This window comes from Lissotriton helveticus, chromosome 3_1 (genome assembly GCF_964261635.1).
Source record: "Lissotriton helveticus chromosome 3_1, aLisHel1.1, whole genome shotgun sequence".
In the NCBI taxonomy this organism is placed as follows: domain Eukaryota; kingdom Metazoa; phylum Chordata; class Amphibia; order Caudata; family Salamandridae; genus Lissotriton; species Lissotriton helveticus.
Window position 1 is genome coordinate 962,196,660 of NC_136061.1, and position 72,089 is coordinate 962,268,748.

General features: G+C 45.5%; 1 protein-coding gene across 1 annotated transcript; it reads right to left on the minus strand.

Moving 5' to 3' along the window:
* Positions 1–17,585: 17,585 nt before the first annotated feature.
* ACKR3 (atypical chemokine receptor 3) lies at positions 17,586–57,438 on the minus strand. The gene is made up of 2 exons (XM_078681370.1): positions 57,286–57,438; positions 17,586–19,556 (listed from the first exon to the last, which is right to left on the minus strand). The coding sequence occupies exon 2, from the start codon at positions 19,527–19,529 to the stop codon at positions 18,429–18,431; it is 1,101 nt and encodes a 366-aa protein (XP_078537496.1). The 5' UTR covers positions 19,530–19,556; positions 57,286–57,438; the 3' UTR covers positions 17,586–18,428.
* Positions 57,439–72,089: the final 14,651 nt, after the last annotated feature.

Consider the following 72,089-nt stretch of genomic DNA (forward strand, 5'->3'; position numbering starts at 1 on the left):
TTGTACCTGTGAGCGCTATTTATTTACAACATACAGCAGGGCACAAAACTCTAATGTGAAACAAAGATAATGCAATGTTGCCCCGTTTTTAGTCTGTCTTCCGTGTCTAGAGACAGCACTTTTCACTAGCACTGTGGGTATTAAAACAGTAAGACAGTAAAACAGTAAGCGGACTGCGTTTCTGTATGTGAGCAAGGTTACGTTGTTAACCGAAACGTGTCATAAAGCTGTTGGATTAATAAAAGACCTGGCATACCACGAGACTCAATGGTGTCCGTAAATCTGTTTCTTCTCGCGCAACCCGGCAAGGCAGCGAAAAGGAGTGGAATCAATTGCCTATGTATATATATATATATATATATATATATATATATATATATATATATATATATATATATATATATATATATATATATGTCCCAGTTCCTCACTCTAGGCCCTGTATTATACCGCATTTGTGGCATTGTTTCTCGATATATTCTCTAAAAGTGTCGCTGGTAAGTCTTGGTTACGATGTTTTCCCCCCCCCCAATGGGTAGTCAGGTTCCCTGTTGCCTGTTGGGATCCTCTGTCTTGTGGGGAGCTGTAAACACCAGCTATTTATGATTGGAATAGGTAGTCAGGTTCCCTGTTATCTACTGTGAAGTTAACAATAGTCAGTCAGTCTCCTAAAGAAAACATCAAATATTCTGTTTTCCCTCTTTTCTTTGTGGATTTTTATTACACATAGGGTGTTTTATATCACTTGTAAATATGATGAATTGCTGTTTTATGAAATGTTTTAGATTTGCTCTTTATTAAGAAAAATATGGCGTTGTCCGATTTTTAAGGATAGTAATATTTAAACATTTGTATACAGGTTTTTTATCATACACGTAAGCACTTTATACCTAAGCATATTGCACTTTTTAGCACACAGCTTTTTGCACATTAGGCAGAGGATTTGAGCCACGATTAGTAGCACTTTAGTATCACCTCGTTTACATATATCCCAGCGAATTTTTTGTTTTGTTCCTAAAGGAAATATGTGACTATACCTAGTACTATATGGTAATTGCAAGTCCCAGAAATTTTAAGGATTTATCCAACTATGCATGGGACAGGCTACAGTCTTCTATGTCGATAAATATTGAGGATTGTTTACTTCCATATGGATATTAACGCATTCATGCGGTGAGAATATGTGGTGTCTTACAATCTACTACTCACATTGTGTACTATCGTTTTATTTAACATAGTATTTTTTCCATGTTCATAGTCACATGACCAAGCTGGAGGCTGGATGTAGGCGGGTGAAATTGCATTATAAAAAGAAAAAATTTACAGCTATTCTCTGCATGTGAACAAGGGCTTTCTAGCCCGTAACGCGTCATTGCTGTTTTTTACCACCTGAACCTGTTCAAGTAAAGAATTGTCACATGATTTTGTGGTCCGTCTCCTGCTTCGCCGGTCCGAGGGGATTGGAGGTGGCTGTTGGGAGTTTTCGTGCATATATATATATATATATATATATAACAGGAAACCTCTACTCCCCATCAGGAAAAGAGCATGCACAGGAGGACCAATTGGGTTAGGGCCTTTTTATTAAATTAACCTCCTCCTATCCAGCATAGATACGCGTTTCAGCTGACGCAGCAGCCTTTTTCAGTCTAGTGTACGCCATTATGGTATCAACTTTCATACATAGTTAAAATCATAGACATATAAAAGTTCATGACATTTTAAAATTCTCAAATTTTAAATAGTAAATGCAAATATTCTTAAGAACGGTGAATCAATGGTGAACATTTCATTAGTACTGTGTATTAGATGGTTGCTATTATCGGGATTTAAGATTGTTCAACAATAAAGTGCATAGTGCACAGACCAAACCATTCGAATACAAATGTATACTTAATCACTGATCCTGAGCTGATCCTGAACAGAAGATGCCTTCATGTTATTCTACATCTAGTAATGTCCATATGCCATTGTGAAACAAACCCATCGTGCTGGTCAGATGGTTATAAGTATCAAATCATCGCGCTGGATAGATAGATGGATAGCGATTGATAGATAGAAAGATAGATAGATAGATAGATAGATAGATAGATAGATAGATAGATAGATAGATAGATAGATAGATAGATAGATAGATAGATAGATAGATAGATAGATAGATAGATAGATAGATAGATAGATAGATAGATAGATAGATAGATAGCCAGACAGACAGCCTTTGGTGTCATTTAGACTCTGCTTCCATCTTTAACATCATGTGGGTAAGGGTTCAGTCCACATCAGTCATTGGCTCTCTTGCCCTCTGAGTGAAGGAATTTTTTGAGCTTGTATATACATCCACCTGAAAATTAGCGCAGGGATGGTTGGCCAGTCCTTCAGTTTTCGATTTTCTCTTTTTATAATTCTCATTTAATTTCTTAACTTCTCTTTTAATTTGAATGTTTCCTAGGGGGATAGTACAGCTCTTCAGGTATTGTGAACGGGTTGCATGCTTGCCACTCATTTCATCTGCAGTGCACCGTATACAACATGACAACTTCGTATAAACTAGTAGACCATTATGGAATACTGTTGTTCATAGTATATCATTGTTTAAACATTTCAAGATGATCTACACATTGGCTTCTTTAAATGTGACATTCATGCTGAAAATTTAAAACAACGTAGATTGTTTATAATACCTCTACAAGACGGACTGCAATGTTTAGTTTTGTTATTCCAAGCATATGCCTGCTGTTTAGATGGTAACATGTTTTCTTTTCACTTATTATATTTTTCAATATAATGCATATGGTGTTGAATTTGTTTGTTTCATTGCATTTGCGTCCAGTGGCGGCTGCTGCTTAATGGGGGTGGTGCGGCAGTGGAAGGAGGGAGTGGAGGGAAAACAAAAAACCCACTTACCTGCAGGCCAGCCGCCGCCTTTCTGTCCTCTGCGGTCGACGATAAAATGAAGCACACAGGCTCCCCTAGCCAATCACGATGCTGCTGTCACCTTCATGATAGCAGCGTCATAATTGGTCTGAGTGCCAGGGTTAAGCGCTCAAACAGGCACTGAGAGCCTGTGCATGTTCTCCCTCCAGGCTGTGCAATGCAGCTGGTGGAGAACATACAAAGTGCACATGACTTTCTGACTGGCCCAAGATGGCCAGCCAGCCTGTCATAGCCTCTTCTCCTTGTCTAGAGATGCCTGCACAGTGGGTTTTTGGGACGGCCCGTCATAGCCTCTTCTCCTGGTCTAGAGATGCCTGCACAGTGGGTTTTTGAGACAGCCTGTCGTAGCCTCTTCTGGTCTAGACATGCCTGTAAAGAGGGGTTTTGGGACCCCCTGTCATAGCCTCTTCTCCTGGTCTAGAGATGCCTGCGCAGAGGAGTTTTGGGACCGCCTGTCATAGCCTCTTCTCCTGGTCTAGAGATGCCTGCACAGAGGGTTTTTGAGACCGCCTGTCATAGCCTCTTCTCCTGGTCTAGAGATGCCTGCACAGAGGGTTTTTGAGACCGCCTGTCATAGCCTCTTCTCCTGGTCTAGAGATGCCTGCACAGAGGGTTTTTGAGACCGCCTGTCATAGCCTCTTCTCCTGGTCTAGAGATGCCTGCACAGTGGGTTTTTGAGACCGCCTGTCATAGCCTCTTCTCCTAGTCTAGAGATGCCTGCACAGTGGGTTTTTGGGACCGCCTGTCATAGCCTCTTCTCCTGGTCTAGAGATGCCTGCACAGTGGGTTTTTGAGACAGCCTGTCGTAGCCTCTTCTGGTCTAGACATGCCTGTACAGAGGGGTTTTGGGACCCCCTGTCATAGCCTCTTCTCCTGGTCTAGAGATGCCTGCACAGTGGGTTTTTGAGACAGCCTGTCGTAGCCTCTTCTGGTCTAGACATGCCTGTACAGAGGGGTTTTGGGACCCCCTGTCATAGCCTCTTCTCCTGGTCTAGAGATGCCTGCACAGTGGGTTTTTGAGACAGCCTGTCGTAGCCTCTTCTGGTCTAGACATGCCTGTACAGAGGGGTTTTGGGGGCCCCCTGTCATAGCCTCTTCTCCTTGTCTAGAGATGCCTGCGCAGAGGAGTTTTGGGACCGCCTGTCATAGCCTCTTCTCCTGGTCTAGAGATGCCTGCAGAGAGGGTGTTGTACAAATGTTGTCTTCAGAGACTGCACAGCTCTGAGTCCTGCTCCTATGGTGGGCCTGATGATAGACAGCACAGGCGGCTGGATGGGCGCCAGCCTTCAGCTCCTCACTGTCTCCTTTTGTTGTGGGATTTGTTTTTTGTTCCTAGTCATGTTTATTGATGAGACCCAGATTTGTTACGCCTGCTCGTCACTGGCCATGCAAACCCTCCCAGCCCCTGAGAAAAAAAGGCAGCTTCTGTTAAAGTCCACCCAAACCGTGCCTTCCAGCCCTATGGCGATTTTTCAAAAAAACAGAAAAAAAAGAAAAAAGAAAGATCTTCTTCGAGGTCTGCCAAAAATGTAAATTCAAGTCTAGACTCCTTGCTGGTCTGGCCGGCCATGTTTTGTTCATCTGGTTTGGTGACTGGTCATGTATTGAAGTCACAGGCGCCTCTTCTTCATCTGTGTCCAGATGCTTTTAAGTGAGGATTAAACCATCCGGAGAGGGCTGAGATTCATTAACTCTCCAGTTCTTGATATCTTTACTTATTCCTACCAGCTTCACATTAGCCAATTGTGCAGCACATGCACAGTTCTACAGTACATGCGCCCGTAAGTATGAAGCAGTCCCATGCAGTTTAATAATCAGACATGTATGTAAGTGATGGGCATTTGTATATCCCTTTAACATGGCACTGAGACGCTTGATTCCCTTTTATACGGAACCGGAAGCATCATAGTTCGGTTCTGTGTTAGTGTTTGGTTCTTTGTGGGCAGTAAAGTTCAATGTTTATTTTAGAATTAGATAGTTTGCAAATAAAGTGGATTTGACTTAGGAAAGACCATTGGGACGTCTTAAGTCTGTGAGTGGGTGTGGGTGTGCTGACGGGCTCTTGACTGTAGTTTCACAAGCTCATCTTAACCAGTCCCTGAATGCTCTGCTGCCTTTACATTATTAGGTCCTATACATAGCTCTGCCGGGTCACTTCAGTCCTGACCCATGAGGCCTTTTATTGCCGTAATGAAATCTTAACACGTCTCTGCTCTGCTATTCCAGGTCGGAGGTCTATACATAGATCTGTTAATGTATCTCAAAGCTGGCCAACAGCATTTCCTGGTAATATAGACTGAGACATTCCAGCCTGTAGTAAAAGGGCTAGCCCCAAAGTGGTGGTTGACATTTGTGATAATCTAGTGCTGCCATGTATACAGGACGATTGCAAGTGTGTGGTTCTACAGCTGCGGCGTTTTTCGCATAATTATGAATTTGCCTCATTTTCCACATAATCCATCATCGGCTACACAATTTGCAGATTTTCGCATTATGAATTTGCCTCATTTTCCACATAATCCATCATCAGCTACACAATTTGCAGATTTTCACAACAAAATTGTTCCTAGCTCAGCAGCTCACAAAGGGGCATATTACCATGGGGGGTGATAGGCAATTATCGCCGATTTAGCGGCCGTTTTCGGCCGCTAAGCGGCGATAATTCTATCGCCCTATTAGCAAGCTAGCGACAGCTTTTAGGCGATAGCGAGCGGTTTGGGGCCCACTTTGCATGTCAGCGATGTTTATCGCTAATGAAATGCAAAGTCGGCGTACCCAACCAGTTAGCGACTGAAAGCAGTCGCTATCGCCTATTAGCAAGGCAGGCGTAGCGTTGGAAATATTCACGCTAAGCGCGAATATCTCCAAATACTAACACCTGCCCAGACCAGTTCTTAACCATGTTATCCAATGGGAGGTGGATAACATGGCTAAGAGCATTTTGTCACTAATGCGTGAATATCGCTGTATTCTCAGCGATATTCACACATTTCACCGCTATCGCTGGATATTTTAGCACAATGGAGAAAAACGTTGCTAATAGCATGTTTTTTCCGCTAACATATCCAGCGATAGGCAGCTATAAAAAAAATCGTCGCTAAGCCTATTTAGCGATAAATATCGCTACTTGTTGGTAATATGCCCCAAAGTTATTACAAATCCAGCGACGTGAGTTGCCGCTCAATGGAGGGCACTTCCCAAAGGTTGACGGGTCACCTTTTAGTAGCTTATTACAGTATTTGAGTGTTAAAGTGGTACTAATGAGGGGAGATCTTTGCTAAAACAGCGTAATCATGGCTGAAAATTACAAAATAATGAACTGGCACAAAACATGCTGCATTATGCCGCATATTTTGCATTTTCACACAACATAATTTTGTCAACTCTGCCACATAATGTGGCCCTCTCCTGCACAATCATTCCAGCAGCCATGCATATGTGACAGCCAGGCACTGGAACTGAAGTAAACTAGCATCTCTCTTTGTGCTGGCTAAAAGTCAGTCCCAGGGGGTCCCATCTCTTCCCATCAGTTGGTAAACCTCGCAGGGCACAATACACACTAGGATCTGGTGGTATAGGTGCTCAATGAGGTACCTCTCAGTTGGCTAAAACTGAAGTAGTCTGGCACAGCTTTCAAGTCCTGGTAGGGAAAAAAACAATACTGATCATTGAATGGAGGTCACCAGAAGCAGATTAAAAAACCTGTCACATAACATCAGTGTCATCATGAGTCTGAAAACAAACCCTGATGTTACTAGAGCTAGTACTTCATACTAACAGGAAGCAAAATCAAAAGGTTTTACCAGGCAATTTTTTGGGCGAGACATTTTCCATCGAGTCAGTCTCACGCAAGAAAATAAATTACTTGAAATTCTAAAAAGTGTTTTTTTTTTCGTGACTGCAATTCATTTTTACCGGGCCCTGGTTCACACACGTATGGTTGTGGTCTTTTTCTTCCTTCACCTAGTTTCTGAATACATCCCAGGGTTTTATCACTAACAGCTGAGTGAATAGAGCAGTGTGCGTTCTGCGGGAAGTGCTCTCTGAAACGGGTAAAGTGCAGATGGTGTCCCATGGAGATCTAATGACAGGTGCGGTGCCAGCGTTTGCGGAGCCCTTCATGGTTCGACGCTTTCCAGATGTGGTGCCATGAGCACGTGGCCTCGCAGGTCATTCCTGAGGTGGCCTCGTAGGATGGAAGAAAGGTGGATTACCATTACCCCAGAAACCCGTCGAGGCCGAGGTGTGATGGCAGACGTGTCTTGCTCGGCAGAAGCGGCCATCAGCAAACCAGGCATCAGCATCAGGCAGTCAAATGATTCCCGCTCAGGGCCGGCTTATGTGCCAGGGGCATATATGTGCAGAGGCAATGGTTGCGGGGATTCCATTTCTGGACAATACCCTGCTCATATATCTGCCTTTTACAACTTAAACCCCAGGGAGAGGGGGGAAGAGCTGCATAGACCCACATTTACAGGCAGTATTTACACTGGTGGCGCCCTGTGTGACAATGTTTGTTGGTGCTCCCCCAATGACCACCTCTGCCACGGATTCCCACAAGAGCACCCTTTAACAGTGCCCCTCAAGTCTCTATAACCATTGTCTCTCAGATTCATTTAGTTTTATAGCATCATGCCAATGTAAGGTGTCAGAGCACTTTACATCACACACACATTGCACAGAGACAATGGTACATCAGACAGGACTACAAGGTGTAAAGTAGGAGTGACATGTCATCGATACTGGTGGGCAATATAGTTTAAGAGTCCTTATTCTTTAAAGCACACATTCAGAATGTAAAACGTAACACCATTGTCTGGCGTTCTCTTTAATAATAAGAATTGTGTTCTACCCTAATGAACCCTTTTAGAAAGATTAGGATAATGAAAGACTGGGCAAAAAAACATATAGCTCTAACATATACCTTGTAGTTAGCATGCAGCTCTTTCCTGACAGTTAATAGCTCAATGCTCTATATATTAGGATTTTGACTTATATAAACTACAAGTAACAAAAGGGGCTCTCTTACAGAAGCAGTAACCCACTAACCTACTTACATTATATGCAGTTTGTACACGTTCTTAGCAGCAGGCATTTTAACCCTCTGTGCTACCTTAGGATGAGTCAAAACTTCCAATAGACAAACCTCCGGTCTCTTTCCACGAAGATGATTAATCCCCATAGTTATCTTGACATATTAATTGATGCCTGAAAATTGGTGGAGGCCAGGAATGTGGCAACAATAGCTCCTAAAATGATCATATACTTGCAAACGTGACAACCCCACCCCAAGTCAGCACCCGGTGCAGTGGCACAGATCGCACCACCCTAGAGCCGGCCCTGGCTCCGAGCAGGTGTAAAATGTGTTCAGGGAGGACGGTGCAAGATGGCAGAAGGTGGGCCAGGTGTGTGGCTAGGGGAAGTGGAGAATTTGGCTTAGGAGGGCTGCTTCATGCCTTAAAATTGGGTTGGTCAGGGGGCCGGCTGCACTGCAGCCCATTCCCAAGGCAGTTTTACTAGATGGATTTTCCATCTGGAAAAAAATTGGGTGCAGTGTTCCCTCGTCCAGGCAAACCTTTTACGGTAACCTCAGGCAGCTTAAAATTGAACAGAGCGGTATCCCACCCAGGGAGACCTTTTCATTAATCTCACAGTCACACTGGATATTGGGGATTGCTCAGCTAAGATGTTAGCTTTAAAAGAATCCACATGAAATAGTTACAGTCCAAATGGGTCGGGGTATGTAAGAGTGCAATATCTTAATACACCTCCCTCTTTTCTTTGCTAAATTTGTGCACTCTACACGTCCAGTTGACATTTCATATTCTTCACTCAGAAAGGGACCCAGCATTGCAATTTAATTAGAATAAGATTTTATTTCATTCCAATTCTCCTTTGTAATAGCGCTGCTGGCTGTTAACTGGCTTCCTTTAAAAATGTAGCCTGTACCATGTGCTAAAGGGCCACAAGTTGTCACTGCTACAATAGGTTTTTTTCACTGTTCTGTGGACATTAGCCAATGTCATGCTTACTGCTTAATTTGAGCAGGTGATTTCTAGTGCTCACCACCGCCACTTAATTGTCAGTACCGGCACTTCTGATAGACTGCCACATGATGGCACACTTGGTATAATTTAGAGATGAGCACAACAACAGTTGTTTATTAATTCAATATAAATTAAAAAAGACTAATACCTGCAACCCAAGCCATTCTTATAGCTTCAGGGGCATGGAATAGTCTGAATTGTCACACTTGTAAGAGTGGAATGTGATTGTTGGTAGTTGTGTTGGTGCCGTGACTGGTAGCACTGGCAGGGGCAATGGGTGGTACAAGCTCCAGTGGCCTCCTGATGAGGGCCCTGGCCCTTATTCTTTTACAAATTAAGCACTGGTTGTGTTTTGATTGGAGAGCAGATGACGCTGCAGCACTTCTCTTTGTCCCCCCACTTGCATTGCAATCTTGACCATATTGATTTAGCTCTAGCATTCTAGTCTGCATGTTGTGATTCCACTATGCATAAGCGCAAAGCCAGTGCCATACTATGACTGGCCAGTAGATGTCCCTGCTGCACCTGAGTGTATGATCACTTCCAGGTTCACCTGTAGATGGAATGCCCTAACTGATCACTTGACAGACTCATTACAAGTTGCCCGTAGATGTCGGGCCATGGGATGGAGCGTAACACAGGCCTCTGCAGCCCTCGCGGTGCGGGGGGGCCCTCACCCTCCAGGGGGCCCCGACAGCACCGCACTTCTGCTGGGGAGCTCTAGATTGAGTCCGAAAGGGGGTCCCGTCACGTACCCTGCAGGGGGGCCCTCTCATGGTTCGTTACGCCACTGGCCATGGGCATGATATATTTTGGGGCCCCATGTTTGGAGCAACATTGAATTTATTATCCCTTTTCAGCTCATTCAAACCCTCATGATGTCTAACAATTTTTAATTATATGTAAATTTTCAGAAACAGGAGTACGCAAATCAGTCAAAAGCTCCAGCTGCGGTGCGTATGTCAGTCCAACCGTACCAAAAGAAAGTTTCAACAAGGTTTGACAAAGCCATTTCTTTTTGAGTTTGACTCTAGATTTATTTTACTTGTAACAACATTTTATGTGGAATTCAGTGTCAAAGAAGCTTGTTACTCCCATTGTAGTTAAAACGTGCTATGGGCGATTTATTAGAGGTTTACTATTATGCACTAGACCACTAAAGTAATACGTGAGCATAGAGCTTCGAATTGTAGCCGTAGTTGCCCAATATTTGGAATTATAAATATATCACCCTACACTACTTGTGTTATTGCTGCACCGGAGAGAATCATAGCTCTGCTCTAAGGATTTTCACTATTCCATTGACTAAAATCCTATTACCTTCTCCTAATTTTTCTTCCCATGTCTTGTCCCCCCTTTTCTTCTTTATATGTGTGCACTTTTCTGTCTAGACAGTTACCTATAAACCTGGTGAGTAAGAGAAATGAGATGGGCAGAATACAAGTGATTGACAGAGAAGTGATCAGTGTACCAAGATTGTGAAGTAGCAGGAAAAGTCGGTAGAGATATAGATGATGTAGAAAGATGAGTGAGGTAGGGAGGGAAGCAAAGTAAATAGAGAAAGTTGAGATAGCCAGACGGAAAGATAAGGAGAGGTAACAAGAGGAAGACGCAGGTAGAGAAAGAGAGAGACTAGTACGGTTTTAGAATGTGGCAGAGAGAGACAGAGAAAAGGAGAAGGAAATGTAGATGGGGAGAAATGTACAGTATTCCAAGGAGTGCGGTAGAGAGAAAGAGGCTATATCGAAAATGTGGTGAATTAGAGAGAGGTTACTGTAGACAAAGAGAGTTGAAGAAAAACAAAGAAATGCAAAGTAGAGTTATAGCAAAATAAGAAGCAGTATAGAAAACGGGCCAGGTAAAGAGGTAGTGGAGAAGAGAGAAAGGTGAAGAAAGGAGTGAAGGTTAGTAACAAGAATGTGGTATAGAGAATGAGAGGTGAGGTTTATACATAGATAGACATTTTTGAAATAGGAAGAGAGTGAGGTAGAGAGGTATAATAAGAAAGAGGTTGAGAGAGATACTTGAAGTGGAGGGGGTCGTTTGAAATGGAAAATTAGGTCCAGAGCGAGAAAGAGAGGCACAGGATTTGATGACAGTGGAAAGGAGGTAGAGATACAGAAAAAGAGGTAACCACAAAGGAGTAACAGATTTAGAGGTGAAGGAAAGGGAACAGAGGTAAACGAAAACTAGCATTGGCATAGCCAATAGGTCTTGCTTTTAGTCCTTATACGTATTTAGTTATGCAGCACAATATCCTTGGTGCAACAACATCAACTGTAGCATGACTGAACACTTATAAGGTCCCAAAGGCGAGACCTATTGGCTATGCCAATGCTTGTTTTTCCTTGAATTGAGCTGGTCTTTTGGTTAAATATTGTATTGTATTGTAACTGCATTTATATAGCGCTTACTATCCCTGACAAGGCGTCAAAGCGCTTTTTCTGCTAGTAGGACGCTACTACGGAAACCATAAAGCAGTGGTTCCCAAACTATGCACGCGGCACCCCGGTGCGCCGTCATGAGTAGCCAGGGGCACCGCATTCACGTTAGGAAAATCAAGTTTATTGCAGCTGATTTGTTTAATGAGCTCCGTGGTGCCTGCTTTTTTACACTAAAACGAATGCGGGAGATAGCGGGTGTAAAACGGAGGTTGGGCAGAAGATCGGCATGGCATTTGATTATCATTAATTATTAATCAAAGGCCATGCCAATCTTCTGCCCAACCTCCGTTTTACACCCGTTATCACCTGCATTATTTTTAGTGTAAAAAAGCAGGCGCCACGGAGCTCGTTAGTGCTGCCAGCGAGAAGGCCTTGGCTAATTGGCTTCTTTTGTCGGATTTGTTTAACGAGCTTCGTGGCACCTACTTTTTTACACTAAAACTAATGCAGGTGATATCGGGTGTAAAGCGGGGGTTGGCCAGAAGATCGGCATGGCCTTTTTGCCAACATTTATTCCGGAATTTAATTTGGATAGAGAAATAGTGCTTTGTGATTTTGGGCTAGACATTTCTCTTTCGTCAATAAAAACTTAGGATGTCAGAGAACAGATATATGTTATCTGGTTCGCAATGTAGACTTCAGAGAATTTTAGCTTTTGTTTGTTAATTGTGGGTATTCAAAGTGGGTATTGAAGTAGGCAGTATCCACACTCGGTTGATAGATTTAATGTCTCATTGCAAAAGCAGATGCTTAACAAGGTGTTGGACTTCCTGCGGTAATTCAAGGCTGCTCTACTAGGAGGGTTGCTGCTTCCTGGGTTTCAGCCTTAAATATTACTTTTTTTAGAGATAGGTAAAGCGGCCATGTGGGAGTCCCATCCACCGTTATTACTCATTAACATCTAAAACTGTCTGAGGAGACAGTAGCAAGTGTGGGGCCTACAGTTCTTCCTACTGCTAGCCACTGACAAATTTAGTGTTTCTTCCATATGTACTTTTGTACTTTTTTAGTACATTATTTTGTTTGTGTGTTAAGCATCAATAAGTGGTGAGTGGTTTTAATCCTCAACCGATGAGACATATTGGATACATCAGCCAAGTGTGATGACTGGGACAAGGAAGGGAGGACAAGATTGCAATGTTTTGATTACATGTGACAATCCTCATTACCTCATACTCTATCATCCTTTCCACATTCATGCATAAGCGGGTAGTTGAGCCATGGATTCTTGAACACCAAGGAAGTGGTTGAGGCTCTGGCTCTGTTGCGAGAGAGAAAAGCGGAGAACTCAAAGCCGAAACCAGACGAAATAAAAGACTTCTGTAAAGAAGCTGTTGACGTCGAAATGGTCTGGGTAGAGTCAGAAGGTCTAAAGAAATAATGAATATGACAAAGCTGCCAATGATGTGGCATAAAGAGGATTGCCATATGTAACTAAAACATTAGCTCCTCTGGCTGTCTGTAACCTTCAAGTCAATTGAGATATATATTGATTGAAGGAGGAGGGGAGCTATCAATAAAATCAGATGCTCTGTTTTGTTACAAATATGATTATAATACCATCATTCTTCGTTGCATCCCAATTAATTTACGGAAGACAACAGGAATAACTACCGAGGTCGGGCTTACATCCCCTCCCACCCGCCCACCGGTAAGAAAATGGTGGGGAGCCACAGCCAACTGCCAGTTAGGTCAAGGGAGCCACAGGTCAAAAAAGTTTGGGAACAACTGCCATAAGGGATTAGTGTTGAATTAGTTTAGTGAAATATGGAAGTAATTTGAGTGGTGAGTAGTTTAGTCAGTTATATGGATTTAGAAGGATAGCAACAATAACTATGTTGATTTTCAGTGTGTCCACTTGTTTGGGTGATGCACTTACACCGGTGATGTGCATAAGAGAATTGATAGGCAGCCTGCAGAGCTGGCGTGAATGATACTGGAGTGTTTTTTGCATCTTAAGCCACAAGTCTACGGTTAAAGCACCAGCAAATTCTTCTGCAAACAGACCTGCAGCATTAGAGGAGTTGTATATTTATGTACGTGCTGTCATCTCTTGTGTACTCTCACTCACCAGAGCATTTTTAAAAATGGATTTGTAGTCTTTAGTATGCAATAGGTGTGTCCTGGCTTCTGGGATCAGAAAATGTATTTTTTTGTATCTAGCCGACACTGCCTAATAAACAGACTATTCTCAAAAGCCACTAAAACTCTCCTCTGTTCATTCCAGTTCGTATGCTTTCATTGGACGTTTGGTGCGCATAGTAAATGTATGGAAAGCATCAATAAAAGATGTAGTGCCACTCAGCACAGCTGATAACAAGAGCAAGCCAAAATAATGAGCAGCGTTTCTTTTTGGTTATGCTCACAATGGATTGCAGTTTCTCAGAAACATTTGTGTTCAGTTTTTCAGATGTTTCTCTCTTGCAGTTGCATTTTAAACATTTATGGAGCTTCATAACCAGAATAGAATCCCCTTTTATTTGCCAAAAATTCGTACCGTCACATGGCAACCTATGCAGTAATAACCTACCTGTCACACAGATTTCAGCTGAAACCCTATTTCAGCAGACAAACCTTATCTTTGTGCCAACAGCCTCCTAACGCGGAGAGAGAACGGGAAAACAAGGACCCAATAGGGATGGATGCTATTACGAGTGCCAAACGGAACAGAGCTGACCATGCCAAACCTGCGAGCTAATATATGGAGGTGGTATTTGTTTGGTGCCAGTGCCACTGACGGTACAGAACAATGGGCAATTCAATCTCAGCAGGAGTGTACTTTGTGAGAAGCATCATTTTCTAAACAAATACTCCTGGCTTTCAACATAAGACCTCTGGGACGGCAGCAGCACCGTCTGTAATTTAGAGTGAGCACAAAAGTACAAAAACAAAATGTATGCAGCATACACATCAAAATCAATTGTCTCAGTGCTCAATATCACGATCTACTGCCCAGCTCAGCGGCATCCAGTTATTTCTTTTAGTGTGCATGAAGTGCTGAGTGGAATCTGAAAACAAAACCCACAGAAATCTGTAGCATTCACCGCACCCACTGTGCCAGCTGACCCGGAGCGCACTCTTCACTGAGTGACGACCAATGGATCCCTTAGTCTGAATTCACAGTTTCCCTTGGAACCATGCAGGTACTGTTTAGTGCACTGAAGACGCATTTGAGCTACAATCAGGATAATCCAAAAGCAGGGCAACTGTCGGCCATGTTATTTATGAATGTGTTTAATTGGTGCTGCATGAGTTTGGTGTGGCTTCTTATAAAGGACAACCATGATCGGTCCTTAGTGGCGGAAGAAGCATGATCACATGGAGCTACTGTCAAAGTGTTTGGCAGCCCTTTAAGACGCGAAGTTAAAGGACATTGAGAAGCGCATTCACTAATGATGATAAGTGAGTGCGTGTATGCGTGCGCTGGGACGTGGGACGTGGGAGTCTACTCCTTTTCAAAGCACATACTCGTGCTTGTGGCGCGCCACTGCGCACTCCCGCAAGGCGTATGCCGCCACAAGCACGAGTATGTGCTTTGTAAAAAGAGCTGCACGACGGGTAAAGGTCTCCTATGCAAGGCATGCGCACTGCATAGGCGAGACCTAAAAAGAGAAGCTGGAGAAGTGAGGTAAAGAACAAATGGTTAAGTAAATTGAGAGGTGAGGTAATGAGAGAGAGTGGCTGGGTAAAGAGAGGTGAGTCAGTGAGAGAGAGAAATGAATTAGAGAGATGGGGTAGCAGTGAGGTAGAGAAAGACTTGAGAGAGAGAGAGAGAGAGAGAGAGAGAGAGAGAGAGAGAGAAAGAGGTGAGTTAGAGATACGGTGGCGTGATAAGGTAAGTAGATGGGAGAGGGATCCAGTGAGGCCAGATGGAAAGTGTGCAGTGAGGTACAGAGAGAGAGAGGAGGTACAAAGATTGCTGAGGTAGAGTGACGGATTGAGAGTGATAGATATTAATGCAGTCACAGAGAGTGACAGAGAGAGGGGGGTCATCAGAGAGGGAGGTGTACTTGAGTGAGGTTATTTGGTATATAAGGGGCAGAAAAGGTGACTAGAGGTAAAGAACGAGGTTAAGAGAGAGGGTTAAGATAGAAAAGATCAGATGAAGAAAGGAGAGGGAAATGCACATAAAGATTATTTTTCCACTTATTTGCCACCAACTGCGTGAGAGTGCAGGGTTAAGCTTGGGCAAGCCAGGCACCCACACTAAGGGGCAGATCTAGTATTTTTTAGTGCAACGCTGCAGAGCAACCAAAGTTGCAGCACCAAGTTGTGTAAAGCCATATTTATGTTTTTTAAAAAGGCCCTGCTGTTACTCACTACATTCACAAATAAACTGCCTTGGTCCACACACAACCGTGGCCCCAAAGTGCAGAGATATGTTTGTGCTGTCGAGGATTTGTACTTAAAGCATACTCTTCGAGTAAAACATCCTATGCCTAGACACAATCTTAAACATTCCACACATTGTATGTGATGCAGTGTAGTACCTGTGCAATGGGTGTTTGAAGAAATGAAGACAATTCTTCACGTTAAAGAAGGCAGTCTTTGATTTCGGAAAGCCCAGTAGATAGGGCTTTGCATTAAAATCTAGGAGTTCTCGCTCTGACCTGCCCAACCCAAGTAATGCTACCTTAGATCAAGTGGTACAAAGCACAGCAAAGCACTATTTGTGCTGAGAAAAGGGTGCGTTTTCAGAACAAATTACCATTTGCACTGGAATGTAAATACCCATGCAGTTTCAGCTGCAGTTTCAGTTGCTTTGCTTGACTTTGCGCCAGGGCAGGACTTACGTATCTGTTGAACATGCTTGGCTGTGAAAGTAGAAAAATAAGCTGTTTTTTATGAGCAATGTTATTATGGCAGGAATTTTGACTGTCCCACCCACTTTGCCAGGGTTGCCCTATGAAAGATAGGAGGCCTGGGCGATTGCCCACCTAGTCCATGCCTTACAACATCTGGCTCAGGCTAGTATTCCAGGGGGAGGGGGCAGGGAGTGGGAGGGGGAAGATGTTTTGTGGGGGTGGGGGTAGGAGAGGGCAGTCCAGGGGGTAATTTTCCAGGAAACAGACTCCGTTTTGCCAGGTGCAAATCTGCACCTGGTAAAAATTTGGATGACTCCACGCAGGGGCTTCAGGCACAGGGGCACATGAGCAGGCCAGTCAGTTCCCTTCTGCGGCACAGTTGGAGCAGATAATGTTCCCCTGGCACTGCCGTGCCCCGCTGTGCTCTTCCTGCTGCCATATAGAACCGGCTAAAAGCAGGTGGTAAGTGGAAGTGTCAAAGGGGCCTACTATTTGCTTAGGATGGGGAATGGCATGTGGAAAAGGTTATTCTTGGGTTTGCATGTTATTCCCCATTCCAGAGTCAATATCATGCAGTGGGCTTTTATGGTGTGGGAGTGCGGTATCCGCACACCAAATACCAGTCTACTCTAAATGAGGCCGTAAGGTCCTCATTATAAATTACCACATATCCACTAGGAACGGTAGCAGAGATTACTGGCCCCACCAGAAAGCGTGTGAAGCTCAGAAACACTGTGGATTTGTTTATTTTCACCCAGAGATTTCAGCTGCTTTCAGAAACTGACATTTTTGGATAAACGTTCAGGGCAAAATGAAGAATTACCAGGGGAATCAGATCTGGAATTACCTATTTTCCAGGTGGGTTGTTGTTTTTTTTGTAGATCCTCCGAACCCAACTCATAATTGGGTGGATTTTCCCTGACACCAGACTTCCCAATACACCTAGGATCGGTAACTGAGAGTTGGGAAATATCAGCACTGTTCCCAGGCCACTGGTAAGTGACAATGCTGCACTCCTGTGGGGATGTGGACTTGTTTGTGCCTATGTTGCTAACCTGGTTTTTAAGAGACCAATAGTCTACTCTGTTTTCTCGCTTAACTAACTACAGTGTGTGATCTTGGGACTGTCGCCTTTTCTCTTCAAGCATCAATTCCCATATCAGCTGAAATTGGCTCAAATAAAATGCTAGTGTTATATGCTACATCAATAAGTTTACATTTGCATTTGCACTACTAAGTCTGTCTCAGAATCATCGCTCCTGTGAACAGAGAATCATTACAGAAGCGCACACCTAAGCTTCAGGATTACAAAACATATATAAACAGCATCAACAAATAATCACACAGTAACTCTGTTTTGAAATATATACATATGTATTTATATAGATATAGATATTTACGAACAATTTTAATGGTCAATGAGGTTATCCCGGCAATTCACAAATATGAAATGCCAGTCAATTTGCAAGGTTTGGCTCCAGCCCTTTGGATGACAAGTGATCCTTCAACCACAAAATATTCAAAAATGTACAGCTAAAGTAAATAAAGTATTGGTTTTAAATACATTTTGGTATATAAAATAGACAGTGGAATCAAAAATATATTCTAATTTACAAAACCTTTGAGGGTACCTTCCTCCTGCAACTCAACGCCTGGTTGAGTCAGTTCATAGCTTTGTGTGAAGGAGAGGTCTGAAGGAAGGGGACGTTTATAAAAGTAACCCTCAAACCTGCTCTGACGACACAACAAAAACAGGGAACTCATTCCCTCCTTGTAACTTGCTTTGATTTGATCATTGTTTTTGCTTTGCAGCTTAAGTGACCATTTAGAATGGCTGACATCAAAGCCAGCAGGAAGATGCAACTGGTGGTCTTAATAACACAAACAAAAAGTGCTCTGAACTAGTTGTATTTTATGAGAAGGACAGGTTGGCTCCATTGGGCAGTTATTGCCCACTGTGTGCCAACGCCTCCTAGAATGTCAACATAGCTTTCCTCATGGTGGCTCCATTGGTTTTTGTACTGCTGGCAGCAAGACTATGTTGATAGCACCGAGAAGCCCATCGATGAAGGGTTTCTGGTTATCTTCTGAAAAGAAAAAAACAGAAAGTCCCTGAAAGTCTGAGTCCGCTTCCTGTCCTGCTGCTGGGGTCCTCGGAAGGCTCCAGAGAGAAGTCCTGCCCAAGCTGGAATGGGGCATCATTTGGCGTTTTGATCCACCGCAATGTACTCTGTCTCTGAGACTCTGGACGCGTCAATGAGTTTTGTGAGGCCAGTTTTGGCCGAGTACTTAAAGATGAAGGCTTTCATGAGCTCGTACCTGTAGTTCCTGTTGATGAAACTGTAGAGGATGGGGTTCAGGCAGCAATGAAGAAGGGAGAAGCACTGGGTGATGTGGAGGGCAGCGTAGAGGAAGTTCTCCATCTGGCAGCTGAATGGAATGTACATGAGAACTGAGAAAACATCAAGTAGGACCACCACATGGTAGGGCAGCCAACAGACCAGGAAGACAATGACGTAGGAGATGATAATCTTCCCACTGCTGCTGCTTTCCTGATCACTGGAGGCAGAGATTCTTTTGGCTAGAAGACAGTAGAAGACCGCTATGACGGGGAACGGAATGATGAACCCCAATGCGACAGAGGTAAGTTCCATGCCAACCAGCCACTCCTTGAAGTTTTCTTCCGGGTACAAAGGGCGGCAGTAGGTTTCATTGCTCAAAGTTGAAGTCACCGTTTTTAAAAAGTAGGTGTCTGGGAGAGACACAGTGAAGGCAAGAAGCCAGACAAAGATGCAGACGAGCCGGCGCACAATCTTCCTCTTGCGGTTGCTGGAGGCACTGAAGAAGATGATGGAGAAATAGCGGTCCATGCTCATGCAAGTGAGGAAGAAGATGCTGCCAAACAGGTTAATAGAGAAGAGAAGGTGGGCGATCTTGCAGGTAAGCTCGCCCATAGGCCACTGGTTGTGCTGGACCAGCGACACCACCCAGACAGGGATGGTAAGCACCACAAATAAGTCAGCGATGGCTAGGTTGAACACATACAGGTGGGTTTCATACCCAGTGTGCTTGGCTTGGATGTTCAGCCAAACCACTACTGAGTTGGCCACAAGTCCAATGACAAAAATGAAGATGTAAACAATGGCGAGTGCATACAGCAAGGCACTTTTGTTCAGCGTGCTGGGGCATGAGACAGACTCCAAGGTGACACACTCTCCATTGGAGCATGTTAAGTTGATCTCAGTCAGGTTTGCACTTTCCAGGTAATCGAGGATGGACGCAAAATCAATGGCACTCATGGTTGGTCACCTCGTGCTCGCACAAACCTAGAAGAATGGAAGATAAGAATCACAATTAGATAGATAGTCTGGGCATCACCTCGCGCAACGAAGAAAGTTGAGAACTGCGCAACACATAAGTATAATAGATTCAAATGCAAACTAAAATTCGAATTGATACCGTAGGCTTATGCAGTCGGCAGCTCCCTTGATCTTAAAAACTGCAATCTATACATCCCTATGGCTCCTGAGTCACATATCTATTTTTTTTAAATAATACCTTTTGCTGTGATCAGCATCATTTAAGTTCAATACAGTTTCAGTGTCAGCATGTAAAGCTTGGGCAGCGGTATTCAGTGCGGTTTCACGGAGGGCACTCACTAGGTTGTCACTTTCCAAGAGACTCATTTTTCTGCTAATGTGAAAATACTAGTTAGACTATTTGCGGTTCCATCTGCATTAGACTGACAACTGGGGGGAATAAAAATACAGAATCTATAGTCATTAATCATGTTACATTTCAGGACTCTTTGTTGATTTAATTCATCCCGTGACGTTTCGAGATCGAACTTGAGGTCAATCTACCAATAGTTTAAAAAAACTTGGCTTAAAAATGGTTACTGTGCTTTGAATTAACATACGTTAATTCCCTTCGCATTGATACTTAATGACAGTCGTGTCTCCAAGCCTCAGAAAGCCCCAAGAGTCCGAGTAAGAGAGGCCGGAAGCGAGTGAATGAATTCTCCTCAGAGCGGTTTCTGCAGAAGCCGGCCGCTCCTTTCTGGCACGAGGCGGCAGCATGGCCGCCACTCGATGCGTGTCCAGGAAGAACAGCGGCTGTTTGAGGCTGGGGGGCGGGCTGCACGCCCAGGAGCGCGGGAGGAGCGGAGCACGGGGACACCCCGTCAGCAGCCGGCTGTCAGCGAGATTTGTACCGTGAGGCACAACACAGCTGCTGCCGCTCATGCCTCGGGTTGATACGCTGACTTCTCAGGGGAATCTTGGGGCATATTATCAAGAAACGGCGTTAAAATTATCGCCACTTTAGCGTCAGGAAACTGCCGCTAAAGCAGTGATAATGGGCTTGATAATATGCCCTGAAGAATTCCCATAGACGCCCATGTTCACACCAGAACTTGGGCTTCTATGAGAATTCACAAGGGCTTATTATCCAGCCCATTATCGCCGCTTTAGCGGCAGTTTCCTGCCGCTAAAGCGAAGGTAATTTTAACGCCGTTTCTTGATAATATGCCCCCTTGTTTTGCGAAAATAATGCTTCACTTAAATTAGTTTCCAACGTGTACGCAGGTGTCAGATAGTTATTATTTTTGGGTCTCAAAGTAAAGGTGTCTGATTCCCATTTGAAATCTGGTGACGTAGAACCTTAGATTAAGAGGTCTCTCCGCGGCCCACCTCAAGCGATATTGACGAGAAGGGAGAGGGGGGGATGGCTCCCCGGATTTGATTCCATTAAATTTGACAGTCCCCCATTGGCACCCACATACACAAGTGACACAGCTCTGGGTTGGTATGGTGGGAGCGGGCAGGTGGGCTTGGGGCGTCTCTCGAGTACCCATCTGCGTGGTGCTGTGTGGTCTATCGAGTATAGGGGTGCATCAGGTCGCCGCTCCTCAGCCCCTCCGCCCGGTACCCCTCAGAAGCACAGATACATGGAAAAGCCCAGCCATAAAAAGATCCTTAATAAGCCGCCATATAATGTGCACCAGCCCTTGATTGGCAGGCGGTTTCATACAGTTTTTATTAACAATTGCAGGTTTCCAAGGCTGAGGATTGCATTTGCATGTTTGTTCCAAAGCATGTCTGCCCTCCTGCTCTTCACTCCTCCCACCATGCCCCCCAACACACTACCCTCGCTCCACAAATAATTCCTACGAAAACTAAGATTCCAAGCTCCGAGCTACTTCTGACCCCAATTTACATAGAAAGCCGGGGATTTGGGCAATGGGATGAAGAATGAAAGAAGCCCCCGGCCTGTTGGCACAGCCGAGAGAAACTTTGCCAGCCCGAGCTCTGTTGTTCCAAGCCGCTATTTTCAGAACCAAAAAGTAACCCTGTCGTCAAGAGAGACCCCCAAACACAGCAGTGGAATGCCTGCTCACTGGGGGCTGAAGCCGAAAGATGGGTGGGGGTTGGCGTGTGGGATATGAGGACCGTGAATGTAATATGACAGGAGAGAATATTACACAACTCATGCATATGGCCCAACTTCTTGGGCCAAGAGCTGTGCCAAACCGCCTATTAATGTACTCTGGGCATTTGCATATCTATGAAAGCGATTCTTTTAGTTACGTTTAGTGATTAGATTAGAACCAAGGAACACCACGGCTCCAATGGAAGATTGACGCAAAGACATGGCCATGAGTGCCAACACTCTCTAAAGGTAGGTACTTCTGATTTTTGATCTTTCTGCATCTTAAAATACCCTTCTGCTTCCTCCCCCTTATGAAAATGTACAGGCTACTATCAAATTTTGTGCCGCACCACAATACCACCCTCTTCAGTATCGCCAAATGTTGGCATGATCAGAGATCTCTATCCGTCACATGCCAGTGCGAGTATCAAATTTAGCCCCCAGGGTCATCTAAATAGCCATAGAAAAAAAATAATCTTTTGTCCTTTTATAAGCACGGATTAAAGACAGCAGGTCTCATGGGCAAGGCTTATCGGTTTGCCAGTGCTTGTTTGAGGTTTACCTTTCATGCCTAGCACCATTGGAATGGCAAAAGCACTCAAGCATGCACCATCGAAAAAGAGTGCTCTAGAAGACTCTCCCCTGACTCGATATATCTGGAAAAATGGTGGGGGGAGGGGGGGCTAATACTAGTCAGTGACTGACCGACTACCTTTGCATAGCAAGCTTCTCACAGAGCTGCCCCTTTGACTGTACTAGCGAATGGTGAAAGAAGGATGGAGGCATAACTGAAATGACACATAAGTTTGAGCACTGATTAATTTGTAAAAATAGGTGCCAGGGCGCTCGTCAGGAGGCCACTGCAGCTTGCACCACACATTGCCCCTGCCATGCTGCCAATGACAGTAAAAACCCAACTAGTAACCATCACACTCCTTCAGGTGTGCCAATTCGGACTATTTCAGGCCCCCAAAGCTATAAGAATGGCTTGGGTGGCAGATAACAGTTATTTTAAAGTATATTAAAATTATAATTAACTTTAGATGTGGTCCTCTCTAAATTCCCCAGACTGTGCCACCTTGTGGCAAACTCTCACAAGTGCGGGTGTTGACAATTTTGTGCCGGGGCCTAGCAACGGAAACCACCAGCTCAAATTAAGCACTGAGTGTGAGGAAACAGCATGGCTCAACAAGACTAGCTAAGAGGTCCCACTTAGATATTTAAGAAGAGAAATACTATTTCCCAGTGTCCCTGGTAGAGAGATCCAGCACAGTACTGTTGGAACGCTGGAAATGTGTGCATTGCTTGAAGAGGGGCTTGCAAAATGCATGATAGAGAAAAGTATGTGTCCCTGCTGTCACAACCATGTAAAAAGACACTGGTAAACACCCCGATTGTTCTGTGAGGTTAAACGCACACTTGTGACTGCTTTCCAAACAATTTCAAGGGGTCTGTCATTGGAGTGAAGGAGTTAGAGCCATCCAGCATCTGGAATGGTGGGACAGGGTGATGGGAACTTCAGGGGGTTGCCAGAGGTAGCGTTGGCAGGAAGAATGGTTATTCCATGGCTGGAAAGTGGTGCATATGATACACAACCTCAACACTGCAATCAAGGTCTCTAAGGGACAATATGGAGATTTAACTGGGCCTGTTATTCAAAGACTACTGAGTCGCGCCATTAAAGAGCTCTAATGTTTTCCTGGTCCATGCATAAGTAGCTCCTTCAGTCCATGGTTTTTCCTTAGCATTCTGGGAGATGTAGGCATGATTTTAAACTTGAATCAACAATGTCACAAATTCCAGAATGTAAAGAAAAACTCTTGACCTACCCACTCATAAGGCAAGGAAAGTTGAGTAATTATCCTTCAGCACCATGTCAAAAACACCCACACTCCCTGAACTAAAAGCCATCACAGCACGAAGTCTGCTCAGTAAGTACTACATCACCAACCTAGTATTGAAACCATGCCTCGTTCTGGGGTTCTGTTGACCTCCTCCATTTCATGGCCAAAGGGAAGACCTCAAAGCCAGAGGTTGGCGGCACGCACCGTGTAAAAACAACCTGTGTTCCAGGTGCCTCCCTGCATCAGCTGTGCCAGGGAGCGGTTGGGGAACGTGCCAAAAGGAACAGTGAACCAGAGGGAAAAACAAGCATTGGCAAACCCAAAGATCCCACTTTTGGGGCAATTAGTTTGTCAATGATTTGTATCCATGCCGTACAGCATCTCTGATGCTGTGCAGCATGGCTAAAGAAAACAAACAAAAAAAATGTGCTAGGATGTGGTGGCTGCGTTAGTTTGTAGGCACGCACACCATGCATGTGTGCACCCACAAAATAACACAAGCGTTTTTTATTTTTATTTACCACGATGGATCAATAAATAAAAGAAAAATTAGGTAGCATGCAAGTGTTTTTCTTTTTTTTTTAAGTGAGTGTGAGGTGGAGCAACAAGAAAGACATACATGGCTGGGGGTTAGCTTCTCAAAGGACGCAGGTGCTGGAACCAACATAGAAGGTGAAGATGGGGAAAACCCCAAGGACGACAGGGGAAAGAAAGAAACACAGATGGTGGATGCAGGGGATAGAAGCAATGGGTGAGAGAGACCAACATATAGCAGCTGGGAGATAGGCACATGGATGAGAAAGCAACAAAATGGAGGAGGAAGTGAAAAAACCCATGGGCGATGGAGAACAACAAGAAGTGTAATGGGGTGAGAAGTACATGAGAAACTGCAAGAAAACACACGTGCTCTCAAGAAGTGCTTAACTCAGAAGAAAAGAGTTAAGCTTGAGAAGCATGCAATGGAAGCTCACAAGTAGTGCGTCCATGTTTGAGGGGAGGGCCAAACACAAGAAGAGGAAGGAAAGCTCACACAAGCTAACGAATAAAATGAAGGCAAATGAGAGTGACAGTAAAACCAACCAATAGTAAGCAATTGGAGGACCCTAAGCCAACTTTGAGGTGACAACAGGTCTTTTCGCCAAAGGCCAGCTTGCGCTGTCGGGTAGGTGAGACCTAATGAGCCTTGCCACATTAATATCAATACATTCCTTGTCCGAAACAAAAGAACTGTCCCTGACTGAGATTTACTGACGTGTCTTCATCTGACGAGCCTTGTGCACAGGTCCACTCTGACGGCCTGTTCGCCAAATAGACTTTTAAGACACGATATAACTACAATGATGTCATTTAAACTCCTTGAATGTTACTTTCACTCTAAGAGATTAAAGCACATGCTTGGAAAGTTTTCATTTTCCTGAGCTATTGAACACAGAGCGTGGAAACATTTATAACTTTTTAAACAAAAAATAATTCCATTCACACAAATATGCCTTACCTTGCTTTCTAGGTCATTCCTTTTGGCACATACTTGTACAAACATTCCCAAAATAATAAAAGAAAGGAACTTCAGGCCCCGGGAGGTGAGGGCCGAGTTAATTTGATTCAGAAAATAACATTTGTGTAGTGAAAAAAAACTGATTCAAGGGCTCAACGTGTGCCTGTGGGGCTATCCCTCCCACCGAGAGCAATTCACTGCTAAAGCGAAACCCCCCTCGGCAGAGGGGCAGGGGGTGTTCTGGGATTGCCCCCTGCAGCCTCTGTTGGTTCATGTCCATGGCATTAGGCCCTAGCAGAGGAAAGGGAGATGGATTTAACTTGGATTGATGCAGTGTGTTTTCTTTCTTTCAAAAGAAGGTTCCCCCAGGCGAAGGAAGGAGAAATGACGTTTCCCCGGTTTTTTGGGAGGTTTAACATTGGGAAACCTCAAACCAGTGTTTGAGTCGGGTCTTGCAAAACCAAGTGTAAAGCAAGACACCAATAAAAGATTATCGGAAACTTCCAGGGAGGCCCCCGTGCAAATGAACCGGGCAGTCTAAATTCTAGTGTCTGTAACAATGACGTCTGTGTGGGTGCAGCTTGCTGCCAGTGGTGACCCACACACTGACTTGGCCAGACTGCAAAGGGGCGCCCCAGATGAGGCTGCCCTCATAAGAATATCAATCGGTTTGATGTGCCCATGGTGGGGATACTTCCTCAAGGAAGCGGCGGCCATGGCGTGCAGAAATATGTGTCATTAAATCCAATATTTATTTATTTATTTATTTTTATTTATTTATTTATTTGATGCGATTTTCTATAGCGCGAACATTACCGGAAGGTGTCAGAGCGCTTTACAAAAGAACAAGTTCATCAAGACGGGCACACTTAGAGTTGCCACTGGTTTTAAGTCTGGCATGATGACATATTTAACTATTTCGTCACCTCATGATTTAAAAACAGATAAATAACTAACTAAAAAATACACATTTGTTTACAGAAAGGGGCTTCTGACTCAGTGACTGGCAGCGTTTAACCGGATCACATGTACAGAGCCACCTAAAAAGGAGTGAACTGTTTTATTTTTATTTTCCGAGCAAAGATATGAATGACCCCTTTGTACCATGAGATAGTATTTTTTCACTTTTAAACTTTCGATTTCTATTGCATATGCCTGCAATAGAAAAAAAATAGCATACTTATTAAGGCCATACCAACTGGAGTTGTCAATGCTTGTTATTTACAAGATGGAAAGCAGACACTGTCGTATGTGCCCTCAAAACTGCCTTTGGCAGATAACCGCAAGAGATCTTCCCAGTAGAGGGACGCACGAAGCTTTCCCCAAAACAAGTGTACATGGCCTCCTCCCGAAAGGAAGGAAGGTGAACATTGCCACTCCCAGCCCTTCCTGCAGAGCTTTGAAGCAGCCCAGGCGGCGTTAGACACAACACAAACACCAGCATGACAGAGTGCCTAATCTCGTCCCCTACACAGCGCCTCCAACTCAACACTCAAAGGAACACAATAGATAAAACGAGCACACAATCTCATGCCACCAACAGGGCACCACATGCACACGACCCCCTATCACATTCAGGGTAGGTAACAGCCGCCAAGACTGCCCCCATCTCCTGAATAGTACGACCCACAATCTGTAGGTGGCGCTCACGTGGGTAAGGTGAAAGGTCACCAGTTCCAACCCTACCCCCGAGTAACATCCTCGGGAAATCGACAACCTGCAGGTAACAGTGTCCTCCCAACAGCCCAAAGGCCAATCGGTGAACACTATGCCACAAACAATCACATCCCATAACAAACCACGGGCACATGGATTCCTCACTCCAGGGACCAGAGCAGTAAATATCATCTGTGTCCTCTTCTACTGGGCTTGGAATCGGTTGTGAGTACTGGATAGTATCAGTGTTTTATACTGCTGTTTCTCCTCACTGTTGCAGGGTTTTAGTTAACAGGGCCACTGAAATTATGGAGCAGGGGAGGACCAAATTATGCGGCAGGGTTTACTAAATTATGTGGTAAGAAAAGATGAATTATATGGCAAAATGCAGCACATTTTGTTATAATATTACCTCATTATTTTGTCATTTTTACACATTAACCCTATGTGGGCAAACGCTTCCACTCATGACTACCAGTCTGAAACCCCAAAACAGCAATAAGCAACAGAAAGACAACCAGTAAAACTTTGCCAGGGGCCTTCCACAGCGTATCATCACGTTTTCTGTGCGTTTTCATGAATTTTGATCCCTTTTGGATAAAAACTTTTTTTTTTAAACCTGCAGATTATGCAGCAGATGATGGAGTATGCGGCAACTGTGATATATCCATATGTTTGCTGAAAACCCTGTGGCCACAAAATCGCATGGTTCTGGTCGCCCTGCTTATTATATGAAATGGTTAGTTTTGGTTGAAGAGTCAAGGTTTACTCTAGATGCTAGTTAGTTTTTTAGGCTCAAACAAAGTGTAGCAAATGGTTACCAAAGAATAAAAAAGAGTAACTAACAGCAAAAAGGCTGAAAATGGGCCGGGGTTGCTTGTATTTTCATATGAAGGGGAATTTGCCTCACAGTGCAGGCGGAACCATCCATGTGAAAAAAATTCACATGGATGGTCTCTGTCTTGCATGACATAGCAGACAAAAAAGGCACAATCTACCGAGCGGACCAAATAATTGTCAGTGGGTAATTCAAGCATTCCATTTGCCACATTTTTTTTCAACATTTCAACTTATGAGAAACCCACAATGACTGTAAATTTGTAAAAAAAAAAAAATCTTCATGACTGTGTGAGGCAAAATACTGTGCAACTTCACATACACTGTATTGCTGATCCTGATGAAGGATGAAAGGCTGGGTATGGACAAGACAGAAGACAGAAGTTTTCAGGATTTATAGGCATCTTTTTTAGTCAGTCTTGAGGTGCAAAACCAAGAGATGGGGCTCCACAGAGGTGAGCCTTGAGAATGAGTGATAGATTGTTTTGAGAGGCTCCATTTAGGTAGTTGGTCGGGGAGGTATGGCATCATCCGTTTAGCGAGTTAGGTTAGGACATGGTAGAATATCACATGTGATACAAACCGGGCAAAAATATTTCCATTTTGTCAACGCCAGGCTTAAAATATCGCAGCTATAATAATCCTACATCCAAAATGTTTTACAGTGCAATAAAATGAGTCGAGCATTATACCATTAAATTAAATGTGAGATCGGTGATACCTGTGAGGAAGCAGACGTGCAAGATTAAACGTAGAGTAGATGAGCCTGCCACATTTTAAAGTGTAGGAGGCCCTGGGGCAACATCGTCATTGATGAATAATATACCATAAAGCCATCTATAGCATCATCTGAACACAATCGGAACAACTGGTGGCGGCTACTAAAGTGCAGATAAAAGTGGACCGTGAGAGGGAGGGCGTGGTCCCACATTCAGGCTCCGGCCTCCTCCAAGTATAGCTGGACACAGGCCTGGCCAAGGAAACACAAATCTGTCTCGGTTTGAGTGACGCCAGGACCAGGTGCTGACTATTATATGTGTGGATCAGAACCACTTCCTGTGCCACTGGAAGGGATCCTATCTTACCACCCATGCCGCTCTTAGTAGGCACCGCCACCCCATACTTTCCAGACCAGCTGTACCTTACTGATCAGTGGGTGGCAGAGACGGTGCAGCAGAAAACACATGGTGCATGACAGCGAACAAGACAGGACCTAAACTTCCTCCCGGAGACCTCCTCCTTACGGCACCCCACGAGGGTGGTCCGGCCCCGCAGAAACATGACCTTTCCTTTGTTTCCTAATCCTCCCAGGGAGGAGCAGCTGGAGTTAAATCTTACCAAATCCTTCGAATATCCTGAGATCAGAGGATATCTGCAGCTATGGGATAAGCAGAACCAAAGGATACCATTACCTCACGGCCACTGGGGTATCACACACCCCAGAGAAGGCTGCACTAACACCGGCAGTGACTCTGTCGACCCAGCCCTACCTTCCGTTAAGCGGTACAGGCCAAGCTCGCCTCACTCATTATTCACCAACCTTAACAGCCTTCTAGAGCCCTGACATGTGACTGACTCTTTTATGTGCCTCCCTCCTCGCAGAGGAACCATTGTGATATTAACTTTCTCTCCCCCGGTGATACCAGCTTTCAGAAGCACCACCCTAGCATAGTACTGGCCCTTCCCAGGGCAACTCTTCCTTCATGGGCGCCATCTTGGGATGTGTACCAGACACTTCCAAAGTGATTTAAGTGTTTCAGAGGCACGAGCCTGGCATGTGTCTGATATATATCCAGCATCACTATCCTTTCACTTGTACCAGTCTGTTGTGATTGGCTCTTCATCAGTGATGTCAGTCCCTACAGCAACACAAAGAGATGTCCAAAGTGGTGTGGTGTTGTGAGCAAAAAAAATGGATTTAAGCCAGATCTGTGACTGGGAGTGAACGTTTGACAATCTTCAGCGTTCCTTCCATCATCTTTTTGTGTTTCTACAGTAGCCCTAAGAGGGACGGGTATGCCCAGACCTGGGTCTTTTGCTCGAGGGATAAACTTGCCATTTGACAAGCTCACTGTGCCACTAGATTCAAGCCAATCTGGCTGATGAGGAGTGGTTCCCCGAAACCCGTTCCAGGATGCTTGTTTCTGGTCCAGGGAGGACCTGGCAGGGGGGTTCTGGCTGGACTGTTCCCATGGGGAGCAGGGTCAAGACTGATTTGCATATGGCCTGGTCCAAACTAGGGAATCATGGTGAGCAAAAAAAATGATGGATTTAACACAAATCGGTGACTAGCGTTGAATGGTTCACAATGCTCAGCATTCCGTCAATCATCTTTTTGTGTTGCTATAGTCGCCCTAAGTGGGAAGGGTATGCCCAGATGTAGGTACTGTGCACACTGTGCCACTGGATTCAAGCTAGTGAGAGTGATACTCCGAAACCAGTCCCAGGATGCTTGTTTCAGGTTCAGGGAGAACCTGGCCTGGGGTTTCTGGCTGGACTGCACCCATGGGGAGCAAGGTCAAGACTGATTTACACATGGCTGTGTCCAAACTGGGGTGGCATAGTGAGCAAAAAACTGATGGATTTAGCCCAGATCTGTGACTGGGAGTGAATGTTGAATAATCTTCAACATTCTGTCCATCATTTTTAGGTGGAGCATGGGCAGCGCATGCGCTGCTCTGCGAGGCATGCTGTATTGAGGTAGGGACTTGAAGCTCCGCCCATTTTCCACCCACATTTTTAATTGGCTTGTTTTGTGTTGCAAATGTAACTTACTCTTCCTAAGTGCTGCATGCTACCATTCACTCAGGAGCACCAGCCTTACACGTGACTGATACTTTCGAGGGATAAACTTCACATTTGACACGCTCTTCGTCAGTGTTGCCATTATTTCAGATGCCTGACGTGTTACTTGTAGCATCGTGCTACAAAGAAATACAGACTCTGGTTACTGTTTTACTGGAGCTTTATTGTATACTTCTATTGCCTTCCCTGTCCCTACTCTAACTGCCTCTTCCCTTGTCCGTCCCCTCCTCTTCCTGTCCACCCCTCGGCTCCACCCACAACCACTAGCCTGCTAACTTCATAACATCTCCCCCCTTTGTAACAAAACAAACAAACATACTGACTTCTCAGTCCATTTCTTCAATAAGTCTTTTGGGTGGACGTGTGTCGCGATGAGGTCGTGGCGACCTGGCTCTCGGACTAGTATTGTTCAGTGTCTCATTGGCTGGACCAGTGTTATCGCGACCATCTGAATGTGGTTCTTCTGAACTGGGAGTGTCCATTTCACTCACCACGGTTCCGGTGGTGTCTCGTGATAACTTCTTGAAATGCGAGATGTTTCTCGTGACTCGCCGATGCTCCGATTCCGCAGTCAGCATCGTTCCTTTCTTTTTCGTGATTAGCAAAGGTTCATCCTTGAACAGGCAGTCGGTCTTCCTCTGCTGTTCTTGCTTGACGAGAACATGGTCCCCTTCATGTAAGGACAGTGACCTCGCTCTTCGTTCCTCATGGGACGTCCTAGCATGAGTGTCGCCGGGGACTTCCCAGTCGTTGCGTGAGGAGTTGTCCTGTAAGCTCGGAGGACCTCGTTGAGAGCCACTTGCAGATCTTTACCCTCCGTGGTAGCATGTTGAAAAGTCTTTTTGAGTGTGGCCATGAATCTCTCGATCGTTCCATTAGCTTGTGGCCAGAGGGGTGTGATCCTGCGATGATGAAAATCCAGGTGTTTCGCAAATGCTGCGAAGTCTTGCCCATTGAAAGGGGGTCCGTTGTCCGTTTTCACCCTTGTGGGAACACCCCATGTGGCAAAGACTTCATCAAGTACTCTGATGGTACTAGAGGCGTTTGTGGATGGTACAAAGTATGCCATGGGATAGCGAGAATGCTCATCAATGATGGCTAGCACATATTTGCCAGATGACAGGGGTCCATAGAAATCAATGGCGATCTCTTGCCAGACTCCAGGTGGCAGAGTGGTCATGTGCAGCGGTGCTGGAGGATCACTCTTGCTGGTGAGCTGACAGAGGTGACAGTCCTTCAAGGTAGCTTCTACCAGTTGATCGAGATACGGAAACCATACTCGTTCCCGTAGCGCACGTTTAGTCGACACAATCCCCCGATGCCCTTCATGTGCAAGGGCAACCACTCCTTGCCTTAGTTGAGTGGGGATCACGATCCGCTGGTCTCGCAGTAGTATGCCATCAGTGGTGGCTGACAGTTCACCACAGACATGCCGGAAGGCTTGCATTTCTCGTTTGATAATGGGATCAGTCTCTTTATCCTGAGGATCATGTCTCCACCTGTTGTTTCGAACCCTGCGAAGGACTTTCTGCAGGACGATGTCTTGAGCCGTACTCTCCCGGATGGTATCCATGGGGATAGCTGGGGGTAGGGCTTGGTCAGTCACAAAATGTATGTACTCTTCCGCGATAGATGACTTGGAGACTGATGATGCAAGTGGGTGCCGGGACATATAATCAGCCGGGTTTTCCGATTTGCCAGGCTTGTGGATAATGGTGAATGTGTACTCCTGTAGCCTTAGGCCCCATCTTTCAATCCTTGGGGGCATCTTGGATCGTGGGTTTCCGTAAATGGTGACAAGGGCCTGATGGTTTGTGATTAAAGTGAAATGTTTGCCGTATATGAAGACATGAGACCTTGTTTGGTCAAGATGCGGAGGGGATGGCTGATCGTCGCATAGTCCCTGATGTAGCGAGCCCAGTAACTAGCCATGCCTAAGAACGATCTGAGTTCACTGACGTCCTGGGGACTCTTGGTGTTGTTCAGGGTCATAATCTTGTCAGGATCAGGTTTCATGCCAGCGCCTGAGAAAATATGGCCAAAGAATTTCAGTGTGTTCTGGTGAAACTCGCATTTCTCTTTGTTTAGAGTCAGGTTTGCCTCCAATAACGCATGACAAACACGATTGAGTGCGATATCGTGTTCTCGTAGATCAGAACCATATACAAGGATGTCATCGCTATAGTTAAGCGTGTTGGGAATGTTTTGGATGACTTGCCGAATTGCTTCCTGAAATATTTCGGCCGCGGAGGAAACTCCAAAACTCAGTCTCTTATATCTGAACAACCCCAGATGGGTTACGAATGTGGTGATGTATCTTGACCTTACATCTAGTTCTAGCTGATGGTAACCTTTATTTAAATCCAACTTGGAAAACACTGTTGCACCATTGAGGGCGGAGATCATATCGCTCAAATGGGGTCCCGGATGTCGTTCTCTTTCGATTGCAGTATTGGGCAGGCGCATGTCCACACAGAGTCTGACTTTGTTGGCAGTGCCCTTCTTGGGTACTATAACTACTGGGGACACCCACGGTGTTGGACCATCCGTGCGCTCGATGATGTCAGCAGCTAACAGATCCTGGAGTTCTTCCTCAACAGCAGTCTGAAGATGGAACGGTACCCTTCGAGGATGTTGAGCGATGGGTCTGACTTGTTCATTGATATGTAATCGCACTTGGCAGTCTTTCAATTTGCCTAATCCTTGAAATAGTCTGGGAAATTGACGGGTCACATCTTGGTTGCCGCTAACTTTGAAAAGGATTTCCACTAGGTGAAGACGTTCAGCTGTCGGAAGGCTCAGCAGGCAGTCTGCTTCTGGGCCCTTGATGACATGGATGACCGTTGATATGGTTGTGTCCTCATGTTTGCGGGTCGTCGAAAACTTCCCAAGGCAGGGAAGTGGCTTCTTCGCCATCCACGTGAAGACTCTCACTGGTGCAAATGTCAGAGGAGGACGTGGACTCATTCTTTCATATTCGGTGACCGGAATATAGTTCAAGGATGCACCGGAGTCCAATACGAACTTTGTGTCATGATTGCCAACTGTGATGTCCAAACGAGGATATGTTTTCAGTTGGTCCGGATCTGCAGCTAGGTTCAGGTATTCAATGGTGTATGTTGAGTCTCTGGATGAGGGTCTCGATTCCTTGGATGGTGACCTCCGTTCCCACCTGGACCGCCGTGACTCTCTGCTGGAATGTGACGACCCAGAGGACTGCTCAGTCTGTTCTTGGACAGCTCGCGCATGGTGTCTTCGAGTGTCGGACCGGGATAATCTCGAAGTGCTGTTTCGTGTGTCAGACTGAGATGTCCTTGTTGCACCACTTCGTCTCTCCTTGTTGTATTCCCCACACATCGCTTTGAAGTGATTAGTTCGACCGCACTTTCGACATCTCTGGCCCATGGCAGGGCAACTATCCACATGGGGGTAATCATACCCACATTTGTAACATTTCCTCACTCTCTCTGGTTTTCGCTCTTTCTTCCACGGCTCTCGCCGTGACCTCCATTGTCTGTCTCCCGAACTCCTTCGACTGTCACTTTTGGCGTGGACTCGTCGCACTTGTTCGTGACTCCCTTTGTGCCCCGTTTCGATATCAGCGGCATACTCCTCCGCCTGGTCATAGACTCGTGTCATCTCCTCTATGTCGTCTAGGCTATGTTCTTTTCTCAATAGTCGCCTCCTCAGTTGATCGGAGTGACATCCATCTATTATTTGTGACTTAATTGCAGCATCTGTTGAGAAGTTATCGAATTCACAATGCTTGGCTAGTCTCCGCAGGCGCATCATGAAGGCACTCATGGGTTCTTCTTTCCCTTGACGAGCCGAGTGGAATGTATGGCGTTCGTAGTCTACGTTTTTCTTGTGAAGAAATCTTTTGTTCAATGCGTCACGCACTTTGTCATAGGTGTCCGCCTCAGCAGCAGGAAGGTCTTTGATTATTTTGACTATTTCCCGCCCCGCCAGGTTGCGCAGGGCAATCAACTTCTTCTTGTCCACAGTCACTTCCGATCCTTCGATGTAGTCTTCAAATTCTTCCAGACATTCTTGCCATCTGGGACCCATGCTTCCCCCAGTGGTCACTTTGAGAGGCTCGGGTGCTCGCAGGTGCGACCCACCTGCAACCTTGGGCTTGACATCGCCTGGTTGCGGTGGATTGACTTCATCATCAGACACCATGTTGTCCGATGCGTGCCCCGCTTCCTATTTGCCTCAATGGGATGTTTGTTTGCCAATGCTTATTTAGTCGTTGATGCCTGTTCATTTGTCACTGCTCGTTTATTTGCCAATGCTTGTTTAGTGTCTGGTGCCAATGCTTGTTTCTTGCCAATGCTTGTTTAACTTCTGGTGCCAATGCTTGTTTCTTTGCCCAGTGCCTGACTCCAAAATGGCCGCCTTCACACTACACAGGGGTGTCCTTCCCCGATGCCTGACTTCAAGATGGCCGCCATCACTGCAGGCACACACGAGGCTTTCTCTCTCTCTGCTCATTACTTGCTCTGGACTCACCGGCAGTCAACTTCAGGCCACAGCGCCGGCCAGGATATCTTCTCTTGGCACCAGGTGAGGTTGGGGTGGGCTCCCAGCCCGCTTTCTTGGTTCCCGCTCTTCTGCGCCGACAGCGCGCCAAACCTCACGCATCGGGCGGGAGGTTTTCAACCTCCGGCGGCCCCCGGGCTCTGATTGTGGCGCGCTCGCTGGCAGTCCGTCACGGACGATGTCCGCTGCTCTGGGGGCACTTCTTCTTTGTTTTTGGGCACAACACAGGGTCGGAGTGGGCTCCCGACCTCTGTACACGGACCACTCACCCCAGGCACACGCTTCCCGCGTGAGACGCGTTTTACCGCGATTAGCTTCTTGGCTATCGAGCGTTTCTGCGGCCCCTCTCGGCTCCCTCGCAGCCTCTGGAGGGGCAGATTCAATAGCTGCTGGCCTCGCCCTTCTGGCGGCAGCGTGGCTCTACTCTGCAGCGTTTTCCTCTACGCTGCTTGGGACAGGGTGTTCTTTCAGGGCTTTGCAGATAGTGGGTTTAGCATCCCACCCTCGTCGCCAGTTGTAGCATCGTGCTACAAAGAAATACAGACTCCGGTTACTGTTTTACTGGAGCTTTATTGTATACTTCTATTGCCTTCCCTGTCCCTACTCTAATTGCCTCTTCCCTTGTCCGTCCCCTCCTCTTCCTGTCCACCCCTCGGCTCCACCCACAACCACTAGCCTGCTAACTTCATAACATTACTGACACACACTGCACTACCAGCCTTATAGAGACAGCGCATTACTTGTACTGACTCTTGTCTTCCCCACCAGCCTCTCACAAGAGCCAGGTTAGGATCCACGCACTCTTTCCAGGGCTACCTTCCTTCTGCAGGGACAGGAGGGGTGAATGACCCGAATGCAGACACACCCGGCTTTCAGGGGCTGTCTCCAGAGCTCTAATTCTCTCTCTAGGCCACTTGGCTTCAGAGACCAAACCTAATCCCTTTCGTGTTAACATGTGTTTAGGAAGTGCTTCCAATCCCAGGGCCACAAGGCGTCATAAGCTAGCCAGACCCTAAACAAAAGCGTCCAACCGAGGGTCAAGGACCCTACGGGATACGGGGTTTAAAGCTTTTCTTCGCATTGAGTCATCCAAAGTAACAAACAGCAACCTTGTCTTAGGGCCACAAAATGCAGGTCAAATTTGCGAGTACTGTGCTGTCTTTTATGTTTTTGTTTTTTTCCTTTCCTCGTGTATGTTTTTCTCTACGTTTGCATGTGTTTAGAACATGCTTTTCTTGTCCCCATAGGCGTTCTCTTCTGTCTTTTGCTCTTCTGGGGCGCATCAAAAGATGATGAACACTCCCTCGGTGTTGGTAAGAAGGGCTCCCCTGTTAGTGTGTCTAGCTGCAGTGGTTAAGAACCCCTGGGGGGCCCTGTTTGATCTCCCTGGGGGGATGGGCGGGTTTGGGGCGCACAAAAGTAACATCTGTGTCTCCGACACCAGAAAATCGCTACTGCCCAAAGGGGAGGGGGCTGTTGATGTCACAAATGGCCTTCAGCAAGTCGTAAACCTTTTAAATGAGACACTCTTTCAATCTTAGGGTCTAATTATTCTGACCCTCGCAGTGTCGCTGAAAGACAACTTTACACCTCTTCATTAACACTCGGGGGCTCGGGACAGCCCGTCTCCTGCTCACAGCCGGGCGTCTCCACGGCAAGGCTCAGGGTCTGGGAGAGGTTCGGGAAAAACGTTCGGGAAAAACGACTAATTTGTCCGAAAGGTCATGGAAACAAAATTGTTCAGGTTTCCCCTTTTAAATTCAACATGGCTCGATGGATTTTAACTAGGCACGGAAAGACCTTACAAGTACAGCGCCTGGATTGCGGCCTTAAATTTGAGCGAGGGGAGGGAGTTCAAAGGAAACAGACTTACCACCATTTCCCAGAACAGCAAATATTTTAAGAGCTCGCAGCTAGGGCTTTTTACATAACTGATTTCACGCTCCAGGCTTCACGCTAAAAGGCGTCCTCCTGTGCAGAAGCATATCAAGGGTTAACTAACACACCATGTGTTTGCTAATCACGGCGGGGCCCTCTCTAGGGGCGTAGCTACCATCTGTGCACAGGTGCAGTGGCACCGGGGTCCACAGCCCCAGGGGGCACTTTGAACACTGACAATTGCTGTATTTTACTAGAACAAAAGCAGTCAAGGGGGCGTTTCCTTGCCTAGACCAGGGTCCCTGGCATCCTTTCTGTGCTACCGCCCTCCTTGCCCCCCCATGACCAGTGGTAATTGAAGGGGGATGCCCCTGGTATGATTTAATTTCTTCCAGCCTTGTATTGTTTGCCCTCTTGACAAACACATGCGCACTAGGTGCAAGAGAGAAAGACTTACCGACCGCATAAATACATATGTTCGGCCACGACACAAACTGCGCCCATCCCACCACAGGGGCGTTTTAAGTCACAATGTGGTCTTGAATGTTCTCTATTGCTTAGAATGTGATGTGCGGGATTCTCTATCACTCTATTGATTAGGCGGGTCTACCTCAAGCTCCACCTTTTATCATGACCGAGTCACAGGAGCCCCAAGTCACAAGGAGAGTCAGAGTGGGAGCCGGGATTCACGGCGCGGATGTAAGCCATGCAATACACACAGTCTCACTGCCCTCTTTGTCCCCTTTCTTTGTGTCGTTGTGCTCTCTCCCAGCGACAATTAAATGATGCCTGCAGCTTGAACTGGGAGGAAGGGGAGAGAGGCGCACAGTGTGGTCTGTGAACCCCTATTGGTGCAAACCAGGCCACTGCAAGAGTGAGGCGCAGAAAGGCCGCACCGACTTAAACCCACCCTTAGGATGGTCCCCATTCAGCCCTGGCCAATGAACAGCTGTGATATACGGAGATTTAGGCCCCCTCGCCGTATTCTGCTGGCTGGGGCCATCATTTCTCCAAGATAAGCCCCAGTGCACACATTCATAAACGAGCTTCAGACTAAGCTAAGGTGTTTGCATTTAATCAAAGCGGGGTTTACCGCCTTCAAAAGGGCGCAGATAACCTCGGTGGATTAATGTGCAGTGATTCCATCAGGAGCCCTTTATTTAACCTTCAGATTTCCAGCTTCCTGAGCCCCAGGAGCTTACAGCCAGCCTCCAAACACTGCATTCAAAGGGTTCAAAGCCAGAGGGGCGGCCTGGGCCGGGCTGCATTATCGGGGCTCGCGGGCACAGCTTCCTGTGAGGCTCGCGGACACAGCATCCTGTGAGGCCCAGCCCTGGTCCGGCCATGCTTCGGTTTAAACTCGCACTCTCGCGCCAATACAGTGAGATTAAAGCAGCAGAAGGCCCGGATGTGCTTTAGACCATGCCCTGATCCAGTGAGAGGGGTGCTCGGACGTGCTCTTTACTTAAGGCGCTGATTGACTGAGATGGAATTGAAAGGAGTGCTCTTTGTGTCACGCACTGGTACAGTAGGACTCCAGGGCCGGACTGGGAACCAAAACCGGCCCTGGCAAAGTGATCGGCCGGCCCCCCTCCTCCCCCTGGGGGAGGGGGGTGATGCCACCAAGTTCTTTACCAGGGCCGCTTTTCCGCCGAATTTGTTACAAAAACGGCCCTGTCACAAAAACGGCCCCCAGGGGCCCAAAAACGGCCCCCACCCTTGCGGCCGACCGGGGAATTGCCCGGTGCCCGCAAAGGCCAGTCCGGAGCAGTGCTGGAGGGCTGTCATCCCATGCAGTGCTATTAGAAGATAGAAATGACTAGGGATGCTCCTGTTCCATGCAGTGATGTGCACATGTCCGGGGATGCAGTGCTGCATCAGATAGCAATCCCTAAGGATGCTCTTAATTTCATGCAGAGGTGCAGTGAGACACAGGCCTGGGGATGCTCTTCATTCCATGCAGTGATACATGAGATAGACAAGCCCTGGGGGTTATTTATTTCATGCACTGCTGAGATAAACATGTCTGTGGGTGTTATTTATCCCATGCAATGATAGATGATATAGACAACCCTAGGGATGCTCTTCATTCCATGCAGTGGTACAGTGAGATAGACATTTCTGAGTTGTTATATATTCTTAGCAGAGGTGCAGTGAGACAGACATTTCTGAGATGTCATTTATTCTTAGCAGAGGTGCAGTGAAACGGACAGGCCTGGGGATGCTCCTCGTTCCATGCAGTTATACATGAGATAGACATGTCTGTGATGTTATTTATTCTAAGCAGTGACACCGTGAGACAGAAAGGCCTGGGGATGCTCTTCATTACATGCAGTGAGACACCTCGAGGTATACCAGTGCCTTGGGGTGCCCTGTATACCATGCAACCCTTTCGGCTCCCGCTTTGCTGTCCTTGATATCTGACACTATAAATAGAACAATGTCTCCATGCGCCCTAAAGAAATCCCAGAACTCAATGCAATGCAGGCCAATAGAAGAAAAGGGCTCTCTGGCTCGATTGGTCCAGGCTGGCTCCCTCTGGCTCCATTGGTCTAGGCTGGTTCCCTCTGACTCGATTGGGCTAGGCTGGTTCCCTCTGGCTCGATTGGTCTAGGCTGGTTCCCCCTAAAGTGAAGTACTCCCCATTAATAATGGGCCTTCCATTACCAGGTGCCCACTGGCTCTACACACAACTGAACGTGACCTGAAAGTTTTTTTCTGGCACCAAGAGTCTCCTATCTGTTTCAAAGTTCAGGTGCCTTACACCCTAATTGCTCTCGGAATGCCAGTCTGTTTCTACTCTACTGGGCATGACGCACGAAAGTGCCCGGATACTCACCCTCACGAGTGATAGTGCACTTTGCAAATACACATAACATAACACCAAACAGAACCAGGTAATATCATCCAAGCCGGGATGACAGGCCTGCAAGGAAATGGAGTACTCTGCTGACAGGCCGGTGGGACTGAGGCAGAGTCAGTCACATGGCATATGCAGACCCTCCAGCTTATCGCGATTTCGCGATTTGCAAAAAAATCGCGAAATCGGCCGATCCGTGCAAATGCCGCGATATTTGGACAAACGCCCGCGAAATCTGCCATTTTGCCGTGAGCCAATGGAAAGGAGGGTGTGTCTGTCTCCGCCGTGACTGGGGGCGAGTGCCATTTTGCCGTGAGCCAATGGAAAGGAGGGTGTGTCTGTCTCCGCCGTGACTGGGGGCGAGTGGCTGAAAAGCTTCAGTGCTCCGTACATCTCTTTGTGTTTGCCTAATTACCGTTTGTGGTGTAGCATTAACAAGCGGAAAGGAGCCATCCAAGACATGCAGAAAAACGCAGGTAATTAAACTATGTGAGGAATTCTTGCAGAGCAGAATTACACGATAACGGATACAGGGCCTACTGAGATTAAACACGCCTTAAAATGAAGTCTGACACATTTTCCCAATATTGTCTGCATTATTTCTTCATTTTGGAGCGTTTCCTATAAGCTTCCTTTATACATGATAGTCACGCCGTCTGTGCAGTCTGTCTCCGCCGTGACTGGGGGCGAGTGGCTGAAAAGCTTCAGTGCTCCGTACATCTCTTTGTGTTTGCCTAATTACTGTAATCACCCCAGTTGGTGGCAGTAGCCCGTCTGCCCTCTGCTCGTGCACCCGAATGGGGTCTGACAATTACTTTAGTTTGCTCTTACTTGCAAGGAATTTGGTCTTCAGAATTGTTCCAGAAGTGTGCGTGGAGCTTTGGGTGGCGTGGAGCTCCAGCTGACTTCAGGTGGGTTCCTTGTGTGCAGTTGCACTCCGCACCTTCGTCAGCTCATACAATTCTTCCTTCTGGAGAATAAGCTAACATTTCATACATAGAATTGTTTTGCTGTGCTAATTACAATGTGGATGCCCAATCGAGAGGTTAGCTAAATTTTGTTTTTGGCCCTGTGAATGCGGACGCAACGGCGGCATAAAAGCAGCCCAAGGGGCTTGTAAATCTGCCCCAAAGTGTCTACATTGTAAAGAAACCAAATATACATAGCTTCATGTTGTTAAATAACTCAAAAAACGAAGATATCTGTGTTTGTTGTAGGAAAAATGGCCACATAAAATGCCGCAAAATTGCCGCTAAATTTCCATATTTGTGCCGCTAAATTTCCATTTTTGTGCCGCTAAATTTGCTAATCCATGCCGCTATATCCTGGGGGGTCTGCATATGCAGCCTGACATGTAACCGACTCTCCCCCACCCCAGCCTCTCACTCCAGAGGCACCAGAGTTTCTTATAAACCTCAATGTTTACATGAAGCTAAAGTGGCTTCTGCCCCCCCTCTTGCTACAGTGGGGCTCAGTTGAATCCACAGCAGCCGGATCTCCTGTTGGGGGACCCTGGAGTGATGGATTCCGGGGTCACTCTCTGGAGGGCGCAGGGACAACGGGTACACAGAGCACTACTGCAGCTGCTCAGGGGCGACCAGGCACCAGCATAAAAGCCTTAAAAGGCCCCCTGACTTCCACTCAACCGCCTGGGACTGTGTCTACATCACTGGTGTGTCCTGCGGTTCTGTGGAAAAGTTCTCGAAGGGTGCAAAGTTTTCACTTTACCTTGACCACAAGAAAGTCTCAAGTTATCTGAGAAGGTATATTTCACATATATCAAGAGGCTCTGCATAAGATATACTTTACAGAAAACAGTGTTGTTTCCCAGTGCAATACCACTGTGCGAAGAGAAACTCTATCCATGGTAAACCAACGGAGGAATGATCTGCGGACATTTTCCAGTTTTGTGAGATTTAATTACAGTGAAAATGACCTTTATGCACCGAGAATGATGTCACAGTGTGGAAACACACCCACCCCCTCTGGGTGAAAGTGCACAGTGAAACTTAGCAACCTTTGCGACAGCTGCAAATTTCAAGCTTGAAAACTCAAGTCTTATTGACTAGGAACCACCACACAAAGCAGAGCAGGGATTGCCCCCTGCTCCTCTGGCAGCTGACTGATAATGGGGAAACCTCGCACCCTAGCACCCAGATACCCCAGAAGTGACAGTGTGGCGCTGTACACATGCTGATTGATTGATTGATTGATTGATTGGTTGAGGACTTATCTTTGCTACAGAGCGATCATCCAAACTGCAGATCCGTGAACTCACCAAAGTCTGTTTTGACAGCCTTCAATATGTAGGAAAACGTGTCCCTTTTTCAGCACCTGTGCTCCACGATCAAGTACTTTCCACATTAGTTTTGCTCAGGATTGATACTCAAAGTACGGCCTGGGGGCTGCATGCAGCCATCTGATCTTTGCATGCGGTCAGTGGTGTAGCTAGACCCATGGCGACCTCTGCGTTTGCCGCCACGCAGCCATGTGTAAGAGCGCGAGACAGGGCCGGACTGGGGGGGGGTTTGGAGGTGCCGTCGAGCTCTTTGCCGGGGGCCGGTTTTCGGACGATATTAGTACAGGGCCGATTTTGCAGCTATGCTGCAAAAAACAGCCCTGTAACAAAAATGGCCCCCAGGGGCCCAAAACCGGCCCCCACCCATGCGGCACACCGGGGGAATGCCCGGTGCACGCTATGGCCAGTCCGGCCCTCGCGTGAGATGCTGGTGATTTCCTTGACGGCCACAGGTAAGTGCGCCTCCTTGCAACGCTACTGCTTGCGGGGCCCTGGTCAACAGCAGCACTGACCTGCTGTTAACTTATCATGGCACTAAAATTAAAAAGATGTTAAATAAACAGGCAAAAGTGTATCTGAAGGTTTAATAAAAGCAAAAAAAAGGAAGTAACTACCGTGCCTGGCACCGCTTAACTTGAGAAACACCTTCATTTTTAAAGACAGATTGCAGCATACGTGCAAAAGTACTATAAAGTATCTTCCAAATTCCAAAAGTGTATTCCATTAACATGCAGAACTGTTTCCCCTTTCTATGTCAGATGACATCAGTGCATTGCAGTGTATTTTTTTTAAAGGAATAGTTTTCAGGCAAGAATTTGGTAACATTAATTCTTCCACTACCTGCCCCACCCCCTCCCATCACAACAATGTCAATAGTGAACTAAGAGGTGAATCAGTTGTAATGTGCTCTCTTTGAGTTGCATGTGTTCCTATTATGTAGGAACATTATAGTTTATTAAATCAAGCACTGGAGTAGGTTTTGTACAGCGCACATCCTGAAGTCATGTATTTCAAGGTTCTCTTATATGTGATTATGAAGAAAGAGGAGGGAAAGTGAAATAAAATAATTGCCTAGGATCACATTGGACAAGTGGAGAAGCTGGGATAAGTCATAGGTTTTCTGGTTTTACATAGTGCAGTTCATCCACCAGATGTATACTATTCGCATCCACTAAACCCACTTTACCTGCCAACCCCCTTCACCCACAAATCCCCATCTGCCACCTTACTGGCACCTGCACAAAACCCTGGTCATATTACGGACCATACATTTTGGTCCCTGGGAAAATGTTTACGAGTATCCATGTTCTAACTTGCTATACTTGGGATTCTGAAACATGTATAGCCAAGAAACAGAGAACTCTTAAGTAGTTGGTGCATAAAGGCACATATTTGACTACATATGATTATATAAATTAAATTGCCTAGGATCACACAGTTTGGACAAGTGGAGAAGCTGGGATAAGTCATAGGTTTTCTGGTTTTACATTGTGCAGTTCATCCACCAGATGTATATGATTCGCATCCACTAAACTCACCTTACCTGCCAACCCCCTTCACCCACAAATCTCCATCTGCCACCTTACTGGCACCTGCGCAAATACTTGGTCATATTACGGACCATACATTTTGGTCCCTGGGAAAATGTTTACGAGTATCCATGTTCTAACTTGCAATACTTGGGATTCCCTGAAACTTGTATAGCCAAAAAACAGAGAACTCTTAAGTACTTGGTGCATAAAGACACATATTTGACTACATAACACAAGTAGGAATCTAACTTCCCTGGCTTCCATTCAAGCAAAGGGTCTGTTTTAAAGCTCTCTGTCTCATGCACAAGGTTTTTAAATTATATTTGTCACTCATGTTTGCATGAATGTTTAGACATTCCAACTCTACAAGATGTCTACAATCCATGTTTTAGTAAGTCTAAATTTGGAGGTACTTTGTTCGCCTCATTGGCCCTCACGGGTGGAATAATTTGCCACTGCCTTCAAGAAGCATCCCTTCTCAGATGGTTTTAAGGAAATCATTGTAAACCTCATAATTAAGGCTACCTTCTCCAATGCAAAGATTTTCTGTTTTGTGTGATAGCTTTTACGCTAATTAGATGTAGCAAAAATGAAAAACGGAAGACTTTTTGTTTCTTTTACATATCAACTCACAACAGCTAGCGTATTCAGACTTTTCGATGCAAACTTACCAAGCGTTTGAAAAGTCATAATTTTAATGAAAATGTGAAAAAAGAGCAAATGTTCCATAGAACTTTCCTCATCATCATGTCCATTTTCTAACTTCTGAAACATTTTAACCTAAGACAAGCAACAATTTTAACTCTGTGCCCTCAGTGATGAAGCCTTTGTGTTTCTGGTTTCATAATAAGGCAAGTGACGCTGCATCCACCTTAAATGCAGGGTCGGACTGGACAACAGGGCAATCGAGCAGTGCCTGATGGACTGGTCTGACAGGTCAGTGTGTGAGCCCTTTTTTGGCTTTTTGCCTGTTTTATGGTTTGCTGGGCCGGTTTTTACTGTTGGTATCCCTGATATTAAAACAAACATTGTCAGCAGCAATTCAAATCCATGCAGCTTTCCACGCAATGCAAAACACCTACACAGTGTACTTTACCAGCTCAAAACGGCCTCACTTCGCAAAAATGGGACACTTTTTTAGGTATCTAGTTCACTAATGGGGGCCACTTTTATTTTCGTGCCCAGACCTATCTTCTGTCCCAATCCGACTGAGCTTAAATGCAGCCGTAAAACTGTGAAAAACTGCGTTTGATTAGCAAGGAACACAACAAAACCTACACAATTTAGCTTCAGACTACAAATCAGGAGGGGACCAGTCAGTGCTGGGACTGCTGAAGCATGATCCTAGATAGACCGCGACAGAGCTCTCTACAGCAGCGGTGTTTTAAGACATGGGCAAAGTGCAAAATTGCCCTGGACTTCCACCTTCTATTAGGGCCTCCTGGGAAACTGAGAACTCTGTCAATTATATTTCTCTATCTAAACCTCTCTCTGCCTACGGCTACCTTTAACTCTTTGACCAGTGTCATCTTAAGAAGGTATAGGGAGAAATGTTTTAACTGTTTTTTTGTGACCCTGTTAAAATGTAACATATAATGTAGCATTCTTTGGCATCATGTGGGCTTGGATTATCAGGAAATGGGTAATAACATTTAAATTTGTTCTCTACAAGGGCCCCCCAAATACCCAAGATGACATTGCTCTACAAAAGTGGGGTGTTTTGGAGCGACTCAAGTCTGCAGCAGTCACTGCTAGCACCAGTAGATGTCTTCAAAAGGATGTGCTTCCACCCTGTCTAACCGATCCGGCCAATCGGAACCCACAACGACATCCCGAACAGGTCCTTACTGAGAGTCCCATTCGATTCTCTCTGCACCACTGATCCTGCAGGGATAAGTGGTGGCGGCTGCGAATTGCTGGAGAGGCTGGATGCCAGGCATGCAATGCACATTGGGCTAAAAGGGCTTCAGACCTGCCCCCCCATTCCCCACGCCCTTGTGGTCTGGGGAAAGCCTGGGCAAAGCACTTCTTAAGAAGCAGGCCTAAGAGAAATCATTTTATTTTCTTATAAGAGACACGTTCAGCTTATTTTTGGACTCCATGGTCAGGGCTCTGGCTTTGCAGGGCTCTGTACTTAAGAATTCATAATTCTTTTTAAGGTGAGACAATGATTCCCCATTAAAAGTTGCAATGATTAAGACATCATATGCACTTGAAATGATCTCTGCCCTGTTCCCCAACATGGCTGTTAATCTCAGACCTTCCAAGTACAGAAGCCACAGATGGCAAATTATATTGAGGGCCACTGGAATTATGTGTCAGAAGAGGGCCAAATTATGCGGCCAGGTTGACCAAATTATGTGGCAAGAAAATGCAAATTGTGTGTTGCAATACAACACATTGTCAGATAGTATGACTTCACTATTTTGTCATTTTTACACTTGTTAACACTGTCTGACCATAGGTTGCACCTCATTAGCACCAGTTTAACAGTCAAATGAAGCCATAAGCAACAGAGAGATGACCAGTCAAACCTTTACCAAAGGAGAACAATAATGGGTAGTAGTGGTTTCATGTATCGCACATTGTTTGAGCCTATATACATTTATTGTGGGTAAAGTAATATAAACACAGAGCAAAAAGAGAGTCTGGTGGTGCTATACTGGTTATGAGCACCCTACGACCAAAGGTGGCTAATGACCGACTGGAAAAGGTCCAAAAAGTCGAATTATATAATTTAACAAACCAAAGCACTAAAAGTGGTATGGTATCACAAAATACACTGTCCAAACTGTAAGGACGTGTAAGGAGCATCGTTCCTGTTTATTGTAGAGTATAAACAAACAGATAGTCTTCTGATACAGATGATATACAATGTAATGTTCACCATGGCTGTTCATCCACAAAGTACATTACATTGTATATCATGTGTATCATGTTTATAAAGGCCCTTCCACTGTGTGTCAGCACATGTCACTGTGTGTATTTTAGTGAACTATTGGAGCCAGAAACACATTTTCTTTAAATTATATCTGCAGAGTATGAAGCAGATGATTAATTATATGGCAAATGCAGGAGATCCATAAATATGCAAAAAAAAACACTGCAGCGGCATAATCACATACACTGGCTGATTTCTACAAAATCAAACCATAAAACCATGATAAATTGCGGCTTCTGCCTAAATTGTGTGATCTCAGGCAATTTTTTATTTCACCAAAACTCCTTTTTCTTCATAATCAGGTATGAAACCCTTTTAGAATATGTGACTTCGGATTGCCAGTTGTACAAAAACCTATTATGTTTGATTTATTAGACAATAATGTTGCTCTTTAATAATTGTGGCCATGAACAGGGTTTACATAAACTTTTAATAAGTACTTCTAGTGCACTGCCATAATGTGCTGGGTTAATGTCAAACCTACCACATCTTAAAGAAAAGCACTTTTTTAATTTTGAAGAGGGGTATTATATTTTAAGTGATGTTTGTTGTGTGATTTATATAGTAAACATTTTCAGGGCTCGGCTCACACACGGGCTGTATGAGCCAAACCAGGCCCACGGTCAACTGTGGCTCATCTCTTCCTGTTAATTTGTTGGCTCACCCACCTCTACTTTATGTGTCCAATATATCTCAGAGAATAATAGTGACGGAAAGATAACTTTGGAGGTTATCGCATTTGCTACAGAGGTCTGTGTTTTGTCTAGTCCCAGTTTTGAATCAAAGTAGCCAAGAGAGTTAATGTGTCTCCTTAAAGAACATCATGTAAGATGCAGATGGCATATTTTATTTTACGTTGTTCACTAAGTGGGTTCCCACTTTTAACACAGAGATCCTTTTGTTCCTTGCGGTTTATAACTTGTAATCCTTTTAATATAGCACAGTGAGCTAGCACATGCAGCTCCTACATCTTGAAACTCTCACTGTCTTATGTAACACATCTTGTACATTAAACACTTGCATGATGTATTGTCACTGTATTGTGTACATGTGATGTAAAGTGCTGTGACACACTGCATTAGGATGAGCAGTGCTATAAATAAAAAAAAATGGTGACATTCAAATTGTTATTTGTATAGATACTAGGGCAGACCAACACTTGACATTCTTACAGTGTATGCATGTCACTTATATACACCCCTCTTTAGTACCTATGAAGTGATAACAGATGTGTACCCTTGTCTACCCTCCATTGCATTTGTATTAAGGCTTGAGGCTCCTGCCTGATTGCCCCTTAAATTTAGCCTTTGTTTTGAGCCCAGCTGGTATTTAAAATAACAAAGTTCCCTTGCAGCAGGTAAAGTGCAGGTGCAGCTGAATGTATCCCAGTGGCTGAAAATTTCACTGGGACCAGTTCAACATATTTTAGTGGGGCCCAGCTTCTTGGTACGGTGGATCGCGTCCACCCTGTGAAAATAATGGATGGACTCCATCTACCCACATGTACCACTGGTTTGTGCTCTGCCTTCTGCGGGATATTAATTAGAGTTTGATCTAAAATTCAACTGACTTCATAGTGGTTGCATTTTCGCAGGCTTCGACGCCTGCTCTTTGGCTCCTGCTGAAAGTTTGCATTTTTTGCGCACAATGGCAAGAACTGCCATTGATCACCAGCTCCCGATGCCCCCTGCCCAGGCCCGGACTGGCCGTTGCGGGCACCGGGCAATTCCCCGGTCGGCCGCAAGGGTGGGGGCCGTTTTTGGGCCCCTGGGGGCCGTTTTTGTGACAGGGCCGTTTTTGCAGCAAAGCTGCAAAATCGGCCCTGTAACAAATTCGGCGGAAAAGCGGCCCTGGTAAAGAGCTTGGTGGCATCCCCCCCTCCCCAAGGGGTAGGAGGGGGGGCCGGCCGAGCACTTTTCCAGGGCCGGTTTTGGTTCCCAGTCCGGCCCTGCCCCTGCCTAAATACCGGTGGCCCCAACATGGAGTCCCCTTTATTAAGATTAGTTCTTTGTCCTTTGCTTTTCTGCTCATTGGTGTATTGGTGAAAGTAGGAGTGGCGCTGCCACTCGCATTTCAGTGGCATCCTGATTGTAGATGTGTTGTCTCCCTCGCTTCCTTAAGATACTGTTAGAGATGCTTCTGACATGACGTGAAACTTCTAAAGCTGTCACAATGAGTCTTGTTGTTACCACAACTCCTACTTTTATCCTATCCTTGAGCAATGCTGCTGTCACTGAGTCCTGATTTCAGTGCCCCCAGGTCTTAGTGCTGTCATGCCCTGCAACTTGTGCTCTTATGACTGCAAGTGAGTCCTGCTGCTATCATACACTGTCAGTTCCTGCCAATCTGAGTACTGCTGCCAATGGATATAACTCATGCCAGTGCCCTGCTTTGAGAAACCATCATGCACAATGCTGTCATTCACTGGTGATGCAGCAGTCAAGTCTTTCTGCTACCACGCTCCAGGCCTGGTTGCAGCAGGCAAACCCCAAATTGAGTGCATGGGTCTATGAAGCATAAAGCCTGTAAAAGCAGGTCATCTTCAAAGCAATAGGAGAAGGGATTTCCTTCTGCAGCCTCAAGCTCCAATTGTAGTTCCATCAGCAGACAAAAGGCCAAAGGTGTAAACACTCCAGTAGACTGCTAGCTATTATGTCCATTTTCCTGCAAGAGATCCCCAAGCATCTGTTCCTGTGGAGGAACATGTGCTACTTCCTAGCTGGTGGAGCCGGTGCCAGGGGGGCAGCAGTCCCATGGGCATGCTTACACCTTCCCACATACATGGGTCTATGCCCAAGTCTCTATCTGGTTATCCTCGTATCTCTCAAGCTAATCCTGCATCAGTGTCTTGTAATGTTGATGCTCACCATAATAAGATGTATTCTGTGTTTCCACAGCTTCAGCTCCTTCACAAACATGGCTGACAACATTATCTACCATAATTCATTTCTGGAGCAGCATGTGCACATTTAAATGTTGGTTAGTATTTTTATAAGAAAATGTGACTGAGTGCAAGTTTGGCCTAGACATGTGTTTGCATTTTTTTTTTGATTTTCAACCTGCACCTCACAACAGTTACTGGCTTTATAGTACTAATTTGCAACATTGGTGCTTTCGTGTCACAGCAGCGCATAGCCATTTCAAGAAAGGATTGTAGGACCAAAAACTGAAAAAAGATTCATCAACTCTTTGTATGTTATTCTGAATGATAGAAAATACAACAGCTAAAAAGGGTACTCATGATCTGAAGTATGATCTTTGTTCCACCTTGATAGGTACCAGGGAGTGACATCACTATTAATAAGCCATTACATTATTGCTGAATATGTAAATATTAATGTTATTTCCTGAACCTTAAATGAGAGATAACGTAATTAAGGTGCAACGCCTGTATAACAACTAGATGCCGCAATAATTTGCATTTGGTATACTCACTAGACAGCATGGGGATCACAGTATAGTGCCTATGGGAAAATATCACATAAAAAAATGAGTTAACGAGGATTGGTGAAGATGAACAGGTGTATTTTATTTATTTATTTATTTTTAAATTTTATTAACATCAATTAGGGACGATGTAGTGTATTGACTCAGTCAACCTGGGGGCCTGGTTTTAAATCCACAGTGGCACTTCACTGGAAATTGTGCAGTTCTAGGCAAATCACTTGGGGCCAGATGTAGGAGGCCAAATACAAGTCGGTAACGGCCGATTTCGGCCGTTACCGACCGGTATTTGGAGTTTCAGATGTAGGGGGCCTTAAATTTACCGATTGGGTATATTTACAGATTCAGTAAATGTACCGAATCTGTAAATTACCGAATCGGTAAATTTACCGAATCGCTAATTTGTGATGTAGGTGGCACTGAAAACAGTGCCACCGGCCCTTAAGAATTTGTTATTTACCATAACATACTATGTCATGGTTAATAACGAATTCCTCTGTACATGCACATCTGTGCATGTACACCTGTGCCATGTGGCCCTAAGGGCATGTATGTGTGCCACATGGCACACAAGCCAGAATCAGGGGTGCAACAGGGTGTCAAAGTGACACCCTGTCCCCCTTGCAAATTAGGTAATTTTACCGAATCGGTATTTACCGGTTCGGTAATTGACATTAATTCCTATGGGTCTCAAGGCCCATAGAAATCAATGGCAATTACCAAATCGGTAAATACCGATTCGGTAATTTACGAATCATACAGATTCGGTAAAAATTACAGAATTTTTTCCTACATCTGATTTACCGAATCTAGAATACCGAATCGGTAAAATTCGCTATTCTAGAGTCGGTAAATCAGATTTACCTACATCGGGCCCTTGATCTATTATGATGGTGTAGTCGTGTGTAACTGGATAATCCAAAGATTTAAACCCTCACTATAAGTATGGAGTCTCACTCCCCAAAATGTACAACGCTCCTGTACTCCCCAGCTAAGTCTATGCTATATAACGTTTTATATTGTTTACTTATCCTGCTTATTCCACTCTGTAAAAGACCCTTCCTTTTCAGCTCTTTGTGAATCTCCTCACTTTATGACCTTCCAATAGAAGCCCCATATAAGTTTATTCATCTCAGTACACATTCTACACCTTTAATATGGTTCCCAACAGTTTACTTCTCAATATCTGTGAGAGCACTTTCTTGTGTTTATTAGGAGATCCACTTTACACATCTTCTTGTTCCCTGGAATTGTTTTGTTTGCTATGTGTCTCAGGTTGCTTTTAGTATGAAAAGACACCTTTGAATTAGGCTGCAGCGCTTTCTTTTCTATGTGTTAGATATGCACTCAGGCTCAAGACTCTCTATGTACCAAACATCTTGCTGACATCCGATGCCTGCAGGTCTGGTGAAACTCTCCAAATGCCAGCATTGCTTAGTGTCTGAGTGGAAATTATTGGCAAAGCAAATAGAACTGGAATTAATGTGCTGAAGCATGGAAATAAAGACATGCGCAAATGATATCTGCATCCATTAGCACAATAAAGCAAGATATATTGGCAATATGTGCTCTCATAGTGGCTCTATGTACATCTCTGCCCGCATTGCATGAAGGGGTAGCCCCCTTCATTGTAGCGCGAAGTACTAGATCCCCGCCTTACCGCCGAAGTTTGGATCTAGTTGCTCCCCTAATGGATGCACACATCCAAACCAAATTCAGGTGATGACAGGCGAACTACGTACAGTGATCATAATGGGTAACCAGTCGCAGCAGGCATTAATCGTGGGTTGGGGGATTTGTGCGGGACGGTCACGCGGGGAGTAAATTTAATAAATTTAAAAACCTTACTTGTCCACTGGCCGGCCTGGTCCCGCATTTTCCTGCTCTCCTGCCTCCAGCGGGAACAGGAAGCACGCAGCCTCCCACACCTATGCCAATCACAACGCTGCAATGGCAGCGCTGTGATTGGTCGGGACACTGACCAGCCAGGCGCCTATGGGGAGGCCATTTTCTCCATGTAGGCTGCAGAGTGTGCATGACTGGTTTGGTCGGCCCCAGAGGGAAGACCAAATAGTCAGCACCCTCAGCAGTCGGCAAGCCACTCCTCCCCTGCCCTCGAGCAGACTCACCCACCTGCCCGCCCCCAACTAAACCCTTCTGGTTTCTCGCAGTGCAAGAAGCAGAAACATAAAATGGTAGTTTTACCATTTTATGTTTCTGTTTCTTGTACTGCGAGAAAGCAGGGGGGCAGCGCTCCTACGCCCTAATGTAGGAGCCGCCCCTGTGGGCAATACCTAAAATGTCCTTTCGGTGTTCAAGTGACTTGATAGCAATCAGCCGCGGTCGGTAGTAGGTGTTCCTGCAGGGCGGTGACGTGGGGAGGGGGAGGGGCAGGGTGGGGGGTAGTAATCTATGGAATACGGAGCTTTACAGGTAAGTAAACATATAAATAAATAAAACGAATTTCGTTGCGTGCACTGCATCGCATTTGGGGATGCAGTGCACGCAACGAAATTTGTTTTATTTATTTATATGTTTACTTACCTGTAAAGCTCCGTATTCCACAGATTACTACCCTCACCCTGCCCCTCCCCACGTCACCGCTATATGTTTTTCTGGATAAAATAACGAGTACACATTGACTGAAATATATATATATATATATATATATATATATAATATTGCAAATGTATATAGCGCAAACTCGACCCCACTGTATTGGAGCGCTTTACTTGGGCAGCAGTTACGTTACACAAGGACACATTCATTATTGTGTTGTATTGTCGCATAAAATGCTATTCATGCGATTTATGTGAATCGTATGCATGAATTACGAAATATTCTTCAAGGCGGTGACCTCGCTACAGTGTATTATGGTTTTAGAAAGCACCCACTGCTGTTTACATAACACAAATAGTCACATGTACTAAACACAGCGGGAAGACCCTCTGAACAAAGACCTCAACTCTTTAGTGCTCTGCAGCCAGCCAATCCGGAAGGGTCAAACTACCCCCAGGTTAGGGCACCGCTGAAATCAGCTGTAAAACCAAGACCCGGAAGTGACGAGTGCCTGATCACATAGCGCAGCATGCTGAATGCCTGAAGCAACATTTCATCACTTGGACTGGCTTGAGGCACGGAGTCAAGTCAGCAGTCAGACGCTGGGCCCGCACTGCCCAGCGCGCGCTCATGTTCGGGCGACTGCACGTGGCTTCTCCACCTGGAGGCGCCATTCCGGATTTATAGAGAATGATAATTCTCTCAAGTTACTGTGCTGCGCAGCCCCGCAGGATAGAGCACGACAAAATGGAGTAAACGGCACCTATCATCAGCCACGAGTCATTCGTCAAATCATGCAACCCCCACTGCCTGCTAAAGGTACAAAAGAAAATAAAAAATCTTGGGTTACAGCGTGGGTCACCTTTACATTCACTTCGCACGCCCTGTCACTCTGCTCACTCGAAGGCGGGAGAAAGTTCAAGGCTCTCGTTTTCCACCTGAGCCGCGGATGGGAAACTTCATACCCAACTTCAGGGAAACTCCATAAAAATGCCAGAGCGGTCAGCGACCCGGGACTACCGAAAACACCTCTTACTGTAGAGGGGCGGCACACAGTTTGTTCCTTCTTAAACCGTGAAATAAACATGCCGCGACGTCTTCTTTGTTCCAAGCAGTGATACAGTGAGGCAAGAATTACTGGAGCTCTTCCTTGGGATAAAACGCGTGAGATGTGCATTGTGATAGGGGGTGAAACCGAAAGATGCACATCCACGGGGTGTGTGAGATGTAAGAGCCAAGTGTGTTCTTTACTCCTTGTAAGTACACAGTGTGATAAGACATAGTGATGCAGTGCGATAAAACCTGGGCCACTGGAATTATGCGGCAGGAGAGACAAATTATGCAGCAGGGTTGAGTAAATTATGCGGCAAGAAAAGGCATATTTTACAGCATACTGCTTAACATTTTGTAACAGTATTACATCATTATTTCGTCGTTTTTAAACTTGGTAACACTCTCTGGGCATCGGTTGCATTATGTAACTACCAATTAAACACCCAAATATAGCAATATTTGACCAGTCCAGGTTTGCAAAGGTCCTTCCACTGCGCACCAACACGTGCCGCTGAATTTTTTGTAATCTTTGTACAGTTTGGGTTAAAATCTGCAGATTATGCGTCAGATAATGAATTATATGGCAAATACGGCAACTCTAAAATGATGCAAACATCGCTGTGGCCACACAATCGCATAATTCCAGTGGCCCTCGTTTAATCATATTGATGGAGTGTGAAAAGACATAGTGATGCGGAGCAATAGACATGCCCAGAGATAGCCTTATCTATCACAGTTGCTGACAGTGTAATATTTAGGGGGTGATGCAGTGAGACAAGCATGTCTGCGGTGCTCTTTATTTTGTAGACATATCCGGAGGTGCTCTGTTTATATTCCAGTGGAGGAGTGTGAGAGACATATTCAGGGATGCTCTATATTTATTGCAGTGAGATAGACTTATCTGCACATGTATGTTTGTTGCAGTGTTGCGGTGCTTATATGTATAGCATTTATGCAATGCAATAGACGGATAGGTGGTGCCCTATTTTTATTTAGGTGATGCAGTGTGACATATCCGCAGATGCTGTGTATTTATAGCAGTGATGCAGTATCATAGACATATCTTGGCGCTCTATTTGTATTACAGTGATATAGGCATATCTACGGGTGCTGTAAGTTTGTTGCAGTGAGGCTGTGTGACAGACAGGTCTGCGGTGCTCTGTATATTTCTAGCAGTCACGCAGTGCGAGAGACATATCAGGGGTGCCCTCTTTTATTGCAGTGAGGCAGTATGACAGACATGTCTGGGGGCTCTTTATTTTGTAGAAGTGACAGGGGTGTTCTTGTTTCCACCTGTGACGCGCTGACAGACACTTGCCCGGGGGGTTCATTGTTAATGGAGGAAACAGCGAGATCACGATGCTTGTCTATTGCATTCAGTGACACATAGACATGTTAGGGGTACAATGACCGTCACATGGTGGGATGGAACTCATCAGTGCCCGCAGCGCCCCCACCCTGCTCCCCGGGACACTCAAGACGTGGATTACCGTCTGACGCGTTTTGTGGACCCAGTTTTAAGACGTTGACAGTGGATTCGGCCGGGCTTCTGGGCCCAACAGACTTGGCCATTATGCATCGGTAACAATGTAAGATGTCCGCAGCCACGGGTGATAAATGGAAGATTGAAATGTGTGAAGATAGGGGGAATCCCATTGTTCAGGCCGGGGGCCTTGAAAAGCCCCAGAGGACGCGCAAATGGTGAGAGATGAATACAAGAAAAAAAAGGCAATATATGCACAGAGCCTCGAGACAGTGTGAACACTAACTATTCTGCATAAACAGCGTGCAGTATACACACAAAACACAGGGAACGTTCATGCAATACAGAGTGCAATCAGCACGACCAGATTGTAAAAAAAAACTGCTTGCACGGTGTGTTGTAAAAACACACTGTACTGCTGCAGGCACGGAGTTTGCACGCACAATACACTGCACAGTCACCAAAATGCACGCAACACAGAAAACAAACATGCAGAAGCAGTACACTGTAAAACTCGTCATCTACACCCAGTACTGTACGCATATAGAATGCATATATAATTCAAGCAGACTATACTGTTTGAAAACAGCCTGCAGACATGTGCTAAACACATAAACCACGCACACGCAATATACTCTAAACACACAGCAGGCAGACGCGGAATGCATACAATCTGTGCCTTGCATAGGCGGCATGCACCTAAATAGACTACAGAGCACAGCCTACTGTCCACCAAGTGGCATTGTTCACAATACCGCGTGCAATGGAAGGCATACATACTCACGCAATGTACACTATAAACTATGATCTGTATTACATGTCTATGGTGCACATGTTGAGTGGCGCAGACCCGGTGGAATGCTCACTCATCTTGTAAACGCTATATGTTGTGCACAAAATACAAGCCCATTATTCTGCACAATTGCCATGCACACAGGAGACACCGAAAAAACAACGTGCACTGCTCAATGTTTAAGGTGTGAACACGCCTAATGCACATCATACCATACATGCATGGTATGGACACAAAGTATATTGTAAAAGGAGCGCGCTTAGAGTATATGTTAACCATACATATAATATGCTCTTAATAAACTGAACTTAACTGGCATGCACAGACGACACACACAAAATAAACTAGGCAGACAACGTTAGGTCGGAGTATTGCACACACAGTCTGTACACGCCATATAGAATACACAGACATGACATGGAAAATGTGTACTTGAATAGTATGCACGCGTTATACTTTACTCATAAACAGCTCGCACAAAATATACTGTACACAAAGAGTGCGCATGCGCGCCCCCGTACTGTAAACATATGCGAATACTATTCGGAACACAAATAGAACTGTCTTAATATCTACTCTGGAAAACATCCTTTAAAAGCGAACCCTGCTTATGATGTGTTTAAGTTAACCAGCGGGGCACGCAGGCACATAGCCTGCCCACACACCATGCAACATACACATTGGATGCGCTTGGACAGCCGTATATAAAATAGGCATGCGATGCGCGCCGACTGTACAGCGCTTAGACTAGGCAAGCAGACCTACATAAAAACAAGCTCCTTTTATTTTAACGCGCGCACACAACTTGCGTCCACAAACTGATATGCAGGTCTGCCAACGCAGAAAGCTAACACAGCACCGAAGAGGGCGAAGGCAGCGGACTGGCTATGCATAGCCTGCTGTAAAGCGTCTGAAGGTACCCGCAGGAGAAACACTCAGCGCTAGAAACTTACAAGAACAGAACAGTGCAAACAGGCACGAATGTACATATATTGAACACTTTCTAGTATTACAAACTATCTAAATCCCCTGTCTGTGAGGATACAGGCTCAGAATTGTTCAAAACACGCCTCAAGTACAATACTAACTGCCCTGGGTATTCTTCATTCTCAGCAAAGAGGCCATGTATTGAATGGGCAGAGACTTGACCACAACCTTCAGTGCGAGAAGCTGGCATCGGGGGCAAATGGAAGGCTGAAACTATGATTATAAGGAGCGCACACTGCTTCGAGGACTTCAGAACCCTCCCCCCCCCCCCCATGCTCTCAAAACCGTGTTGTTCAGCAAGTCCAGATGCCCACCGTAAAGCCACCCAAGTTCGCAGGGCACATGAAGAGTATACAGGACACTACACCACACCCCTCTCTCTGGCACATATTTCCAATAAGTACTCGCCGTTTCCAGCCTCCCTTTTAACTCTTCGCTGATGAGGGAGTGCAGTTGGCACAGACACTGCCTACGGCAGCTTCATTTAAGTCTACCTTGTAGGCACTCCGGACTAGTGCGTCTCCCTGGCTCCGGTGCCTGACCCTGGACGCACTCCCGGTGGCCGCCCCCTCACCCTTCCCCAGCGACCTGGCCCCTGCCCCCTGCCGGCTCCTCACCTCTCTGGCCGGGACTGGCTGCTCGGGAGCTCCTGTCCGTCTGTCTGCGGGTGAAGCTGTCCTCTCCTCTCCGAGCGCACAAGTCACTGATCCGACTCCCGGGCCCGCCTCTTCATATATATCTCTGGCGCTCCTCTAGGGGGCAGCGGCGCGCTGGCTGCCAAAACACCAGAGTGAGGAGAGAAAAGCAAAGAACGGGGATTTGCTGCTGTCCCGGGCCGCGCCTCTGCCCCGCCCCTGGGACTCCGGCGGAGGCTGCCGGGGGCGCACGGACACAGGGAATCTCGCGGACTGACTGACACCTCCCCGGAGCCCCGGGGCATCCGTCGAGACACGTACACTGAACCCCTGGCGTCTATCCGGACACCTCTCTCCCAGGACCGAGCGCTCTCTGATGGAAAGGACTCCCCGAACCCATGGGTCTTCCAGACTGAATGTCACTCTCCCTGAACCCAGGGATCGGATCTCACTCACTGGATAATATTCTACCTGAACTCGGGGTCTTCTTCCCCATAGTGGCGAAGCACAAAATGATGTCCCACCCCTCCCGCGGGCCCACACCCACCGAGGGGTTCCTGAGACTCCACTATGCCGTATCTCACAAACGTCTTGGGACGAATTAGACACCCCCCCCCCCCCCTGAAGGGGGCCCCCTGCCCCGCCCTGCTCTCTTGGGGTCTTCCTGCACGGTTATTGACGGGGGAGGCCTGACATACTTTCATAGGCATGACATGGCGCAGACTTTTACTCCAGCTTCTTGCTTTTCTGAGGCCCTACCCGCCATGTGACACACTGCCCACCGCTTACTGATCTTTCATAGGCCTGATATGGTACTGACTTTACTCCGGTTTTGTTTTTTTCTGAGGCATTAACCGCCACGTGACTGACTCTGCACCCCCTTCTAGCCAACCATAAGCTTTGACCTTTCACGTGGTTCACTATCCCAGCTTATTGATGTGGCAGGCCCTGCCTGGTGCATGATTGACTTTAACCCACTCTGCTGGCTCGTGCCCTATTTCTCGCACTCCCTCAGTCCAATCCAATCCAAAAATCTTTATTTCGGCCATATAGACCATAAAAGATGCAATAAAATACAATACATACATATAAAATACGGTATAAAATACATTATAGAAAAGTCTCTTCTCGACCAGCGAGGGATAGAGGGTGCAGCACAGTACCATGATTCAGGGGACTATTTTCTTTCTAATTATCCATACTGCCATTAGGAATTTGGATACAGCAAACACAATGTGGCCCAGAGTACTGGTTTTCATAACTCTGTATGCCTGTGTGTACTTCCTGAACCCCAGGTTTCTGCAGAGCGGCGCTATCCAATATTTCCTGGGTCTGTGATAGGCAGGGCATACAAACATGATATGGAGGTCATCTTCCTCATGAGTGTTGCAGCATGGACACAGTTTGTCACCCCCTTTAGTCCATTTACAGGTAAAAGTTTTGGTAGGGAGTGTGCCAAGCCTCCATTGCACAAACAATTTCCTCGCCAGTACTGGAAAAATAAAGTCCATAAAAGGTTCAAAAGCATAACATTTTTTGGATTCCATGAATCGTGCAGTGAGGGTGCCGCTGTTGTAAGCGTTTGCCATAAGTGAAAGGCTCTTGTCCTTATAAATTTGGGTCAACGCTTTGCGTGAGATCCCTTGGCAGCCTCGAACAGGATCGTCCCATAGCTCCCTCAGTCATTTATAGGTCCACCGTAAACGCAGCTGACATTTCCCCAGCTCTACTGGCATTACAGTTGTATCCGCCCTACCCGTGACTGACCCTCTGCCACCCACTCTTATTAGTCTTTCAGAGGCTTCAACTGGGCATGTGACTGACTTCATCCCACACCTAACCCACTTTTAGAGGCACTAGACTGGCATGTGACTGACTGCCACAGACCTGCACCCCTTTCGAAACCACGAGACCAGACTTGAGGGTGACTGACTGTCACAGACCTGCATCCCTTTCGAAGACACTAGGCTGGCTTGTGACTGACTTCCACAGACCTGCATCCCTTTCAAAGCCACTAGACTACTTGAGGGTGACTGACTGTTACAGGCCTACAATCCATTCAAAGACACCAGACTTGCATAGCACTGACTGCCACAGACCTGCACTCGTCCAAAGTCAGTGGCTTTGACAATCAACACGTAAGACACTAGGCTAATCTTGGATATTACTGACTGTCACAGACCTGCATCCCTTTCAAAGACGCTGGGCTAGACTTGCATGTGACTGACTGTCTCCGGCCTACATCTCTGTCAAAGACAGTAGGCTGACATGTGACTGGCTGTACCATCTCTTAGCTTTCTGAAAACACTCTAGATTCATCATCACCGAGTCAGTCCTCCGATCGGTAGTTTGCATAAACTTTAGGTGAGGCGCGGAGACTCAACGGCACCTATCTGATGAAACACAGATATTATCACGATATAAACAGGTTTAAAGAGACAGACATGAACGTGCCTGTGGGTATGTGTATTAGAGACGGGCCCGCCTTCAGAGCCCCTCCCGCCCCCGGCCTCCTCTCACCAAGAGAACACTGTTTGTGCACCCCTCCCCAGGTGCGCTCTGCAAGCATTTGTATTCCATTGAGAGACGGGGGCGACGGGGAGGGGAGCGAAGGCCCCTACTCCGCCTCCTCACCTCCCACCTCCAGATGTTTTCATCATCATTCAATGCCTCACATCAGGGGCCATTAAGACCACCAGGTGGCAGGGGGTCTGTGCGCGGCGGGGCCTACCGTCTCGTCATGCCAATGCATGGGGTCGGGATCGTGAAGCATGGGAGGAGGGGGGGGGTGTACGAAGTAGTCACTGGAGGGAGAGCAGGTGGATCGAGGACGCTTAAGCTTTAAAAACACAGACGTGAGCTCTGCCAGCCTTACTGTTTCTCGTGCGTGTAAAAAGGAAGCAGTTGATATTATTCCAGGAATGTTGACATTGAAGCATGCGATGGGCCCACAGATAACCGAGGGACATTTCTAATCGCTAGCGTCTTTATAAAGCTGTCAAACTGCTTGATTCTACGGAAGTCCCGCCCCCAACAGAGCAGCCATTTATCATAAGGCATAGGACCTCCGTGAAACCGTAACACATTAAAAAAAACATTTATATATATAGACTTACATGGGTGAAGGACACGGCAGTATATTTTCTGGCTGCGAATTATTTTTCAGTTTAATTATTTATTTATTTATATATTTACGTATTTGTTTGTTTGTTTTGTTTAGTAGATAGTACATGCTGCGCGCTAAATACTTCGCAGGACAAGCGAAATGTTTTGGGCCTCGTTTATGAGGCCGTGCGTCACTTTTACGCCGCCGGTGTCTGGACTGTTCCAATGGTGCACAGGGTCAAGCCTGATCTGCAAATGGCTGAATTCAAATTGGAATAGGATGGTCAGCCAAAAAAACAATGGATCTCTGTAACTGGGATGAATATATGACATTGTTCTGCTTCTGTACATCAACTGTTGTTTTTGAATTTATCATACACACCAGTGGCGTAAAAAATGTGCCATGTTGCGCGATATTTACAAAGTGACGCATCTAGGTAGATGCGTCACTTTGTAAACCCCTGCGCCACATTATACCTGCGCCAGGTATAATGTATGCAAGGGGGGGCGTTTTGACGCAAGAATGGGTCATGGAAGTGACGCAGTGAAATCTATAAGATTTCACTGCGCCACGTCTATGACTCAAATGCGTCAAAATCTTACGCCTGCCTCATAGCAGGCGTAAGACTGATGCAGGCCCTTTCACATGGGGCTTGCCCCATGTGAAAGGACACATTGCTGGAGTTCCGTCACTTTTGTGACACACTCCAGCAATGCGTCACTTTTGTGCCTACAGATACATCAGAAATACTGACGTATCTGTAACTCCTTTCGACATGATGCGTCATACTGTAAATATGACGTATCATTGTGTCGCAAGGAGGGCGCAATGAAAAGTGACGTATCGCTGTTTTCACGCAGCGATGCGTCACTTTTCATAAATGAGGCCCTTTGTTTTTCAGTTTTATAATGCGCGAACTGGACCCGAAGGTGTTGGAGCGTTTTACATGAGCACCAGTTACATTACAAGTCAAATTCTTAAAGGTGAAATGTTGTTTAGTTGTGGGTGATAATAACTCCAGGAACTGGTCAGGCACGGGCCTGTTAAACTGTCTTTCATTTCTATTTGTCATGACAGCATGTCCCGGTGCACAAAACTCTCTTTTGCTTTCCATTTTGGATAATGTAGGGGTCTCTTAAGGCAATCTTGGAAATGTTTGAGGGTCTGTCGAAAATGACACAGGGAATGACATGAACAGAACAGAGAAAAGTGCGCTATAGGCAGGGCCAGAGGCAAACTAGACTAGTCGTAGTCCGTGCAGGGAACATCGGTGGGGCCTGGAGGGGAGATTCGCACAGACTGTGCCAGGGAAAATTATTTATTTATGTAATTTTCCCTCTGCATCGTCCCTTGAAATCAGCCCCCCCCCCACCCAGCCCCACCTCCCCTCTACTATTACCTGTGTGGACCATGGCTGAACTAGACCTGATTTTCAGGATACAGAAGGATACAGCTCTTTTTCTGTTCTCTCTGATAAATAAGAGTGGCAGTAGAGGGTTGTCTGGGACACCAGATGATGACACTGGGCACATGATTGTGTATTGATGGGATACAAATTATCCTGAGTAGATCTTGACTTCTGTCTCTTTGTTCCTTTTTTGCTTTCTTTTCTGATGTACACTCAACAACATAGAGAGTTGCGACAGCCTCTATATTGGTCTCAAGAGGTATATGTTTAATTACCCTTTCTCTTTGTTTAGTCCTATGGATTCTATCTGTTTTAGGTTTTGCCTGGCGTCCGCTGCGCGGCAGCGTTCGCGCAGGCGAAATCTTATGTTTTTACTAGTATGGCCCTTTGTCCCGCCTTCTCTTCCATTGGCTAGCTCCATAAATGGAGGCTAGCCATTGGAAGAGAGATCTGTCCTTCATTGCCGGAGCAGATTCGTGGGCGTTCCTGCCATTTTTACTCATCCCGCCCCTTTTTTTGCCGTCACGAAGAGGTGGGCCCATTGTGGGTGTTTACTTTTTTTCTTTTTTGCCTGATGTTTGCGGCCGCCATTTTTTCATGGAGCTGGGGCTGAGCGGATGCTCGAGATGTTCCGTTCTCCCCAGGAAACTGTCTTCGGCGGCATCCTTATGGCTCCCTTCTTCCTGCTGAGAGGCACAAACCACACAGCCGCGGAACACCAGAGTCTCCACAGCATCAAAATCGGCCGCCGGGACATTGCTGGCCGGAGCTGCTATCGCGGTGAGTCTGCACCCCACCCCGTCTCCTACCGGCACCCCACGGCTGTATTTGGGCTGGTGTCTGCCGGAGGGGAAGGGGGGTCATGCAGCTCCTCCGGCGGCTGTTCGGGCCTCTGGGCCGGAGTGGCGGGAGGTCGCCAACAGAGAGGAGTTGCCGCATCAGAGTGTCGGTTCCACTTGTAAATGCTTGTTTCTTACTGCAGCAGTCCTTTTGAAAAAGTTTTAGTCCGCGTTCAAAATGCAGGCAGACCTATTGGCAGTGCTAATACTTGTTATTAATTTATTTGTGATTTTCTATAGCGTGGCTTGAGTCTTTCGACGTCAGTTGACTTTACAAGTCAGTATGTTGTATCACAAACAGTATAAACTCAATAGTGGGAGAACAGTGCATTTCTGCCTTTTCCTCTTTGACCACTCTCTGTGCTCTTTGTCTCTGCCTTCACTCCTGACTGCAAGTCTAGTCTCTGAACCCCTTCTCTGCACACTATCTCCCCTGATTCTCCCACCGCTCATCTTCTTATACCCTATCGCCTTTGTGTTCTCTCCAATAGGCCCATTCCATGGTTCCATGCTCTTCTCCATTACCCCCTTGGCTCTGTGCCCGTTCCAATTTTGTAATCACCCTCATATCTTTGGGCTGTGTCCACTTTCACCTTTCCTTTTGAAATCCTTCTGCACCCTCTCTCTTCTGACTCCACACTGTGATCTACCTCTGACTTCTCTCCCCTTTAACAGCCAATGTCCCTTCCCCCTCCAAGCCTATCTTGCATGCAGTTTTTTGTTTACCCCTTCCTAGAATGAATTTCTTGCTAGATGGTATGTGGTGTTTTTCATCAGGTAGCACGTGATACAAGGTTAAAATGTTTTGTTTTAAAATGGTTTCCCTAAACCTATTTTGCTAGCATTTGTTTTCTATTTATTTATTATTTTTTTTTTTACATTAACCTAGTTTTTGCCCTAACATCGTAGGCCATTTTCACTATTGCAGTTATTTGCTCAGAAACACAATTTTGGCTAAACATTGATTTATAATTGGACACAACCGTTTTATCAGTCCAGATGTATTAACTGCTAGCAAATAACATTTTATAAATAAGGTTAACTGTAATATTTCATTATATTTAAAAAAACAATTAGTACATTTTAAACAAAGCTATTCAAAACAATCCAAACAAGCTGTTTACAAGACAAAATGTAATTCTGGCCAAATAAATGGGGCTAAACAGACCAAGAAAAAACACTTTCAAATGTTGAAAGATTCTTTCACTTCAACATCCAATTTTGAAATGTGGGCAAATAATGTGACGAGTTCCCCAAATCTTACACAATAAAATCAAGATGACCACACAAGATTTCTGCTGCTCCTCCACCTTTGATTCTCCGTAAATGGTTATCACTAGGAAAACAAATACCTCCATAGTTTAGCTTTAAGCTAGTTAGAGAAGAGTTCCTTAAAGACACCATTAAGCAAATGAAACCTTTCTGCTATTCAGCTGTCCATATACTTCCTCACTTGTCAAAAGAAAATCAGTTCAGCTCCAATTCCAGACTCGTTTGAAGTTATCAATTTGTTTTTAGAACATGGGTATGTGTTTACTACTCAAAAGAACACATGTTATACCCTTGCTTAAAAAATCTACGGCTGTCCCAAATGATAATGTTTGCCCCACCAACAGCTTACCCGTACTAATGTTCTTTGAGTGTCCCAAGAATAAGGACCCTGTGAAAGAAAGCAACCGTACGGTTATTTTCAAACAGGTCTCTGTGCATAGCACAGCACATAATTATAATTAATGGATCTTATTTGATGACAATTAAACATTTTCGATGATACTTTAGTTCTGATTCTTTTTATTAAAGACCTGGCATTGCACCATAAAATGCTCCTCCATACTCTTGAAGAAAGGATCTGAATAAATGGCATGGTACTAAAACGGTCCCAATCATATCTTGAAAACAAACAGATGTCAGTGGGTTAAAACTGGGCAGTCTCTCCCTAAACAGTACCCCTCTGACCTGTGGCATACCCAGGGCTCAGTAATGGCACATTTAAGACACAGTATATATATATTTAACAACTTCTAGAACTTGCAACTAATTTAGGGCTTCAGTATCTTCTCTTCTCGTATAGTAGCTGTGCTTGCTTCCCTGCCCCCTCGCTGTGCCTGCTTCCCTGCCCCCTCGCTGTGCTTGCTTCCCTGCCCCCTCGCTGTGTTTGCTTCCCTGCCCCCTCGCTGTGCTTGCTTCCCTGCCCCCTCGCTGTGCTTGCTTCCCTGCCCCCTGAGTGTGTGTGTGGCTCTGGGTGGGTGGGTGTGGCTCTGGGTGTGTGTGTGGCTCTGGGTGTGTGTGGCTCTGGGTGTGTGTGTGGCTCTGGGTGTGTGTGTGGCTCTGGCCGTGTGTGTGGCTCTGTGTCTGTGTGTGGCTCTGGGTGTGTGTGTGGCTCTGGGTGTGTGTGTGACTCTGGGTGTGTGTGTGGCTCTGGGTGTGTGTCTGGCTCTGGGTGTGTGTGTGGGTGTGTGTGTGGCTCTGGGTGTGTGTGGCTCTGGGTGTGTGTGTGGCTCTGGGTGTGTGTGTGGCTCTGGGTGTCTGTGTGTGGCTCTGGGTGTGTGTGTGGCTCTGGGTGTGTGTGTGGCTCTGTGTGTGTGTGTGGCTCTGGGTGTGTGTGTGGCTCTGGGTGTGTGTGTGGCTCTGTGTGTGTGGCTCTGGGTGTGTGTTTGGCTCTGTGTGTGTGTGTGGCTCTGGGTGTGTGTGTGTGTGGCTCTGGGTGTGTGTGGCTCTGGGTGTGTGTGTGGCTCTGGGTGTGTGTGTGTGGCTCTGGGTGTGTGTGTGTGGCTCTGGGTGTGTGTGGCTGGCTCTGGGGGTGTGTGGCTGGCTCTGGGTGTGTGTATAGCTCTGGGTATGTGTGTAGCTCTGTGTGTGTGTGTGTGTGGCTCTGGGTGTGTGTGTGTGATAGTAATTGCTGTCTGCTGAGCTCGTCCGTAGGGTACAATAGGTCTCACATTTGCGAGAGATTAAGCTAATGGCAATGTAAATGACAATGCCATTTATTTATGTTTTCAAAACCAACACATAAATACAACTTTTGTCATTTACAATGCCAATAGCTCTAACTTTTCCAAAGGCGAAACCATTGCATTGTAAATGCTTGTTGAATATTAGAGTAAGGGGGATTGAACCCATTAGGACTTTAAACTTCCCTCAGACCCTTGTTTATTATACTTGGGAATAGACATTGCCACAGGAAGTTACTCAGTTTGAAACAATAAGGACAGACGGTATGCCAGCTCATATTCCGTAGGAGTGCATGTTATTGAGAAGCAGATAACTGCTGATTGTGGGAGTTGGCGTGGTTTTAATAAAGCACGCAAGATTGGGGGCTGTAAGCTTAGAAGCATCGTGCAGTTGGGCATTCTTGGATAGTAATGAGTGAGTGCCATTGTCATCGCAGTTTTCACCTGGGAGAAAAAAGTTCTGTATCCACTTTAAGACAGCGATATGTAAATGGGAGAAACCCCTGTTCGAGAATAAACGTGCTACCTTATATAATCACATGCAACCTGACAAACAACATGTACACATTAGCAGACACAACAACACTATGTACTGTGGGACCCATGGCTAGCCATGTATACAAACCAAACATGGCACCTCTGCCACACAATGCAGAATGCGGGGAGTGAGCAAAGTATGTGCAAAGGAGGGAAGTGATTCTCGATTATAAAAGTATACAATGCAAAGTGTTCAGGGGATGTGCCGGACAGACTTGAGTATGCAGAGCACAGACATGTACATGTGAACATATACTGATGGTCTATTGAGTGAAGTAGACAGTGGACGCAACCATGATATTCCAGCCAGTAGGGAAGATTACGAAAACATAGTGCGTACGTGCCCCTTCCCCACACAAATCTTTAGCGTAGTGGGCTGGCTCGGCATACGCAAGGCTAGCATAGGGGTAGGAATAAAAGGCACGTTTCTGTGGGTGTGGTTTTGCTCAGGAATGGCGAATACGTCTGCCAGGTCTGCGCAGCTTACACCGCCACAAGGTTGAGCCTGTGAGCGAAGGTGGCTGCATGAATGACGCTCTCAGCCTGCTGGTACTCAGAAACTGTCATGGCCGCTGCGATGCACATATGCCCCACAGTTCACATTTCGCTACTACATTTTGTGAAAGAGGGCCCACCACGTGCCGGCAGAAGCTCCTGGGCCGAGGTCCCCAAGTCGGAAGGCTCCTGAGATTAACGCTGACTACCGCAACACAGGCACACAGCGCCCAGCCTGAGGCCCAGCACCGTGGAGTGCTCTGTATACTACTAACACAGTAGTCCAACAGGTACCAACAGTGGAACGGTGTCTTGATCCCACAATGGTTGATGTTAGAACTGCATCTGAGAGTGGAGATGAAGGTACTCCCTTCAACCAGGTGCAACCAACTCTAGGTCCTAACAGTTGAATGGTGTCTTGAGCCCACAATAGACGATGCCTGATATTACTTGCTGCTTGGTTTTACACAACTCCCTCCGTTGAGGTGCATCAGACTCTGTGCTTCCGTAGCTAACTGCTGCACATGGTTATTGGGCTTGATTGACTGTAGTCATTGGACTACACCGCGGTACAGCAGGTCCGAACAGTGAAACAGGGTCTTGATTCTATGATTGAGGATGTAAGAAGTTAAAGTCTGTGATACATTCTATGTACCCCCTCTGACCAGGTGCAACCAACTGTAGGTCCCAACAGTGGAACGGTGTCTTGATCCCACAATGGACGATGTTAGAATTGCATCTGAGAGTGGAGATGAAGGTAATCCCTTCGACCAGGTGCAGCCTACTCTAGGTCCCAACAGTGGAATGGTGTCTTGATCCCACAATGGACAATGTGGGATATTACCTGTTGCTTACTTTTCACAGAACTCCTTCCGTTGAGGTGCATCACACTCTGTGCTTCCGTAGCTAACTGCTGTACAGGATTATTGGGCTTGGTTGACAGTAGTCGCTGGACTACACCGCGGTACAGCAGCTCCGATCAATGAAACGGGGTCTTGATTCTATGATTGATGTCAGAAGTTAAAGTCTGTGATTATTTCTGTGTACCACCTCCGATCAGGTGCAACCAACTCTAGGTCCCAACAGTGGAACGGTGTCTTGATTCCACAATGGAAGATGTCCGATATTACTTGTTGCTTGGTTTTCATAGAACTCCCTTCGTTAGGGTGCATCAGACTCTGTGATTGCGTACCTAACTTTTGCACATGATTATTGTACTTGGTTGACACCAGTCAGTGGAGTACACCGCGGTCCAGCGGGTCCGAACAGTGAAACGGGGTCTTGATTCTATGATTGAAGATGTCAGAAGTTCAAGTTTGTGATTATTACCTCGTAACCCCTCCGATCTGGTGCAACCAACTCCATGGTTTCGAATTCAACGGTACGTGGCTGTGAGGCGTTAATGATTAGTGCCTCCGGCCTACACTGCGGTCATCAGGGCTCACAATTTAGATTGAGTAGTGATTGTTTAATTACAGAATCTAGTAGTCAAGTAACTAGAACATCTTTTGAAATATACACAATATCCTTTTAGTATACTTGCTTGAAGACATTTTTTTAGATGACTTATAGGTTTACTACAATGACCAAATTCATCTTGTATGTCCAAAGGACAACTGAATAGTCTACACTGTGGACAGCAGAAATAACAATTTGACTTGTTTTGATTTATTTATTGGAGAGTTTTCTGTAATTTATTTTGTTGTATTTTGTGAAGAGGAAGTGAGAAAAAGTATTCATGGTTGTCTGTGTGAGTACTGCCTTCAATTAATACTGCAGATAGCAGTGTTCACAATTCAGATTGAGTTGCTATTGTAGATGACGCAGTCCTGTAGGAAAAGACATCGCTCCAGTGCACTCTGTCTGCACCATGCATATGCATCATTATAGGCTCCATGCACACTTTTTTTTTGCTTCGCTTATGACAAACTGGGCAGGTCAAGTCCACGTCACGTAGCTGTGGCCCCTTGCTGACCGCTCTCTGTGGCCTACACTGCAGACAGAAATGTTACCAAATCAGATTGAGTGGTGATTGTTTAATTATAGAATCCAGTAGTCCAGTAACTACAACATCTATTGAAATATACACATTGGCCTAGATGTATCAGGCCGTTTGCGAATCGCAAAGGCTGAAATTTGCATGTTTTGGCATGCATCAAAATTTCGCAATTTAACGAATCGCAAAAATTTGCGATTCCTTATTTTGCCATAGCATTTAAGGAATCGCAATTATGTGATTCCTTAAATGCTATGTATGTAGCATTTTTCAATTGCAAATTTTGTTTAAGAATTTGCAATTTACCACCAACTTGTAGTTGATGTTAATTTGCGAATTCTTTTAAAAATGCACAATTTGGCATTTTTGAAGGTGGCATGTGACGCACACACATGCACATAGTGCATGTATGTGCGCCACATGCACACACATGTACATTTCAGGGGTGCAGCAGGGTGTCCTTGAGACACCCCTGCACCCTTGAAATTATTCTCAATTTGCGATTAGCAAATTGCGATTCGCAAATTGAGATTAATTTGACTATCATTCCTATGGGCCTCCTGGCCCATAGGAATGAATGGGCAATTATTCCTTAATTGCGAATTCGCAAATTGCGAATTCGCAAATAAGGAAGACTAAGAAATCGCTAAAAAATAGCGATTTTTTACATACATTCCATTTTGGGATTTCTAAATAGCGATTCCTTATAAATCGCTATTTAGAAATCGCAAAATGGAATCTTGATACATCTGCCCCATAATCCTTTTAGTATACTTGCTTGAAGACATTTTTTTAGATGACTTATATGTTTACTACAATGACTAAATTTATCTTGCAAGTGCAAAGGAACACTGAATAGTCTACACTGTGGACAGCAGAAATCGGAATTCGAATTGTTTTGATTTATTTATTGCAGAGTTTTCTGTAATTTATGTTGTTGTATTTTGTGAAGAGGAAGTGAGAAAACGTATTCATGGATGTCTGTGTGAGTACTGCCTACAATTAACACTGCAGACAGCAGTGTTCACAATACAGATCGAGTCGGTATTATAGATGAGGTAGTCTTGTAGGAAAAGACATTGCTGCTGTGCGCTCTGTTCGCATCACACATGGGCATCATCGCAGGCTCCGCACATGCTTTTTGTTGCTTCTCGTATGACAAACTGTAGCTCAAGTCCACCTTACGTAGCTGTGGGCCCTTGCTGATCCTTTCTATGGCCTACACTGCAGACAGCAGTGTTCACAATTCAGATCCAGTCGCTATTGTAGATCACGCATTCCTGTAGGAAAAGACATTGCTCCAGTGCGCTCTGTCTGCACCACGCATACACATCATTGCAGGCTCTGCACACGCTTTTTTTTTGATTCGCGTATGACATACTGGGCAGCTTAAGTCAATACCACGTGGCAGTGGGCCCTTGCTGAACGCTCTCTCTGGCCTACACTGCAGACATCAGTGTTCACATTTGAGATTGAGTCGGTATTGTAGATGACGCAGTCCTGCAGGAATAGACATTGCTCTAGTGCGCTCTGTTTGCAACACTCATGCGTATCATTGCAGGTTCCGCACATGCTTTTTTGTTGCTTCGCGTATTGCAAACTGTGGAGCTCAAGTCAATGCCATGTGGCTGTGGACCTTTGCTGGCCGCTCTGTCTGGCCTACACTGCAGACAGCAGTGTTCACAATTCAGATCGAGTCGCTATTGCAGATGATGCCGTGTTGATGGCAACAGATATTGCTCCTAGTACGGTCAGCTCGCAGCACGCATCAACGCTGGCTGTGCACATGCCAAATGCTTTTGATGTGGCTATTTGAGTGCACTAGAACTGATGGAGCATTTATGATATAATCTTTTAGTGTATTATTTCAGATCTATTGATTGTGTCTCAGTATACCACAAGTTGTGGTTCTTTTACAATAGAATGTTTTCTGTATTATTTCACATCTACTGACCCTACCTTACTGCAGTACAAATTATTGATTCTTTTAATATTGAATCTCTGTGTGTGATCCAATGATTACTGTTATAGTTGATGCTAGCAGCAAACGTTCCCTGAGGGCTGCTTTACACTCACCCCACACGCATCCAGCACAGACGTCACTGGATATGTGACACTGGTAATAAAAAGGAGTCAAGCGCACGTACCCGTACCCACTTCCACTATCAATCTGTGTCTGTGTGTTCATTATCTATGCATGATACTGCCTCTGGGCCGTACTACATTACATTGTGCTGTGGACAGCGTATGCAACCATGTTACCTCTGGTAGTGGAGAAAACTTCGGTTATGTAACTATTAGGTGTATGGTTATCACAGGTGGAAGAATACTTTACAAAGTATGAATATTGATGAAGAAGATGGTTGCATGTTGTGTGTAGTGTAAGATATGTGTAAATTGCAAAAAGTTTAGAAAAAAGCTCTCTAAGCAGAAGAGGTGGGTCTCATCAAATGCAGTACAGAGATTGACTAAAATGGGTGGTGTTTTCCAACTGTACAATGGGAAATATTATGAACTTATGAAATGCTTTTTTTATGGTCACATGGCAATCGCGCACCCAGCAGGCAAGGAGATCGCACCTGACGTGATTTTGAAAAAATATATTTACTATAATATAAGTTTATTACATTTAGAAATATATAAATGTTTAAAATATGTTTGATTATCGCTTGCTCTCATATACATAGACAAAAAACTGAGGCCCGTGGCAGGACTCCATTAAGTGAAATATTGATCCATTAACAGTAAAGATCAGATTTGTAGGATCCTTCAATATAAGTCCCTATACTGAAAGTGGACAAGACACAATGATATTGATCTGAATCAAACATCCAGACAGGACATTATTCTTGCTTTTCAGCAGCCCTTGTTCCTCTCGTGAAAAAAATATTTTTATTCTTGAATCTTTCCCAGCACACAATAGCTGACATGCGTTTCATCTTTTGTTTAGACATTTTCAAGGCTGGAATGGAAAACATAATAAGATAAACATACAAAGACAGTGACAAACAGTAATATATAAGACAACATTGGACAATGTACAAACATCACAATGTTACTATTGGCAAAACAGACTAACCTCTATTAATACTACATATAAAGATAAACACACAGGATAAAATATATGCAAATTTCTTTAAAAACCTATCTAGGAGTCATATATACAAAGTTGTATATGTGAGGCATGTAAAACTTCTAAGTGTATAGATGTACACACAAGCCGAAATCACCAAAATAGACAAGAAGCTGAGCATAGAGACAGAGGTCTGTGGTTCAGGTAAACGTGAAAAACTGAGTTGCGAAATATTCTCATCCAAGTCTAACCCCACCATACTCTACAAAACAACCAACAGTGCATGTGTTCAATCCATTATAAAAAATGACCCATCATCAGAATCAATCAGGCCAGTACCAAAAGCGGGTTGTGTCTGTTCTTGCATAACAGAATAAGTGC

Coding starts and splice junctions, on each gene's coding strand:
- ACKR3 (XM_078681370.1), bottom strand. CDS start 19,529: ATGAGTGCCATTGATTTTGCGTCCATCCTCGATTACCTGGAAAGTGCA.